Source organism: Mustela nivalis (genome assembly GCF_964662115.1).
Source record: "Mustela nivalis genome assembly, chromosome: 18".
NCBI lineage: Eukaryota > Metazoa > Chordata > Mammalia > Carnivora > Mustelidae > Mustela > Mustela nivalis.
In genome coordinates, this window is record NC_139037.1 from 10,268,565 (window position 1) to 10,340,653 (window position 72,089).

Consider the following 72,089-nt stretch of genomic DNA (forward strand, 5'->3'; position numbering starts at 1 on the left):
AAACACATTTGAGAAGGGTTTTGCACAAAAGAAAGACCAAAAACTGTCAATGTCATCGATAAAAGAAGAGCTATAGATTCTATGGATACTAAAAAGATAATAAAGTCAATATTACAAACATTTTAATGCTGATAAATTGGAAAACCCAAAATATTACATATTTAATATAAAAGCCAGATCTTACCCAACTGATACCAAAAAATGAAACAGGAAATGTGAACACACTCATGTATTAAATCATTTGAATTTATTCCAAAAAACCTTCAGATGCGCATATGCACACACAAGCATACCCCAAACAGAGATGGTTTCTGTGGTTAACTTCTCTCAAATGTTGAAACAGGAAAGAGCACCTGAGCCTATAAACTCTCCTTCAGGAATTGGAGGAGGAGAGAAGATCCGCCAGTTTGATTCATGAGGCCAGAAATCCTCTGATATCAAAGACATTACAAGAAAAGAAAATTACAGACTACTATCTCTTACAAACAGAGCCGCAAACTTCCTGATGAAAAATATTAGCAATTTGAGTCCAGGAATATAGCAAAAGGATAATGTAGGATGAAAAGTAGAGTTTATCTCTGGAATGCAATTTTGATCCAACATTAAAAAAAATCAATGTATTTACCATTTTAACAGACTAAAGGAGAATTTTTTCTCAAATCACCGTATCTGCCCCAGGAGAGAAGTTTTTTGTTTGTTTGTTTGTTTGTTTGTTTTTCAAAACAGTTAGTAACCTGGCATCTCAGTAGGTTGGGTGTCAGACTTTTGATTTCAGCTCAGGTCATGATCTCAGGGTCGTGGGACCCAACCCCACTTTCGACTCCACTCTGGGCATGGAATCTTCTTGGAATGCCCTCTCCCCCTCTCCCTCTGCCCCTCCCCTACTCATACACTGTCTTTCGCCCTCTCTTAAAAAAAAATTTTAGTAGCCTATTTATGGTTTAGGTTAAGAATCCTGTTGTGAAAAATGGCTGTATCTAATTAATCTTGTATTTTTAACTTTAAAGCAGTGCTATCTTTGTCAATGCCAAGACCTGGCACCAAGACAGTGTTGGGCTTAAATTGAAGGTAATTTAAGTCATAGATTATGATAAGATGGAGCAACTATTTTAATTAGAAGGTTTTTGGGGGGGAAAAAAAACCACCATAAGTTTATGCTAGTTCTCTTGAAAATACTCTTGTAGTCTTCCATGTTTTGGGAATCATGGGGGATCGGAGACAACTCGGTCAGAGGTTTTGTTGATCATTTCACAAGTTTGTCTCAAAAGACATTAATTTTTCTACCTATTAGAGCAACTCATTGAGGGTTCTCAATTTTAATTTCCAAAGTATAATTTGGAAATTGTGCGTGTGTGTGTGTGTGTGTCTGTCTGTCTGTCTGTCTTTCTGTCTGGTTGGAAAGGATTTGCCTGTTAATGGAAAAAAAAACAGGAAAATTAGTAATTTGGAGCCATACAAATATGATTGAATTTGCCAATCACCATATACTCACAGAAGCTGTGTTTGCTTTTTTGAAAGATTTGATGCACTGTTGTAGTATGTACTCTGCTTTTTGGTTTGAGAATTAGTAAATTCAAGGTGAGATGGCTCATTGATACCAGGTGCTAGGGAGCTCTCCTCTGCCCTAACTTCTGCGTCATTGCTATTTTGCCCATTCTCTTCATTCACCAGAGATCTATTCTGGATTGCATTTAATATGGACTTAGAACAAAACATAAGCATAATGTACCAAATTTAATTGTAGCATAAAATATATTTTTAAATGGTGCCATAAGATAGACTTCTTATAAATATAAACTTCTAGCAAACATTTTTACTTGGACTGGAACAGAGGAAAATTATTAAACCAATTTCCTGTTCATGAGCAACATAGAAATGGTGTATGAAGGGCACCTGCGTGGCTCAGTCATTGGGCGTCTGCCTTCTGCTCAGGTCATGGTCCCGGGGTCCTGGGATCGAGTCCTGCATCAGGCTCCCTGCTCCGTGGGAAGCCTGCTTCTCCCTCTCCTACTACCCCCGTTTGTGTTCCTTCTCTCACTGTCTCTCTCTCTCAAATAAATAAATGAAATCTAAAAAAAAAAAAAAAATAAGGAGAAAAGAAATGATGTATGAATTCAAGATACAAAGATTAATTAAACAAAAAGTATAGCTTCAGGGCATTTTACAGGTTACAGAAGCCAACATTGTGCTTTTATTATTTTTTTTATTGTTTCTTCCTACAGCAGATTATTGTATTTCTTGAAGTTAAATTGTAATTCTAAAACTTGGATCTGTCCAGTACAAAGAAGTTGCCTTTTGAGTATATTCTATCACTTTTTTCCTTTGAAGAAAATCCTGCAGAATTATTCATTTTTTTAAAAACATAAGTCTAATGATGTTATTTCTTTTTAAAAGAGTTTTCAATATCTCTTCATCTTCTAGCATATAAAATCCAAATTCCATAACACTGTACTCTATGCCTGTCATGAACTGCCCCTCCACTCCATTTTCATCTATTTTTTCTTTCCACCATTACTCAGCATACACATGTACCTCTCTTGCTAAATTCTCTACAGTTTCTCAAACGTCCTGCCTCTAATATTTTGCTTATGCTGTCATCTCTGCCTGGAATACTCTTACCTTCTTAACTAATTAATTTGCTAATACTTAAATATGTTGCTCAAATGTTTCTTTCCCTAAATACCCCGGGCCGGATAAATCACTTCTTCTGTGACTCTGCAATGGCTTCTGTCTGACACTCTTAGACATATGTTACATTGTAATATATTTACATAAGTGATTATTCCATTTGATCACAGATTGGCAAACTGAATTGGCCCTTGGCTTGTTTTTGTAAATAAAGTTTAATCGATGCACAGCAACATCCATTCATTTACATATTGTCTTTGGCTGCTTTCATGTTACAGTGGTAACACTGTAGTTTTGGCCAAGAATAAATGATCCACTAAGCCTAAAATATTTATTATCCAGGCTTTGACAGAAAATACTTGTCAACCCCATAACTAGACTAAAACCTTCAGGAGAGCAGGGACAGAGATTTATTCACATTTGAGTCCTTGACATTTTGCCTTGTGCTTTCCACCTTTCTTAATTATTTGCTCAACCAACTCCAGAGAAATATATTACAGTGGTTAAGAGTATATTCTCCGAGGTCCAGATCTGAGTTCTAATCTTTCCACATTCTATGTGTGAGACCTAACATAAGTTACACCATTCACCTCTGCCTCTGTTTTCTATAAAATAAGGATAATAATAATGCCTTTCTCATATGGCTCGTGTGAGGATTAAATCTCGTGATACACCACTAGCCCTTCATTTACTAACCGACATGTATAAAGTCCTCCGTACGAACTCTTGTACTATGATCGCACATCATTCATAATGTGCTGTATGTAGGGCTTTACAAATTAATGTAAGGACTTTGAGCCTCATTTTCTTCCCGTAAAGTGGAAGAGGTAGCTTACCAAGTTCCTTTAGATTTTTATAACTTTATGATTGCAAGAGTTATAGAGTTCTATAACTTTATATATTTCTATAACTTTTTGATTGAACTTTATGGTGCTCAGTGCTGCACTGGGCTTCTTCAGGGCTGGTAGGAAACTTAGAAATGGCATCGACTTGGGGCAAGAGGAGTAGTCGATTCAACCTCAGAGTTACCTTCGGACCCGAAGAGAGTCACCACTTAGAAAACAGGGTCATACTTTATGAGATGAAGGCTTTATGGTCCCAGCTCAACTGAAGCAGGACCAGAGGGCCATCTGTGACCCTGGAAGCCTTCCAACCAGACAAAAATAAGTTACCTCAGAAATTTCTGAGAAGCTTTTAGGTGAGTCGTGCTGATGAGATTGTAAATCTAGAGTCAGTTTTGATTAATTTTTACTCTACAGAGCAATTCTGTTTTCAAGATGTATTTTCTCAACAAACTGATAAGTTGTGCAGAGAGATTTTTATTTAAAAATGTAAGTGTAAAATTTAAAACATTAAAAAGCGACCTCACATTTGTATTTTACAGTGTTTTTGGACAATTTGCCTCTTCAGCTTTCAAGAGTCAAGGAAGATATATAACCTTAGATCCAGGACCTTTTGAGGAATGGACAAAATATGACAGAGGTACAAAGAACAAAAAACAAACAAACATGCTCCAAAACCTCTGAGAAATTGTGTTGTCAATCAAATACAGAGACCTGATATTTAACTCAAACCAATAGTAGACTCCTTTCTCTTGGTAACAGAGAGGTCCTTGTATGCTGAACATGACAGGGAGCCCTAAAAACATATTTCTAAAAGGTCATTTCGCATAAAGACAGTCACTGTCTGTGGGGAGGACCAACAAGGGTTATCCACTTAAATACAGACCCTTAAATAGGACGGAAGGGTTGATGTGGGAGGAACATAGGAAAATATTTTGGAGGAGATTTCTTTGTAAGATTGAGACTATCTGGGTGAAATACCTTTCTCTGGTCACTTTCAGTGTTGATCACTCATAGTCCAGTTCCCACAAAATAACCTGTTGGCTTTTTGCTATCTGTGTCTACCTTCACCACAGTCAAGTTTAATTTTTAAAATCAGAAACTGTACTTCATACATAAAACACATTGTTTCCCTTGAGGTTTGCTCATTGAATGATAAAGAAACAATGAAAGCCGTACCTCTGGAGATCTCTAATTTTACTTTTTTGTAACTGCATTCCTTTTGGTGTCACTTACCAACACCTGTTAGCAAGAGACCGTCACAGGCATTTCCGAGATTTATAAGAATATTCTGAGTACTTTAATTAAAGAGAAATGAATGAGGTGGATAACTTGAGGAACATGTAGAACTTTATAAATTAGAAATGAACAAACACTACTGCATCATTTGGTGCTCCACTGTTGGCAGATAATAATTACATGTTTTGTCTGTTATTTTTTTAAGGGCTGTGAATTTCAAACGATAACACTGCTCTCACCTCGATGTGAGAAATTGAGTCTGTATAATCAGCTCAAGTTATTCCTGCTTTCCCTGTATCCCATTATTTAAAGCATACTTTTTTTCAGTAGTTAATTATTATATATTATCTTCCCTATAATTATTTTTTCTTTTTCTGCCTCGCTTATTTTTAGATGTCACAATTGCACTTAGTTGAATACTAGATAAAAATACATCGAGTCATTGCGATCTTGCCTCATTACTCTGCCCTTGCAGAGCTCTGAGTCATTTTTTGGTAAACTCCTCGGAACTCCTTCCGATCTGTCTTTGTCCCTGTGTCACTTCAGCGAGCTAAATGAAAAGCCAGGAGCAACCTCGGCAAATAAAGGCAAGAACTTAACTGGCCTGGAACGGAGGACTAATTCACAGAAGCCCTTCTTGGTCGCATACATTTGTTAGGAAGCTCCTTTGCTGGTGTCTTTCTGTCTTCAGGCCTTGGAGGCTGGCTTTTTAAATTCCCTGGCCGTGCCACCATGGGTGATATGCCTTATTTGCAGTAGGCTTGGCCATAAGTGTTCCTAATAGAGTCAGAACCAGAAGGTTCTCTCCATTTCTGGGCTCTACCTGGTGCCCAGCTCTGATCAGTGATTTTATCCTGCAGCATAATTTTGTATATCTTGATCACCTGTCTGCACCCACTGCCTAGAACGGGACCTGCCGTATCCCTGCTGTAGAGATACAGAATAATGACAAAGAGTAAGAGAAGGTGATCTTTTCCAACAGGAATGTGACATAGAGATTATTGTTACGTTAGTCAGGGTCCAGTAAGGAGACTGAAGTCACATCAGTTATTTTAATAGAGGGAAAAAAATGATTTAAAGGATTATTAACTAGATATAACAAATTGTTTCCTAGGCAGCTGAGAAAGCCGACAGCGAAGACTGAGACTTTTAAGGTAGAAACTTTAGAGAGCAGCTGTCACCACTCACACTGAGTTTGAATTATTAAAACTAAAGCTTGGATGACAGCATTGTGGGGCTGACACACAGTCCTCGGAGGAGGGGTCTTCTCAGCTGGTGCTGAGGTCTCTGATCGCCTTGGAGGAGTCCCAGGAGACTGGGATTCTGGGCTTTGAGGCCAGCTGTTCCTCCTTGGTGCAGGTGTCCCTGAGGGGGAGGCTGTGATGAAGCAGGGCCTGTTAGCATCGGGAGAATGCCGCTTTCAGGCTTTATTCAGATGCTGCTGTAGGAATGAACGGTTGCTGCCAGGGTCAAGCAGCAAGGCCAGGGTCAAGCTGACATGACAAGGAGGAGACAGGCACACCAAAGGAAATGACAGGAGACAACCAGAAGGGATTGGGCTCCTCCTTCCTCCTCTGTCCTTGGGATCTCCCTGCTGCTGGCAAAGCCAACAGAGAAGAGCTGGCTGGGGGCAAAGGGGCTTTGCAGAGTCCCGGCCCACTAAAGGTTATTATTCTCATTTTACAGACAAGATACTAAGCCAGAAAGAAGTTAAAGAACCTGTTCGTGTCCATAGTATTCCAAGTTCACACAGTTCTGAGAGAAAAAGGGTAAGAACCCAAATTAGCGCCATTTTCCAGTAAGTCATAGAACACAGTCTGGCAGTTATGGAAAAGATACTGTAAATACTACATTTCTTAAGTTATAAATATTATATGTATTACAGATACATATATAGAAACTAGAGGAAGGTTTTCAGGCACCTTCGTAAAGCTCCAAAGAAAATATTTGTCCTCATTTGGAAACTTTTGAAAGAGTTTTTTTTTTTTTTTTTTTTTAACCTCTTGCCCACATCGAGTTGCAAAAATAATTTTCTCCGAAGAAATAACAAATCAGATTATTCTGTTTCTGAAAGAATTCCACACACTTCTTATTTTTTATTTTATTTTGTATTCTTTTCAGACAATATGCTCTCCTCGGATGGGTCTATATTTTCTTTTAGGACCCTGTTTTGAAACCATCATAATTACTTTGTTTAAGAAAAATTATTAAATTCAGAAACAGGACAGTAATTTTGTGGCTTCTGCTGTCACTAACAGAGCTATGAATCTGTCACCAGGTGCTTATAATTGTAAAATATCCCCTTTGTGTTAAAACAGAGTATACACGAAATTGCACAGAAGCAATTTTCTGTTACTAAATAAATTTTGTTTATATTGATTCGGCCATTTTTAGGACTCTCTGTAGTCTATGCTGTTGATTAATATCTTCTGGTAAAGAATATTTGCTAGTTTGGAAATCAGAGGGAGTTGAGAGAGAGTAGTGTTCAGTGGCAGTTTATTCTAGAACCCAAGAAGAGAGTCCTTTTAGGTCCATGGGTAACGCAAGTTAGGGCTTTCTTTCATTTTAATATTAATTTATTTTAATATTTTAATATTAGTTCTGATGATTCTCATTAACACAGCAACTAACAGCAGCCATGTGTGAAATCCAGCTCTATAAAAATCTCCATTATGAAAAAGATCGTTTATGGTAGATTTGGTGATGATCTAGAGTTATGTGCCTTAAGATTGTATCAATAATTCAAATGCTCTTAAAGAACAGATAACAATGATAAATGGGCTTTTAAAAGCAGTATTCAAGTTACACCCATTTCAAGAGATTTCCTTGTCTCGGGATGACAGAGTACAGTAGTCGATGTTTACAAAATATTAGCGAACATTATTTTTAAAATATGTGAATCAATCATTCCTGTAACAAGAGTTCATTAATTCAGTTCTCTGTTTCCAGCATTGGTAAACACTGGGGAGTGCAAAAGATGTCCAAGACAGTGACTGTCCTCAGAGGGATCGCAATTAATCATGGAGACAGTGTTTTTACCCAGAAAACAAGTTGAGAAGAATTTAGAGCACTAATTAATGACAGTTGACTCTTCATAGTAACCAGGGAAATAACCCAAGCGAGGGGATTAAGCTGGAAGTGAAAATCTATTTCTTACTGTTTTGGTTGGGAGGCTCTACAGTGAGTGAGGGTCCTTCCAGTCTTCACCCAAATCTCTCTCCTTCCAGAGTGACTTCCTGACTAACTGTCCAAGCATTCCTCTCCCTTCCATCTGCCTGCCTCCGTGAGATCATGTGAGATGTCCGTTTTGACCCCCACTACAGTCATTTTAATGCCCTAGCATAGACATTATCCTCCTGTATTGAAGTTTCTGCTATCTTTTCTGTCTTTGAGGGCATGGACAGAATCCGTCTTGCACCTATGGTGTCCCTGAGCCTCACACAGCCCCTGTTCAGGGATGGACTGGATGACTGGTCAGGAATAATCCTGCCTCCATGGGCCATTCTGTGTCCACTTTATGTACTATTCTGGTTGCTCGAGATGTTTGCAACCCATGTCCAAACTTTGGCAAGAGAACCAGCTGCTTAGGCAATTCGGTGAGAATCAAGTGTAACCTGCACCTTCAAGGTTGACCGTTCTCAAGAATGGAAACTGGACTGCTCACACATCATCATCACGTCTTCTTTCCGTCTCTTGCCAGAGGTCCTGGTCATTGTATGGAAGAAATGGTAGTCATGCATGGGTGGGTGTGGGTGAGGGCAGGGCAAGTCCAGTTCTGGTTGAGACCCATGGGCTGTGTCAAAGATGTTTGGCTTGGTAGCATCAAACACTATCTTGCTCACCTGGGAGGGAATTTTACAACTCCTGATCTTGGGCCAAGCTTGGTTGGTATAGGAAGTGAGACCCCAGTCAGATGCAGGAAGATAGTGAGCTCTTCCCATGCATTTCCTGGGGATCTGCAAGGCCCACTGGGTTTTTCTGAATGCCCAGAACTCTTTCCCCTGGACTGAATAACATCTGGTGCTGTCCCTGGATGTCCACTGGGGTCCACACACTGACGGCAGTGCTTGCACTGCTCTTCCTCCCTGCTCTGGCTAGAAGAGATATTCTGGAAGAGCCTTGAGTTATCTGAAAGCATGAATCCAACCTCTTCTCCCTGGATGTGGCTCCTAGTGACTTCCTTCCTGCTCCCCTGCAATTTTTTTTTTTTTCTGAAGATTTTATTTACTTGTGTGACAGTGAGAGACACAGTGAGAGAGGGAACACAAGCAGGGGGAGTGGGAGAGAGCAAAGCAGGCTTCCTGCCAAGCAGGGAGCCCAATGCTGGGCTTGGTCCCAGGACCCTGGGATCATGATCTGAGCCGAAGGCAGATGCTCAACAACTGAGCCACCTGGGTGCCCCTCCCCTGTAATTTTTAAATATTTAGATATTATATAGGATTTAGATACATAATAATTGATTAAAATCAATGTGAGAGAAGAAATGCCATTATCAACAATCCAAAAGATACCAGTTGTATCTTATGATATCTGAAGTGACCATTCACACTGAAGCACAGAGAATGGGAGACGAGCCAGTGTATCCTCTCAAACATGGGCCTTAGCCAAGGTCCTTCCGTTTGCCAGTTATTTCCTACTTTGTAGGTAAAATAATAATGTTATGGATTAATTATGGATTAAATTAAAAATCTAAGCATGGATGTGGCCTTACCTACCAGGCTTTTTGAGAGCTTTGCCATTTGGCAGCAGTTGAACATGAGGGATCAGAGATTTTTATTTGATTAAGGAAAAAGTAGGAAAATCCATTATTGCATGCATTACCCATTATCTATGAAGTGGATATGCCATAAATATCCTGAACCACTGGGGTGATATTTGAAAAATCGGATGTATTTTTAATCAGTTACAAGCCAATTCATAGCTAGTGATTTAGACTAAGAAATACTAGTATAGGAACACAGCATTCTGTATTATTATTTAAAATCTTGTCAATTTGCATTAGCAAAACATGCCTGCATATTTACAAATAAAGGGACAAAATCGAAGTGAATATAATCTGTAGATATTGGGTTTAGATTAACTGAGCAAAAAACAATCCAAAAGCTTTAAAGAAACCAAAATACCTTGTTCCTTCACTGAGAACTTATATCCTTAATCTTGGTTCGGATGGAATTTTTATACGGGTGCTAAACAGCACTGAAAATAGGATTTTTAATGGCAAGACTCAGAGGCTCTTAACTGCATAATATGGTGAACAGTGCTATAACTTAACACTTACAGGGCTTTTGTACGTTTTGGAATAGTTTGTTTAAAACTGTTCTAATATGTTTATAGCCCCTTTTCTATTAAACCTGATTTAAACAGTGCCTTATCAAGTTTTTACTCTATATACAGGGTGGAAATTCTTATTTTGTGTATTTCTTTAGCTGAAACCCATAAATCAGATACCCACCATGCAACCGCAGGCTTGTATTGGATTTATAATAAACTTTAGAAGGCCTGAGTCACTGCAGACTAATGGCGAAACACCATTCCTGGTGTTATTCAAGTACAAAATAAAGGGAAAAGGAAGTGGGGGAGAAGCAGAGAGAACCAGAGAGTAAATGGAGAGTTGCAGTCTTAAACCATAGCTCCTGCTTTGGAATCCCTTGTGGTGAACCTTTCTATAGCACATGGTGCTTTTTTTCCCTGATACCTTTGGATGTAGTCGTCCTGGACCAAATCGGAGGCCAGTTTCATTCTTGAAAGGTTAGAGTTCAGAGAACTTTCTGCCTGTTGCTTGTTTTACTGTTAAAGACCCTACATATTTAATGTCACAAACCACGATTAATAAGTCATCAGCTTTGAAGCTTAGTAGTTCTTAGAGAGATTATGTTGGCAGTTAATAAAGGGATTATATTAAAGCACATTTAATGACTGCCTGAAAGGCTTTCTCTGCAGATTCAGCCAACCCCATAGGCACCGTAAAAATAAATAATAGGGAAAATTACATAATCACACACTCAAGATGGTCAAAACAGGAAGCAGAGCTGATGTCTCTGAATTCACTTCTCTTTTATAAAGACGTAAATTAAATTATCAGAATAAACTATGGCCAGTATCTATTAGACTATGTTCCAGTCAATTAGATTGAATTCAAATACTGGGATGGATGTCCACGATGAGTGATGACTTCAGTGACTGTGTTTTCCTAAAAGAAATTGGGATATCAGTTCTGTAAAATACACTGGGAGAAACAAGACAAACTGTTTTAACTTGGGACAACCATGGCATCCTGGGGACTCCTTTCGGTACTTTTTCAGATTCTCCAAATACAGCTTAAGACGGCGTACCCCAATATGTGCGTACGGAGATTAGACCGGAGATCTGAGAACCTGAAATGGGAAGAACACGGCAGGGATGTCTCTGATGGGCGCCGTGCACACTTACGTTTGGGTTGATGCCATTTTAGCATCTTGGGGTCCTGTCCTTCCCCAACTGTCACGGCTTTATCCTTGTTCCCCCCCCACCCCACCCCACTCCCACCTCGTGTGTCGTGCCCTACTTTTTCAGCTCCTGGCTTCTCCTCATCTTTCAGATCTCTGCTTAAATGGGACGGCTTTGTTGAGTCTTGCTTTCAAGCAAAGTGCAGCTTACCTGGTAAAAGGACAAGGGCCTCCGAGATTTGTCAGCTCAGCAGTGTCATCCGGGACCCAGATCTGCCCATCTTTCTGCTCCCCTGTCCTCGGCACACGGCTAGGCACATTCCTGCCACCTCACCACTGGACGTTGTCCACTCTAGTTTCAAGCATCGCAGGTGTTCATGGTGACGTTCCCCAAAGACAAAGAGCATGTATGGCTCCATGACGTTTCTGGGTTAGGAGAGAAAAAAAACACTTCCAGGAAGGCGCCCCTGCAGGTGTCGGTGTTCTGTCTCGTTGGCTGCGGTTGTGTCTCAGGTCCAGCCCAGAATGACTCAATGTCAAGGGGGTAAAATTATTATGATTGGCTTACAGTCATTCACGTTTACCTCCCGGGGCTGAGCACTTCCCCAGAGTGCATGAAAATGGGAGCAACTGAACTAAAGCAGGCAAGGAAAGTGGGGGAGGCCACCAGCATCCCTCCCACGCTTGTCCTGGGCAAAGCTTAGGTGTGGAGTCACCTCCTCCCCAGCACCCCCTGACTTCCTCCTCTCCTGGCACCAGGAATCATCTGTACTTATTTTGTTAATTTGATTATTGCTTTTTTTTTTTTTTTAAACTTCCTGAAACTCTGTAAGAGTAGGGACTGTTGTATCCTTGGTACGAAGCACAATGGAGATGAGTAGTTAAGTATTTTTACTAATAATACAAAAAAGGAATTATATAATTCACAGTGTCATCAAACATTAATCTCTCTTTTGGGAAGAAATGAAACCTTCCCTAAAAAGAGCTTATTTTTTTTTCCAGCTTATAAAAGAAACATGATGTAATAATACCCCAATGAGGGTACATTGTTCCCAAAGTCTTGAATCACTGGATACGGCTGATCTGAAATTCACTGAACAACTGTGCCTGAGTCAGGCTCCTGGCGGGAGGCAAAGAGTTCGGCACGCTCTGAGTGAATTGAAGGGGTTTGGATGGAGAGCCCCGGTGTAGGAAGAAGCAAAAAGCAAGGGATGGGAACGGTGAGTCACAACTGAAATCTGTTCACCGTGCCAAGGCCCAAGGGCCATGAAGAAGCAGCTGGTCTGGGTCTGCATTAGCGCTCTAGCAGTGACAAGAGGACTCCTTGATGGGGGCGAACTCTGGGCAGAGAGCCACAGCCAAAGGACGATGGCCTGGCAGGAGCGAGCCAGGAGAATGTCCCAGCCTCCCTCTCTTCTTCCCTTCAAATGATCGGAACCAGGCTGGAAGCCAGAGGGGAAGGTCTAGTCCATGCACACACATACACACACACACACACACACACACACCCATACCATATATGCGGTGTATGTGATACGTGTGTGTATGTGTGTATACATACACACACCAGATTTGTGGTGCATATACATACATATACACGGAGGACCATATATACGACAGAGTACCATCTATACATAGTGTATATATACACACACTAGATACAGTATCCCATATATATAGTATAGTGTATATATAGTTCCTTGGGTTTCCTTTGGTTTCTACATAGAAAGATACATATATTTGTAAATTTGAATATATATCTGGAAAGAGTTCCCAGCTCAGTTTTCCTATTTTTCCACTCAAAATCCATTATTGTCCTTTGTTTGTTGTGCCTCCCTTAATTAAAAAACAAAAAAACAAAACCCTCACACTTACATCTCCAGTGAGAGGGAAACACAAAATCCCCATCAACTACTGTATTATTTCAAGGGAAATTAATGTAGTCATACTCTAACCTGGAAGCTGAATTGTGAAATTGAATCCCTACCGGTATTCATTACATAAGGTAGCAAGAGACTGTGGGAGAAAGAAATCATTCATTGACACAAAACACAGCGGCTCTGGACCCTGCTTCTGTCATGCTAATTACACGAATAAGCATAGTTTCCTTCTTTCCCTAACAATTTCCCGTTCTTCTTGTGTGCTGACAGCACCTACAGCTTAATTCATATGAAATTTAAGTCTTAAGTGGTCTTTGCTTTGTTGCTTGGCTGCGGGTTTCCATTGAGGTCTGAGGACCAAGATGCCACAGTCATGTCCTGTCCCTTCCAGGGCATACTTAGCGGCGGCTGAGCACGTCCCATCCCTTAGACCCTGTTACTTAAGCCACTGGCCTTGTTCACTCACAATTTCCCTTGAGAATTTCTCCTGTTAACCTCACTGGATATAGATGCCCATTGATTAAAGAACTAATCCGTCATGCAGACTGTTAATACCATTCCAGGTGTTCAAGTCAATTTATGGAACCCCAAATCCCAAAAGAGTGCGTGCATTTAAGTAAATTTAGTCGAGATTTCATCTGATACTCTTCATGCTTAGCTTCCGATGGTGACAGAGGCAGGTGGAGATTCTGAGTTCTCAGCTCGAAGTATGCTTCCCCTAATGCCGTTATCCCGAGTGTCAGAATCCCATCTCTTCCCTGCCTCGGCACCGGAGACCCGCAGGTGCCATATGGAACTCCGTAGGGGAGACCGGGTCGGCCGTTACTTTGAGTGAAGTCAAGGTTTCCCATCCATCTCTCTGCTCGCGTCCATCCCCTAGGCAGCCAGGAATAGTTCGTCCTCCCGACAGTCTTGGTTAACGTTATTGCTGCTTTGGTAACCTCACCCAGATCTCTCCCCACGCCTGACCTGCCTCCCACAGCACCCCCAGCTGGAGCCAGGAGAGCGTCAGGGAGGCCACAGCACACCCCAGACTTGCAAGGCTCCTCTTCCCCTTCCAGGAGCAGATGTCTGTGTTGATGCCATGCAGGAGCCATCCTATCCTGTTATCCTGTTTTGAAGGTATGCTTCGGGGGCCACCTCGAAGTCATCGTTATTCTAACAGGGGTTCCTGTAGGAAACAGTTGTCACAACCGAGAAAGTCGGTGGAAGAGAGTTTAATGATGAACTGTTGCATCACCAAGAGGCTGGTAACTGCTGAAAGCTGTTAGCTCAGTCGGGCTTGAAGGACGGTGGAGAGGAGGCTGTTCCAGGGACGAGAGAAGCTGTAGCAGAGGGAGAACACCCGCACGATGGGAGCGTTTGATGCAGGTAAGAGCGTCAGCCCCAGGCGGCCTGGTCCTCTGGCAGGGAGAGGGCAGGGATTGAAATATCTTGACTTGATCCTCCTCCCACGGTTGGTGTTCCTGTGTCTCTCACTGGCTGCGTCTGATTGGCAGCCAGAGCATAAGAAAGCCTGGGAATTGTAGCCTGTAGATTTTAGCCCAGGAGGACATAGAGCAGAGCAGAATGGAAAGACAGGAGAGATGAAATGTACCCAGAGCCGCTTGTCTCTTCTTTCTTGAGAGTAAAAGAGGACCAGGGATGAATGATACAATTCGTTTACATGGTTCTGAGAGGACTGTATTTGTAAGAACAAGTTAAGTGCCCTATCGGGATGACTTTGTAATTATTTATCTCTTTATTTTTCTAAAAGCCCTACGGGGAAATGAAATCTGCAAATTAAAAAGACTCTGTTTCTTAAAGTTTTTATAAAGTCTTCTTTTTGATTATTGTAGATCTGTTGAGATTCTGAAACACTGACTTTGGAAATCCTTGTTCAAAACGCACTGTGTCAAATGACACGTTCGGTAACGGTAATTCTCACGGGCAAAATCTGTAAAAAGGCATTTCAGTCCTTCATGGATTTAACGGGGTAGACAAAAGAAAAGGCAGAAAACGTAGAAATGAGACCTAGAGGGGTCGCGTGCCAAGACTAGCATTTGGGGGCCAGTGATCTGGTTTGTGAATCCCGGCGTTGCCAATTGCTAGCTACGTAAATTGGAGAAATTACTTAAATTTCAAGGCACAATCGACTCATCTACAAAATGGCAATAAAATAATAACCCACTTTATTAGAGAATATGAACTAAAGTAAACACATTAGGAAGCGTCTAGCTTAACACCTGCCATATGGTGGGACCTGAATTGTAGCAAATCTTTCCCTCTTGCTGCTTTTCATATTTTCTGAGCCGCCTCAAAAACCGTTGGGAGCTAGTAGGGAAGTCTGTTTCTGGAAACTAGATGAGGTATAATATAAGCAATACATATTTTCTCTCAATGCCCTGTCCTCCAGAGCGGAATGGAAGGAAAGGGAGAAAGAAGGAATGTGTCTCCGTCTTATTATATAAGAAGACATTCGGAGCAAGAGGACTTACTAGTTTATTAGTTCTCATTCCCGCTGCATCGTTGGCAACCAGAGACTCAGAATTAATAATAAGGAAATAACGCTTGGGTGGGAGAGCTTTGGAACACATTATAAAGGAGACATAGCCATTTTTCATGCAGACATGTGGTAATGTTCCCTTGCTAGCAGTTACATTTAAACTTGGTACCAAGTGAATGGGGAACATAAAATTTTGATGTTAGATTACAAAGGACTCTAGTGACACATTTTAATTGCCTTTTTTTTTTTTTTTCGAGACAACATTTCTAGATGTGGAGATGAGCCAGAGAGCCAGAGAGCGAGATTGCTATATATGCTGTCATTATTTGTTTAGTTCATAGGAGACTTGGCAAATTTTGGTAGATTGGTACATTTTGTTCCTTGTCTAAGCTTTTCTCCAAGTCTTTATGACCTTGGTTTTTTTTTAAATATTTTAATTATTCATATGAGAGAGAAAGAGAGTGAGAGAGAGCATGAACAGGGAGAGGAGGGGCAGAGGGAGAAGGAGAAGCAGGCTCTCTGCTGAGCAGGGAGCCCAATGTGGGGCTTGATCCCAAGACCCTTGGATCATGACCTGAGCTGAAGGCAGATGCTTAACTGCTGAGCCACCCAGGAACCCCAATGACCTTATGAATTATAAGCATCATGTAGGTATTTCTATGATACCAAATCTTGATTATATTAGAATTCCACCAGAGTAGAAATACTTTCCAACCTAAGTCTATTAGAATGCTAAATACAATTCATCCCATTTAAACTTCTTGCTCAGTATCTATTATCATACTTTCAAAATAGCATATTGAAATTTTTCATTATTTTGTTCACACTCATTATGTATTTGTTGAAAACTTTCTCCTCACTTAGGTGCTCTAAGTAATACAGAGAAAAATAGGGTATTGTCTCAAGAATGTTTAAATGTATGGGGCGCCTGGGTGGCTCAGTGGGTTAAGCCTCTGCCCTCAGCTCAGGTCAGGATCCCAGGGTCTTGGGATCAAGCCCCTCATTGGGCTCTCTGCTCAGCGGGGAGCCTGCTTTCCTCCTCTCTCTGACTGCCTCTCTGAGATCTCTGTCTGTCAAATAAATAAATAAAATCTTTAAAAAAAATGTTTAAATGTAGTAGCTTATTTAAATCTGTATGGACTACGCATCTCACATATGTCTTTCATTGAAAAACTAAAAGGGGATATTTAGATTAACCTAATTAATTGATAAAGGAAAAGCTGTTATAATCATATTGTATGATAAATATTTTCCATCCTTTCGTAATTCCTTCCTGAGGAGGAATGTACTGAGCTTTCAGTTGGTATATTTAGATTGCTACATATCGTTCAATAAATTCATGCCATGTCTCAGGTGTAAAGCAAGGACATTCATTGGAACATTTCCTGTGATTGGTATGGATTGAGACCTGTTTAACAGCCTCGATGAATATTTCATTTTAGAATATGAATAAGAATTTTATTATACAATATAGAATATAGATTTTCTGGTGTAGATCATTGCTCTTTTATTTTTTCTTTTTTTTTGAGAGAGAGAGAGAGAGAGAGAGAGATGAGCGAGTGAACACCCAGGCTCACTCGAGAGCAGTTGGGGAGGGACAATGGGAAGGAATGGGCTGAGGAAGAGGGAGGGAGAGAATCTTAAGCAGGCTCCATGCCCATCATGGAGCCTGATGCGTGGCTTGATGTCACCACCCTCAGATCATGACCTGAGCTGAAATCAAGTCAGATATTCAACAGACTGAGTCACCCAGGAGCCCCAGAGATCATTGCTTTTTTTGATCCACAAGTTTGTTCTTATCATATTATGGAAGCGTGAGTTACAAGTATAATTAAATACATTAATTGGGACATTGGTGCATATCTCAGGGGACATACATGAACACGCTTTTTATTTTTATTTTTTTCTCAGACAGGGGGCAGGTTTTATACAGCCTGTTCACAGGTAACATGGAGTAGATAGTAAATGTCTCTGATGCTCTCGAGTGATACTCCAGCAAAAGCTAAAATCAGCATTTTCAATTACATATATTAAAAACAGTGTCACATTCAGTATGAAATCCCACAATGAAAATAATCTTTTAGAACCCTCAAGCCATTTTTTCCATCTTTTTAATTTTGTGCTTCTTTTTAGAAGTCTGATGACATCTTAATTTTTAATCTATTTGAAGACTGAAGTTCTGGCCCTATGGATACTTTGGAAATTTTCTTTTTTGAAAATTTTTGAAAACATTAGAAAACCTGCCTTTTGTGCTTTATTGTGCCAAGTTTTGGTAAGTCATGTCAATATGGAAATTCATATTTCCACTGGGGAAATTGGTTGAATTAAAAAAAAAATTCTTGCACTAATTTTTTTCATTTTATCCTTCTGGAAACTCTTGTATTTGGATCTGGGCTTCTTGAATAGCTTTGTTAGTTTTCTTACCTTTTCTCTGCAATTTCCCTTCCCTTTGATGGTGTTTTTGTGTTTGTTTTCCTGTCTTCATGGAGAGTCCCTTAAGTTTGTCTTTCAAACTTTATTTTCAGTTTTTCATCACTGTAATCACAGTGCAATTTCCAAGGGCTCTTTGGAATGCTCTGAATGTTCTTTTTTTATAGTCTCCTGTTCTTGTTTCATCAGTAAAGTATCTTTTCAAGGTATTACGGGTATCACTAATAGCATTTTTTAAAATCTGCTTAGAGCACTGATTTCTTTTTGTTCCTTTGTTTGGTTTTGTGTCTGTTATCATGGAAGCTTAACCTCAATGCCTCTGGTCTTGCTTGTTCACTCATATTTACGAGAAAGTCACTGAAAAACTTTTAGATGCTCAAGAGTAGGGGTAGCTTAGACAGCCCTCTAGTGGCTCTCATTCTGTGGCAATCCACTAGAGCTATGTCATGAAGAACCTCCACCTGTCTGCACCTTGGCTTGGTGTATCCCCCATGAGGCTGGACATTCTAAGGCTGATGACCTAAATTTGTTCAATACATGGAATCTGACTTTTCCACAGAGACTTTCATCTAATCCCTGTGTAAACCTGAGCCCTAGTGCCTCTCCAGAGTGCAAAGGAGGTTGGAGACAGCCAGATTCATGGGGTTCTGGAGGAAATCTGGTGCCTCTAACCAATCTTCTGTTTCTAATGCTTCTTTACACTCCAGCTTCCAGATGTTACTGACATTTGTCTTGCGTTAGCTTTGTGAAATCTGAAGTACAAACTAGTCTTTTGGGCACTGTGGCTTCAAAACAACAGCGTATTATTTTTCGCAATTCTCTGAACAAGCTGTGTGTCCTTCTACCAATTTTGCACATACACCTGGAAGGTTGATAGGGAGGGGCTTAGCTAGACTAACAGAGCTGGAGTCTGTCCCTCTATCTCCAAGTTGTCGTCTTTCCTTCAAGACTAAACTAGTCTTCCTCATGAGGCAGACAGCCTCCTTCCAAGGGGGTCCCAACATCCCAGCATTTATGAAGCCTCTGTTTATTTTACATTTGCTGCATCCCATTGGCCAGGGAAGTCACATGACCATGCTGAGAGTGAGTGGGAGCCATTAGGGTAACAATGTACCACGGTGATTGCAGGATCAGTGTAACTGTTCCTGTTACTCCTCAGCCTCCCCAAAGCTCCACGGTTTCCAGTTTTAGTGGTTATGCTGTTTTCAGTGAGTTCAGTATGTGTACTGAGTTCACCATGTTGTCTCATGGTGATTTAATGTTTATTTTAATGCCAATGAATAGTATTAAACAGCTTTTTATATACTTGCATTAGTTTTTTATTGGTGATATAACACATTACAATAAATGTGGTGTCTGAAACAACACACATTTACTGTCTTACCACTTTGGAGGTCAGAAGTCCTAAAATCAAGGTGTCAGCAGGGCTGTGTTTCTTCTGGAGGCTCTAGGAGAGAAGCTGTGCCTTTGACTTTCCAACTTCTGGAAGTTGCCTGCATCCCATCCATCCTCAAAGCCAACTGCACAATATCTTTTAGGATCTCTCTCTCTCCTTCTGATCTCTGATTCCATCACCTCATTACTTTCTTTGATTCTGACTCTTTTTCCATCTTTTAAGGTTCCTTGTGATTACACAGCACCCAATCAGATAATACCTAGGATAATTTCCCTCTATTAGAGCCTTAATTTAATCATATCTTCAAAGTCCCTTTATTGTGCAAGGATAAAGTTTCTAGGGAATCACAGTTCTAGGGATTATAGCATACACATCTTTGGGAATGGGGCATTATTCAACCTACCACGCTGCTTTTGCCTTTTCATCCTCTTTTATAAATAATGTTTGCTGGAGTGCTTGAATGGCTCCATCAGTTAGGCCTCTGACTCTTGATTTTTGGCTTGGGTCATGATCTCAGGGTTATGAGATCAAGTCCCACATTGGGCTCTAGGCTGGATACAGAGCCTGCTTAGGATTATCTCTCTGCTTGCATACACCCACACTCTCTCTCCCCCCCCCCAAAAAATAGTGTTTTCTTTTGTGCATTTAAATTATAGTAATTTTGAAAATATTTAGTTTCACAGACCATATTTTTAATTACGTATTTTTGAGTCCGTTGTTGAAACTAGAAAATTTAATGCAAATTTAGAGTATATAATAACTCAGTAAAAGGGGAAAAAACCCAATGACAAAATAAATAATTATCCTAACTTTGAAAGTATTTGTTGGATCTTGCTTTCAACCAACTTGCCAACATTTTATCTACGGCTTCCTACCTAAAATAGCCTGAAAGTATAGTCAGTGGAATTGTATGTTCCCTCCATTCATCAGTGCATGAGTTTATTTCTCCCAGCAGAAATAGCATAAGTGGTTACAGAGTAGGGATGGAGTGACCTGGATCTGTCTTGGTCTTTTTTCCTGGAGAAGGGGATCAATGATTGATTACTGACTGAATTAAAGAATGACTAAAACTACTGGTGTTATTTTCTGCTTCACCGCTTTGGGGTGTGTGTGTGTGTGTGTGTGTGTGTGTGTTGTTTGCTTTAAATATTCAGCTCTCTTCTCCTCCCTGCTAAGCAAATATTCTGCCTTAATCTTTTAACTGTGTCTTACCAATTCATGCCATACTGATTCCTTACCTCTCAATTTCTGCTACATATTTTCCCATTGTATATGAACTTTTTCATGGGACTCAAATATCTATTTGTGAAACAAATTTTAATTTCCTTGAGAACAGAATTTATCCTCTTTCTGGAACTCGTATTTTAACCAGTACTATTGACATTTCTTAGCCCTCTGTTAGGAGCTCAACATTTATTGAATCTGTTTATCTAAATCTATCTACCTACCTCCTATCATCTATCCTTGTCTTTCTCTTTCTCTCTCTCTTTTTAGGGAATGATATATTTTTGCTGTAAGTAATAAAGTTTTGAATTAATTTTGTCTTTGGCAAGGGTCATCAAAATTAATGAAAGGACCATGGCTTTTTGATAATTTCATTGGAAATGCTTTATGATAATTTTAGTGGTGAGATGGTTCAAAGGAAAGTGGTTTGGTTTTGCACTGATATCCACACTCTTGACATACACGGTCTTCTATGGGAAGGCATCAACTAGTCTGAGCAGAATGTCCTAAGTGTTGCCAGTACATAATTTGCATTAATGTATGAAAATCCTCTAATGATCCCATTTGTATCAAGCTGCTTGGGATTTGCGGAAAACCACGAGGCAGACAGAGAAGGGAGCAATGACAGATGGGTAGAGAGTCTCAGTTATTGGAAAGGAGCATCTTTTCTCCTGAATGTCATTTTCCGTTTAATTTCATGTTGTCATTCAAAGACCCTAATGCATCAGTTGAAAGAAAAGCCTTGTAGGGAATGACATTTGGGAGAGAGCCAACATGGGACACAACCCGAGGCTGCAAGTGCCGGTCTGGTTTTGGCAGCCAGGAGAACAACTGTTTGGCATCAAATTACTTGGTGGGAAGCCTCTAGAATCAGCAAAGGATTAAAAATAGAAGGATGGAATGGGTTTCTATGGCTTCCGAGAGAGAGAATTCAATTCCCCTGGCTGCAGGAATAAATCTGCAATGCCAGAACCTTCCTTAGAGTTTATATGCCTCGGTGTTGAATGACAACCAGGGATGGCCACAGTAAAAGGAGTAGTTAATTCTGCTCTGAATCACTCTGCCAGTCATGCTCCGTGACCTTGCATATTATTTAATTAAACTGTATCCGAATTGGCTCATAGCATAATAATGCTGTTCCTCCCTCCTAGGACACATTTCAAGGCTATTTAACTGAAGATGTGGGACTGATCATCTTGAAAGGACTTCCACAGAGCACGAGCCTCAGTCTAGACTTGATTTGATGCAAAAGTTTTGGTTTGCTTCCTACACCTTTGGCATATATTTGTATATTTCAGAGTATTCTCTTTTGTGACCAGAAATACATTTCTCCATTACAAAGCCAAGAGCATTATTCTCTTTACCTTGTTCTTCTGAGAGTACAACTGGTAATTGCCAATGAATCATAGATCCATGCTTCTCAGAATTTAATTTGCAGAGGAATCACCTGGGATCTTGTAAAAAGACAGATTCTGATTCAAGAAGTCTGTTGTGAGAGGCTCTTTCATTATTTAAAAAAATTTTAAACACAAGCTGGTTTGGCATCAGCTGCCCAGTTTCCCAACCCACTTCTCGTGGTGGTAGTTGCTCCACTGTCTACTGCCCTAATTTAGCATGGCTACGGCTATGGGGGTGATTCCTCTTGCGCCACAATTTGGCTGTCTCTTGGTGTCCAAACGGATTAGATTATTTGGTTGAGAGGGAGAACATGGTAGACAGTTTAATCAAATTCTGAGTATGTTGTCCACCCCCAGAATGTGATTCATAACAGTCCTGGCATATGATCTGGCTTTAGTCACTTTATGACACCATCCTTTTCCTGTTCTCAGAATGAGAGCCTACTTCAATTTCTGTCCCCTAACCTTGCTATGCCAGAAAACAGGATTTGTGCATTTGTTCATTTCCAAATGGACCATTAGTAATAGGGCCCCATTTCCTACTGACTGAACTGCTTTGCCTGATTTAATGAGACTAAATTTGATAATATCCCCAAATAAATTATTTTTACCATCCACAATTAATGATCAGCACAAGGTGAGTAATGTTTCTTTCCTGTGATAGTGTCTATATTATGAAATTATAGGTCAGAATTTGTACTCTTTCCTGATTTCCTAAGGTTTGATGATCACATGCAGAATTTAAACAAATTCACCACCTGGATATAATTAACACCATTTTACATGGGATATCCTTCAATTTTGTAAAGATAGATTCATAATAGTATATTCTATTAGTCAGTACACTACAACAGTCAATATGTTCCAGTATAATATGAAAATTCTAATCTTCCATAAAGTAGGTTTCTGTAGTTGTCTTCCCTTTAAGATTGTATCAAAATCTGGTAAGATGTTGAACGAAATAGCTTTGTTTATTTGGATGGGTTCACTTTTCCCAACAAAAATATAGTTTGGGAGTTGAAACATCGATGTCTTGAGACATGAGATTAGGAGTATATCATTGATATATATATATATATATATATATATGGCTTTAAATATTTCCAGCACACAGTGACTTATGTAGGGAATTCAGTGTTAAAAATGTTGGAAGGGCTGCACAAGGCATCAGAGCCTGAAACTTGTTTTCAGACTTATCACTACAGTTCTGGTCCAGAGAGTCAGGAAGGTACTGGTGCTAACCTGATAAGGAAACCATGGGAAACCAGTGCTAATGATCACTGCAGTGAATGCATCAGGGAAAGACCCCTAGGGGTGCAAAACCTTGTATCTGCCACAGCAAGTCTTTGCTCACCACATCTAAAGGAAGAATAATATGGTGCCTGTCATCCTTGCATTTTCAAAGTCTCATGGGAGAGGATCTCACTGGCAGAACACAGACCAGATTCACAATCTTGGAATCAAAGGAATGTAAGAAACAGCCCTCAGGTGACACTGGAAGCAGCAAAACAATACAGTCAAATAAGCACTGGTTGCCAAGACAATACTCATTACATAGAAGATGTGGCATTTACTTACTGTGAAAGGCTTAAGGTTATCAGATATTTACCCAGTAAGTTAACATCTCTCTTTGACAAAGCAAGAAAGAAATCCCTTTAAATTGTCCAGGGACCCCTGGGAAATTTCAAAGCTAGAGGTTAAAGTGACTCCGTTTAGAATTTGAATTTGGGAAAAGACCAAAAAGTTGGAACGTTTGATTAAATAGGATCACAGATCATTATGAAATAATATTTAATGATCTATGTAACCAAAGTGACAGTGGAAGGTTTAAAAGGCACATACAGAAGGTTACATAGTTATAAACAAAAAATTAGCTCTTTTCATATTGAGAAGACTGGGTTTTCTTAAGTGATTAAACTTGATACAGTGGGAGGCACAGTTAATTATTTGGTAAGCCCCCAAATCTTTTACTTTCTGGTACGTTACTCAAAAGGTAAAACAACTACCACCATAAAACAAAACAAAACAGCTTTGACAATCTCTAATGAAAAACAGACCAAGAGTCCAAGAAAACTTAATAGAGAGTAACACAAAATCTAAATTGTACAAGTATACTTTTTTTAAAAAAAAAATATTTTATTTATTTGACACAGAGAAAGAGAGCGAGAGAGGGAACAAAAGCGGGGGTCGGGGGAGTGGGGGAGGGAGAAGTAGGCTTCCTGCTGAGCAGGGAGCCTGATGTGGGGCTCAGTGTCAGGACCCTGGGATCATGTCCTGAGTTGAAGGCAGACGTTTACCGACTGAGCCACCCAGGCACCCCTGTACCAGTATACTTTTGATATTAAAACTCATTCTTTTAAAAACTTAAATAAGTCCATTCCTATCTTAGCTAGCTTGATCACACATAAAATTCTTTTTCCAAGATTCCTTTTCCACAAATCTTCCATGACTTTTTAAATCCATTCAGATTTTGTCCTAAATTTGTTTTTCTCATTCTGGAGAAATCGATCATTTTACTTTCACTACCGACCTTTCATACACACTTGTTTTCTTTCTTATTTCAGTGTAGCTTTAATTACATATATTCATTAGAATTCCCAACCTTCAGAATCCTTACTTCCCAGTGAAAATCAAGGAGTAAGCAGTCGTATACTATCTAATATACTACTGTGTATACATACTATCAATTCTGTGGATTGGCAAATTTTTAATACATTTCATAATTTCTAAAAGTATATTCTTTCTCTTCATAAATTTTTCATTGTGGCATGAACATGTTTACTAGTAGATCCAAATATCTTTAGGATAAACCTATGTTCACTGATTCATGCTTCATTCAGTATTTTACCTTTTTTGGAAATGATCTGTTCATTAAGAGTGTATCCATCATTGGGATGCCTGGGTGGCTCAGTGGGTTAAAGCTTCTGCCTTCTGCTCGGGTCATGATCCCAGGGTCCTGGGATTGAGCCCCCCATTGGGCTCTCTGCTCTGCGGGGTGCCTGCTTCCTCCTCTCTCTCTCTCTGCCTCTCTGCCTACTTGTGATCTCTGTCTGTCAAATAAATAAATAAAATCTTTAAAAAAAAAAAAAAGAGTGTATCCATCATTTCACTTATTTCAAGTTGTCAAAAAATTTTGGAAAGTATTCTTAAGTAGACATGTTTAAAGCATAATTGCTGTTGAAAAGTTCATCTATAAACTGCTTTACTTCCATCTATTTTAATTCACTTGTTCTTAATAATTATGTTTACATCAGTCATGAAAATTTCATGAGACATGAAACAGCGAACCATCATCTTAGGTTATCATTCTTGCTGAGAAATTCTGTAACAGAAATAACATGAGTTTATTTGACTTTTCGTAAACTTAAGTAGCATTAAGTATTATGTTTAATGCTAATAACTCTAAAGACGTGCCCATTTTAATTAAACCAACAAACTTAAACTAGCTTTTATTTACCTAAGATCAGCCTAGATCATGTGAACTTGAGTCAGTTTGTGAACATTTGAGTTAGTTTCTCTGAGAGTATACTTGAGTTATACAAACACTTGGTTGTCTTTAAGCTAATTAAATAAAGCTTTACAAATTAATTTTGGCAATGCCATCTGGAGGTACGAAAAAAACCCCAAACATTTATAATCGACATACATAAACATACAGACAGACGCACACAGAGATCTTACAGCTTTCCTTTAAAAAAATTTAGCCACGGGACGGGCACAGTAACACAAAACTCGCTCTGTATTGTATTTAGGCAGGTGCAGTAAGTTAAGGTCACCTGCTCATATGGCTAAAGCTTTTTACTCATATTGTTGGAAAGGACTTTTAGTATTTTTCATTGGCCTAGTTTTTAAAATAGCGTTCATTCTTTCCTCCTGATAAGAATCGCCTTGGTTCCTAGAGAAGACCATGTAGAATGCTTAATATCACAAAAGACACAGAGGAAAGGATGCGAGCTTCACCATAAAGGGTTTTTATTCCCCAAATCCAGACCTTTTACAACATCTGCAAGCCTTTTGAGATGAATAAGGGATGTTCAGAGATCGGTAAAAAGGAAAGGTCGGCTTTGAATTATTTTAGAGCCACATTTCTGATCTTACAAAGGCTAGGTTTGTAAGACAAGTACAGTGTTTAATTTCTCAAAGAACTGGGTTGTAGCCTGAATGGTAGGGAGCCTGAGTGAGTTATCCAACTACGTTCTTCAACTTGCCCTTTTATAGCAGGCGGAACTTCAACTAAGATGAAATTTCGAAAGATTCCTGTGTTCTAGGTTTAGACTTGCATGTCTTTGGAAAGTTAGTCAATCTTCCACAAAGGCTTCAGAAAGCTTTTCTTTCCTTCTGGGAACATAGCTTCGTTTTAGCTTAGGAAAGAAGCCTCCCCACCCCGCCCAAAATAAAAGGATCCTATCAGGTCCTGAATATCAGCTTCCAACTCGGACAATTTCTGACCTGAGAGCAACTTTAGAAAAGAACCCATTCAGCTCTCTTGTCAGGTTTCAGCTGAGACAAACAGTAAATATTCCTGGCAGTACTGAACAATTCCTTGAATGCAAGAGACATCCCCACAGAGGCTGCAATGTCTAGAACCCTCGCAAGCTCCTGAACCACTCCCAAGGATAACCCAAGGAAAGACAGACTTATTTTCCCCTGAGAGCTGGTGACACTCAGCAGAACCCCATCTGCGAGGGGACTGCAATGCACCTTCCTGTCCAGGCCCCCAGCCTGAGAGCTGCCATGCTGGGTTCTCAGGACATAGAAGGAGACAAGAAAGCAGTCTCTGTCCTGGGAGAGCAAGATGGAACAAACAGAGGATACATCAAAATCAAACTCACCAGAGTCTGATTTTGCAAAGGAAGGGACAATGTAAAATTTTCCATTTTTTTTCTCAGCCAGGCAGCACAGGTACAGATGTGGGAAAGTGAACTTTGGTAAGAATTCTTAACCCTCTGCAGGCGTTAAAGGCAAACACGAAGTCAGACTAGGAAATTATCTGAGTGGATAAAACCAGCTTAATCATACAAGCAAAGCTTAATTTAGCAAGCCAGGGCAACTTGACCTGGGTCACTTCTTGCTTCCGCCTCTAACAGTCATAAGCAGAACTTAAATAGTTCTTCCAGAGTTATATGAGCTAACCACTTAACTAATTCCTATTCATTTAAGAAAATTCTAGTATTTTAACCGATTGCTGTGAAGACCAGTCACTGTTGACACACCATATAAGCTTCTTTATAACAGTATACCTGTGAGCCTCAGTCCATGTTCTGAGTGTTTTCCGTTAACAAACTGCCTTTTTTGGTGGGTGCACAATATGCTTTTGCTAATTACTATTTCAGTGATTCACTGGTTTTATGTTTTGGTTTTTTTTGTTGTTGTTTTTAATGAACTTTGACATTGGCTTCTGCCAGTTTTCCCAAGATCCCATCTCAGGTTCTGGAATAAGTGGGGGTGTTCCAGGGGTCTTATCCTGGTCACCAGAAATTGTAGAGTAGAAAAGATAATTTTTCCCTCTTTACGGTGAATGCTTGCCTGAGACCCCTTTCTCTCTGGGGCACCTTGTAAATGGATAAGTTTATCTCGGTTAAAAGTTTTCCACTGAGGCCAGCGTAATTCAGGATTATCTTTGATATGGTTAACCTGCTTGTTCACCCTTAAAACAAAATTTTATTCACCTGAGGCCTCTCCCACTGGCTCCACTCCAGCTTAAATCAGACCCAGTTTGCTTTTTAAGTCAGACCCGGTGCAATCCCTATCCAGTTCCGGTTCCGGAACCCTCTGGAACAGGAAGCTCACCAAGTCTGTGGGCTCTTAACCCCACGAAGTCCCGGGGGGCAGGACCCCAGGACCTGAGAGGGTCGCACCCATCACCTCCAGGACCGCGGAGCAGCGCGCCCCACGCGCCCAGCAGGTACCGTGCCTGGTTGCTCTTGCTCCGTGGGGGGGGGATGTCAGGGGTCGCCTTTGGTTCCTTCTCCGACACCAGAACTCTTGGGAGACAAACTGAGGCACATTAAGAATTTTGAGTTTATTCACGCAAAAATCGGTTCAAATGGGGCCGCGTCCGAGTCAGCAGACAGGCAGGGGCTCCGAGGCGGGGCTGTGAGCCACGGAAGGTGTCGGCCGGCGGACGGCAGTGGGATCGGGGACTTTTACTAGACCAAGGAGCTGGTCGGTTGTCGCAGCTATTTGGGATTTTAGGGAAGAGCAGGGGCCGGTGCAGCAGACGAGCCGCCGCCCCGGTGACGGACTCACCGGTTCCGAATTCCGTTTCTGAGAGAGCCGAAGTGTGGGCGAGTCTCAGTTGTGTGACCTGCGGCTCAGCGTCCCCCTGGCGTTCGGGGCTGTTGTCCTGTTTCTCATAAAGGGTCAGGGCGTCCTCCTTGCTAAAAAGAGAGGGTGCGGGGGACCTCCGGGCACTTGACGTGCCATTGTCTCTGCCTGTGGTCCGGACGCAGGTGGGTGCTCGTGTTCCTGCCGACCTGGGGGCGATCCTGCCGGTGGCTCCTTGCTCTCCTCCTGCCCCTGCAGGGAGATCTTGGTGACCGTCAGCACTTAAAATACTGCTTTCATTTAAAAAGCTCAAATAAAACGTCGTAGCTCGTTCCTGTTCAAAGAAGCCTCGGAGGTTGCAGCGTTCGTGGGCACATAAACACGTCTCCCTGAAAGGCGTGGTTCAGCTAGAAGCAAGAATTTCATGTATTTGCCTCCTCGGTCCTTGACAAAATTTAGGACTGGCTTATGAATGGATACCTTGGGAACCAGAGGCACATTGTAAAGATGTTAAAAAGTTGCAATTATTATCTTTTGGCCTCTGGCCAGAGAAACCAGTGTGTAGGAACTGGCAAAAGGCGCTGCTCCCTTCCTGTTGCTAAACTCCGATGGCTTTGTTCTTTGAAACACCGTTGTCAAAGTGTGTGAGTAATGGAAGAAAGGGGGTGGGCAAGGGAGAGGAAAAGACGGGCAGTTGTCAGGGAGGGGAGTGAAAAGAGAAGAGGGGAGGAAGGGAGAATGGAAAGTCTTGCGTTTGGGAAGGTGAAGGAAGGGAATTTGCGGGACACATGGTGAAGGGCTCCCTGTCTGACCCTGTTCTTCAGCCCCATCCAGTGGTTGGGCTCCATCTCCTCAGGAGGACTTGGATAGTACCAACCAAGGCAGGGTCCAAGATCTCCCTCCATCCTAAGGTCGGAACTAGGAACTGGAAAGGAAGTCTGTTACCAAGGACTGAACTGTATGAATTTGCGAAACTGTACAGGTCAATAACACTTTGGACTTCAGCACTTTTCAACACAATGAACTTTATATGGTTATCAGGTGCTTTTTACATGTAGGATCTCATTAAATTCTAAATAATGTAAATATGAAAGGTAGATACGCCAGAAACTGAGGTTCCTCTCCTAGGAGGAAGAACTCTGGGATGACCTGCAGGATCCAAGTCCATGTGTAATTCATCCTCCTGATTGGGGGGTACCTAGACATAGGACAGGCTATCCCTTCAGAATCAGAGCGTGCCTACACAGCTGATCTCAAGAAAGGGTGAATCTCCTCAGCAGGCCTGGACCTGATCTATTGTGGTGGTAAGGGAGTCTTAGAAGGGACTGGATGCTTCCTGGCCAAGGGGACTCAAAGCATGGGAAGGCTTGGACCCGTGGGATATTCTCCCTTGCTGGCCGTGAAGCTAGGGGGGCCACATGGCAAGGAATGAGGCTGCTTCTGTGGGGCCGGGATGGCTTCCAGCTGACCCCCAGCAAGGACGTTTTTCAGGTTCGTTTGCATGCTCACATTTTCCATCCGGTCAGGAGCACCTCTTACAAAGGGCCGGCAAGTAGATAGCTCAGGTTTTCCAGCCACATACAGTCCGACGGGGTCACATGTTCTCTTTTTCTAGTTTAAAACATAAAAAATGGTTGGACTAAGGAGTGAACCAAAACCGGTGTGAACTGGCTGGCCAGCTGCTGGTCTGGAGAGTCAACAAAACAATCAGGGGAGGCCTGACCTGCCTTGTTGGCCAATTTCCGTAGTGTAAATACACCCGCTGTGATAGGTTTCACGCTGCCCACGTGAAGTTTCTTCACTGTCAGGAAACCTCGGCAGTAGCGGGTCATTATATAACATGCACATGCCTGAACCGTGGGAGTAAGTAACCAGCTGTAAGAACATAGACAATAGTAAGATACAGTTACTTGGAAGTGTTGAGTTTTGAGTGACCGTTGCCCTGTTTTTCATATAAATGGTTAGGAGTTTCTGTAATTGAATTTTTAATAAAGGCTGTTGCACCGTGTGCTCGTGGGATTGCTGGGAAGTTGAGAGCTGGCTCTGGGGCTGGTAGCTGCCCCCTCCAGGACAACGCAGCTCATGCCCTTCAGACAGGGGGGTACGTGCTCTGTGCCTTAGGATTCCCTCCCGTCCGCTGACTCGGGCCACCTCCACCCTTCAGACAAGGGGGACGGGGAGAACAATAAGAAAGGAGGGGCCCGAGTCCCTGGCCCTTAGAGCTGCCACCCCAGGTGTCCCCTCTTAGGATCCTAGTGTGAGGCAGAGGGGAAATCAGCTGCTACCTTGCTCAAGCTCCCTCTATTGGGGGTTTTGGTACAACTCTTGGCTCAGTGTTCTGATGCAGTCTGGGAATTCCCTTGATGGAGTGAGGAAACACGTCCTGAGAGAGGTGCCTTCCTAGCAACACGGGGCTGGAAGTCCCATACTTAGCATTTTCAGCCACACTTTGTCCCTTCAGGTGCACTGTGATCTCGGGGACATCCTGTTGCAAGTCCAGTGGCTCTGTCCTTCATCAGTACGGGCACCAGCTCGGCTCAGACACGCAAAGAGGCACCAGACCGAGCTTGCCTGGCTTGGGCTCGTGTCCAGCTGCGGTTTCCTGGGATGTACACATGTCCTTTGGGAAAGGTCAGCCATGAAGCCTGAGAAGAAGGCCTCCCTTGGCATCGGGGAGGGGACAGAGGTGGCAGCAGAACCTTCTTATGTCTGAAACTGTGTTGAACAGAGACGAGCTCACTGCTGGGCTACCTGCCACAGGGCTCAGAGAAATACAGAGGGAAAGTCGCGTATCCCTCACGTACCCGCTGTGGTGTCCTCCTGCTGATGTGCTCAGGACCACTTTGATGATGAGGACGATCAAGTGGGAGCACATGTGCACCGGGACCCGATTCACTCCTAACTCGGACTGACCTGTAGATGCACCTCGTCATCCTTTTCCAATTGAGATTCTCTAAGTTCTCGTAACACACGCACGGACTAATTAAGTTATTGATATTCAAGTGAGGCAGTTCAACAGCTAAGCACTGAGGCAGCTCATCTAGCTTGGCTTTTCGGTGAACGATGCTCTTTAGTTGTCCTGTGTTTAGGAATATGTTTCTACGTCAAAGACGGTAGTGATTTTTCTTCCCAAAATAACGACTTTCAGGCGTTAGCAGGTCTCAGTTCTCCATATGTTGTCTCAGTCCCGGCCGGCCTGACTTCAGTCCTTACTCTGGGGGGAGATGGACTGAACTTTCACGGTTGCTTCTCTGTACCATCACCAGCTGGGGACAAGTGGCTTGGGGGTTGCCGTTATTAAATATTTTGATCTCAGTCTGCCCGCTCTGTCGGGAGGACAGTGGCTGGTTATTTCAGTAGCAGGAACTCCGGGGACTGCCACTTTCTGGTTCCCGTCCTGCAGAGTTGCTTATATTCTTCGGGTCTGTGGACCTGCACTCATCAGGATCGTCCCGTGTGAAGCATGGGTCACATGTTTCTTAGTCTCCTTGTGTCTTCGGCTTTGGCCCCCTTGTTGCCAAGAGTCCCTGTTCTTGCTGCCCCCTCCGCCCTGTGGCCACTGCGCCGTCCCCTGCTGGCAGCATGGTCTGTCCTACCATCCCTCCAGGGTGTGCATTAGCCTCTGGAAGGACTCCAGTGTCCCCCCCGGATGTGGGACCCAGAAGCTGCAGCAGGTGGCTGGGATGTGATAGACCCACCGAGGCTCTGTTTCCTCCCGCCACCCCTGGGTGAGGATAATGGGGCGCCGTGTGGTGCGACAGAGTGAGCGGGATGGCGTCACCCGTCCGTGTCCAACGTGCTCCAATGACAAGAGCCACCAGTGTGAGCTCCTAGGAGGGGAATCTTGACCAGTGACCAATGGCAGATGACAAGGGGCTGGAGACCCGCACCGTCTCTGTCCCGGTGCTCTGGTCTGATGTAGGGAGCGGCTGCACGCGGGCCAGCGACATCCTGTGTGGCCGAGTGACCAGCGGTTTCTTTCGGTGACGCAGCAGGCTCCTGAAGAATGCACGGCTTCGTCCTTGCTTCCAGACAGCCCCGCCTCTCTTCCCTTTCCCTCACAGGCTTCTCTGTGTCACCGCATCTCCTCTGAAAATATTAGCGTGTGCCTTTTTTTTTTTTTTTTTTTTTTTTTTGCCTTGATTTGTAAAGCAAAGACAACCGCATGATCAGGAAATAATTCCTGAGTTTTCCATGTGAATGTGGCATAAACTGAAAATAAGCATTTAATCCTTACATAATGATATTTCCATTCATAGCGATTGGCTTTTCTGATAGGTTGAAATCTGCATAGAGGAGTAGAAATGAAAATACAAGCAGGAATTAAAAGATAATCGAATAAAATGAATCACATGTATTACATAACCCGTCACAGGACTCAGGTTGCCCCATAGGGGCATTTACAACGTTGGATTATGAGGGCAGAGTGTCTGCTGAGAGACAGGACTCCTGATTGTACAGACCCAAGTTCCCAGAAAGAATCCGCCCCTGAAGCCGGGAGCAGCCGAGTTTATGCTTCTGCTTACGGGACAGTCACAGAGAGATCTCAGGTGCCAGCAAGCAGGACCCTGGCTTCTCGCTCCCCCGTGGAGCCAAGGGCAGGCCCCCTAGAGGGGAGAGGCAGGGCTGCTGCTCCCCATCTACAGGAGGGAGCCAACCACCAGCATCTGCCTTTGGTGGAGACCCCTGGGCAGAGGGGAGAGAAGCAAAGCTTCAAGTGCAAAGGCCCCCAGAGGACCGGCAGCCGTGGCTGGAGACTGTGGGCCGGGAAGCCGGGGCTGGTGGCCGGGGAGCTGCTGCTCCTGGTGCAGGGGGGAGGCTGCGGCCTGTGGGTCGGAAGTTGGAAGTGAGAGCGAAAATGAGGAAAACGGTCAGTTATAAGTCCTGTCCCGGGTGTTTGGGGACTGTTGAAAGAGCTGCTCTTTGGCTTCCCGGCTTGGTTGTGGGGGAGTCGCGGGCAGGGAGGGTGGGCTTCCTGGAGCTGGTCCCTGCTGCTGGGTCCCCCTCCCGCCCCCGGGGGCTCAGGCTGCGCTCCGTGTGCACGTTCTGTGTCTCCGCCCCAGTCACCGCAGACCGCGGGGGAGGGAACGGTGTGTCGGGGTGCTGTGCGCGTGCACGGCTTCTAAGTGTGAAATCTGGGGCTGTCACCTGGTCTTAACCCTTGTTTCTCTGGACAGCGATGTCCTAGATACTTGCGAACGTGGGTTTTAGGAAAGGGCCCTCTTGATAGGATATAAAATAAAAGGGAAGCGCTGGGCACGGTGGGAGGGGCCGGGTAAAACGACGAGCAGGTCGCCAGAACCATCCATCTGATGGGGCCTCACGGCTCCGTGGGTGACGAGAGGAAGGACACACTCAAGCTGAGGAAGGACACGTGGGACACGCAGAGTTGTGTGGTCCGACAGGCGCTTGCTCTGCCTTCGAGATACCGAAGAACTTCAGACACGGCACTGTTCTCTGTCTCGGCCTCGGAAAGTTTCTGTTGCCGGTGGCGGTCTGTAGGGTCACGAAGGTTAGGGGCTGGTGCACCAGTGTCACCCCTCCCGGGTTTGGTGTGACAGAAAGGCAGCGAACGGTATTCGAGTTTGCAGTCCAACAGGTGACCCGCTAAATGTGTACAGACATGACTGTTGCCCTCCATGAGTTTGCAATTCAGTTACTTTGAAAAAGGAAGAGCGTTTGAATTCCAATATTAAGAAGATAAATCGAGGTCAGGAGAGACATTTAGAAAGAGACTCTACACTGCAAATAAACCCAGCCATAACCTTAGCTCTCTTGTTTGCCACTGCAGATGGAACTAGAGAGTTGATCTAAGCACCATAAGTGATTCTGCTCTCAGATTCCAAATTCATCACAGAGCGATGTACTGGACATACATCAAGAGACACTAGAATCCAGGGCCAGATGGCCTCATGAGGAATGTGGTTTTCATTAGTAAATAGAAATTCTTTTCTCTACGTGATGGTGCACTAGCTTCCTCGGTGCTGTAACAGAACACCCCGGACGGGGTGGCTCGAAGCATCAGAAAGGTGTTCACTCACCATTCTGGAGGCTACGGGTCTGAAATCAAGGAAGGGTGGGGTTAGGTCTTCTGGGGCCTCTGAGGGAGAAACTGCCTCGTGCTTCCCTCCCTGCTTCTTGTGGTTGTAGCAAATCCTTGATGGGTCTTGGTTTGTGGACATCTCCCTCCTGTCTGTCTCGTCCACCTTCATCTTGCCTTCTTCCATGTGCTTCTGTGAGTCCTTCTGAGCCTCTTGAGGACTTTCTCAGTGGATTTAGAATCCACCCTAATCCAGTATGATCTTATTTCATTTTTTTTAAATAAGGTGTACACCCAGCATGGAGCTTCAACCCATGACCCTGAGATCAAGAGTAGCGTGCTCTCCTGACCGAGCCAGCCATACACTCCAGTTGTTAACTCATTCTGCAATGACCATGTGTCTAAATAAACTTATGTTAAGATGTCCTGGGTAAACTTGAGGGTTTTTTGGGTGGGGGGACTCTGTTGAACCCACAACAGATGGATTCTCTGCATTAATTATGTTAGGAAAAGATCTAGACAAGGCACAGCAAGGTTTTTAGTTAGAATTCTGTCTCATTGCCTAATTGGAAATAAACCCTAATAAACCAATCTTCCAAAAAAATTATGCTCAGATTTCTTCATTATTTATAAGAATTTTCTCATGATACTGATTTTTCTATCATAAAAGCATGGTTATGAGCATTGAATGACATAGTAGTTGTAAAAGTTCATTGACAAGTGTAAACTACTATCTAAATTCACCATGACATTTGGTTGACTGTTACTGTTGACTTTTTCCTTCTCTGTTCTGTATTGGCCCCTTCCAAAAACCATTGGACATTCTTCATATATGGGAAGGATTTCAGGAAAACAATTTTTCCCTTATATGCAAAACCTCTAAAGATTTAGTGGCTTTTTTCTAGTTTGCTCTTCGCTAATTTTCATATATCATGGATCCCATCAGCGGAAAAAATACCTACAAAACCCAGGTCAGTCCGTTGTATCCATCACTGTGACTCTTCAGTGTATCTGTAGGCGTGGATTCTTCCATTCTGCCCAGACTTCATCTCTTGGCTCCATACATGCACTATCCCAGCGTTTACTCAGCATCTTTGATATTTCAATGATCTCTCAGATTGACCCGTTCTCTGGAACGAAAACCGTGCTTTGGGGCCCCAGCCTTTCCCTCACCCCACCATAAATCCCAGTTCATCTGTGTGTCCGCTGCCCAAGGGTGGTTCTTTGTGTTCGCGTCTACTCAAGCATGTGGCTTGGAAGCCTGGGAGTCCCCCTGAGACCTCCCTCTCTCAGGACCTCCCACATCTTCCTCGTCTCCCACCTCTGCCTCTCTTAACATCACCTCGTCCCCTCCCCCTCATTTACGTCAGCATCCAGTCAAGCTTTAATAAAGATGCACCACGCGGTAGTAGTTCTGCGTCTGTCCCCCACACCCTGTCTCCTGGATGATTTGGAAAATCTATTCATCACTTCATTTCATCTCTGTTTCTGTAGACCAGATAAGGGATCTTTAAAAAACAAGCCGCAGTTTTATTGTCATGACTGAAATATTAACCACCCTTCCGTAGTGTCGAGCATTGAATAAGTATTTAAAGTTCCCCAGTTGTCTCTTTTTTTTTTCCCCTTCATACTTTTTTTTTTTTTTTTTTTTTTTTGAGTCAGGATTTACTGTGGTCACTGGTGCCATCAGCTACCTGATGGGACTCCTGGGGCTCAGGAGGTAGACAGCTTTGCCAAAGCCACAGTCTGTGCCTGCGTCCACCTCCTGCCCTCCACTTCCTCTCTGCTCTGTCTTCCTCAGACAGACTGAGATTCTTTGCGTTTATTATTCACTTAGTGTTTATTTCTGCTAAAAGCCTTTTGTAGAAACTGCCTTCTGCCAGGACACCTGTTGCTTCTCGCTGGATCTCCTCCTTGCTGTGTGGTCCCCATCCTATCGCACAGACTAAGCACCCCTGTCTTGACTCCTCTGACCAGGTCTAGGCCCCTGGCATACACAGACCTGCACCTCGCAATCCCTCATTGCTCCACGTAGTCACAACTTACACAGGTAATTTGCACACTGTTGGCTTGTTTCTGTTCCCTCTCACCAGCTCACTTTCTTCCCCTTCCAAATTGGTTTGTAATGTTAGAGCACAAGGTTTGTTAAGACTGAGGCATGTCTTCAAATCTGCTGGGCTGCTGTAGGCATGGTTGGGGATCATTGAACAGAGAATAAATTATTTTTATTAGAAATATTGTCCAGAAATAGCAAGCTTCCCAACTCTTGAAAGCCTTTGACTTTAAATCAATATTCGAAAGCTGATTTAGGGACAGTGAAATATTATCCTTCCCCCCTCTGAGAGATCCTGAAATGTGTATATTCTAGATTTCCAAGTCCTATCAAGCATTCTAAGTTATAATAGTATCCCATTTTAAGATTTTCCAGAGTTTTTTATTTCCCAAATTTCAGAAATGAGGAATTAAGTCAAATGATTCATTTTTATTTTTTTAAAGATTTTTTATTTATTTGGCAAAGATCACAATTGGGCAGAGAGGCAGAGAGAGAGAGGGGGAAGCAGGCTCCCTGCTGAGCAGAGAGCCCGATGCGGGGTTCGATCCCACAACCCTGAGATCATGACCTGAGCCGAAGGCAGAGGCTTAAGCCACTGAGCCACCCAGGCGCCCCAAATGATGCATTTTTAAACTTGAGAATCAAGTTAAAAGTCTGTGGGACATTTTAGCATGCACTAAAAATATTAAAGAACAGCAAAAACAGAGACAAATTTTTTTTCACGGGGAGCAGGGAATTCGTAATCTCTCTGGTAATAGCAACTCCACAAAACACCAGCAAGACATCAGAATGGTCATGATAGAAACAAAATTGGGGAAAAATTTTATCTAAAGTAAACATAAGAAATATTATTTCCAAGGATAATAGTTTATTCTTTTTTTTAAACATGTAGAGTTTATATACAAATATCAAAAGGAAATTGAAGGGAAGCTATGATATATCTTGAATCATGGGTCAGTCAACATCTTCTCTGTTACTACATTTGGGAAGACAGATTTCTCAAAATCATTTGGTAACATAACCTAAAATTCAGTATATAGTAGGTACCTAATCCATGGTGTCATAGAGCTTTTCAATTCAGTCTTTTAGAGTTTAAAAACTACAGGTCTGATCAAATTAACACGTAGTAATAAGAAATTTGCATCTTAGGAAACTTCTAGATCTAAGACCTAGTGTGGTCTCCGGTGGCCAGACATCATGCATATTATGATGGTACCTATTTGGCCACTGAATAGCCCGTTAAAATGAAATGATATCTTCTCTTACTTTTTGGAATGCGTCTCTTCATGTCTTTGGCAATACCTTCAGATGGAAACTCTTTGAGTACTTTATTTAGCCAGAAGCAAAAGTTAGCAACTCACAGGGGATAGCAGCAGCTAAAAGACTGGTACGTGGAACCGAGCCATCATGGACATGTGAATATATGTGAAAGAGAAGAAGAGATGAGTTGAGGGATTCTGGAGAAGACCAGACTTTGCCATCAAACCTCCAATCTCTAGCACAGTGCCGGTTGCAGAGTAAGCACATAGAAGGTTGGGTAAATGGGTGACCAAGTGAGGAGCAAAGTTCAAGAACTTGTCCTTGATGGAGGCTGATGATAAGCACTGATGGGATATTCCTAATCCCCAGCCCTTCAAATGCTACAGCGATGATGCTTGAACCCGAACCTTTCTGAAATTCTTTTACTTTAAAAAAAAAAAATTGTTCTAGTCCTCTCTACACCCGATATGGGGCTTGAACTAACGACACCAAGATCAAGAGTCACACGCTCTTCCAACTGAGCCAGCCCAGGTACCCCACCTTTTTGAGAATCTTAACATTTTAGAATCTGCAGTCCATTGTTGTTTTTCCCATTATGGCATTATTTTGTAAGAACCTAAAAGTCTTCTGTTGACTGAAAAGAAAAAACTAGACTGTTTTATTAACTCTGATGTGGAATTATATAGCCATGAGTCATTTCTACTTGTAAATGAAATTAGGAGCAAGAGTCTAATATGCATTGATCAACACTGCTAACATAAGGACCCAGCCTTCAGAGGTTATACTTAGGAAGTCTTGGATAGTCTTGGATAGTATTTCTTAAGTATCTTCTCATTCATTCAGATAGCGGTTTGAAATATTTTGTGCAGAGCTCTCAAATGGCTTTGTAATATATCATTGTCTAATACCGATTCTATATATTTCTATATTTTCTATTGTATCTGGAAATAAAATTGATTTTGCTTTACTGACCCATTTTCCAATGACTGCTAAACTCCCCTATTAATTATAATAGCTTCTCTCTGTATTCATTTAGATGTTCCATGGGCTTCAAGTCCTCTGAATAATGGCAGTTTTATTCATTTTCTAAGCTCGCCTTATTGGATTACCTAGGACTTTCAGTAAAATGTCAGAATTGGTGATCACAGTCATTCTTGTGTTACTCCTGATCTCCAGGGAAAGGTTTAATAATTTACAATGTAATGCAAGATTTTCTAGAAGATTCTTGTAGATACCCTCTCTCAGATTAATGGAGTTCCCTTTTATTCCATGTTTGTTAAGAAAATTTTCAGTAATGAAGGCTGAGTTATATAGATTTCTGTATCTACATTAATGGAAATCTTTCTCTGTTTTCTCTTACTTTGTTAATGTGGTGAGTTGAGTTTTTCCTCCTTTTGGGGGGAAAATGTTATTTAAAGTATAACTGTATAATGCATACAGAAAGGTACAGAAATAAATAAATATATAGAGTTCAGTGATTTTAGCCAAACAAAACCAGTGATCAACGTTCACATGAAGAAATGAGTTATTATCAAGACACTCAGAACACTCTAGGATTTCTGGTTTGGAGACTGGGTAACCACTGTCTAGACTGTTTAAACATAATAATACTTTGCCGCAGGTAGCTATCCAGCAAGCTTTAACTGAGTAAAAGGTATTGCTGAAGATGTCCTTCATAGTACCTGGCTTGTGGAGTGAGCAGGTAGTGATCTATTAGTGGATGGACACCATTGTGGACGGGGAGAATGAGAGAGAAGAATATGGACATAGACATTGGAACGGTCTTGAAGACAGATTTCCTCTTCATTTTCTCTCAGGGTTGTTTGTGGTGAATTATCAGTATTAATTATTCCATTTATTTTCCTTGTCCCAGAACATGGTTTTAAAACTGGAACTGTGGGCACTTTGGTGGCTGTCAGTTCAGTGTTGGCCTTCTGCTCAGGTCACGGTCCCAGGGCCCTGGGATTGAGCCCCGCATCTGGCTCCCTAGTTGTTGGGAGTCTGCTTCTCTCCTTCTGCCCCTCGCCATGCTCATGCTCTCTTGCTTTTGCTCTCCCTTAAATAAATAAAATCTTAAATAAAATTAAAAGTGGAAATGTTTGGGGGCAACCTTAGAGGGATAAGTGGGAAGACCAGTATCCAGAAATCCAGCTCCTTCACCCACCGATACCCCTCCCCAGAGTTAGGACATTTTGATGCATTTTAACTGACTTTGATAGAAGATTTTTAGCAACACAGTATTTTCAAATAAAGAAAGAAAGAGAAACCATGGACACATCATTGAATGAAGAAAAATATTGCTGAATTTTCTGTCTTAAGCATTTGTTAACCATTTTGTAATGATTCTTTTGAGCTGTCACATAAGGACACCAAAGGTATGTTTTTCTTTGTGCAAGGCCCATTCTAATCCATTGGGGGTTTTTGCTTTTTTTTTTCTTTTTGTTAAGCTTTGCTTTTAATCACCTCACTCCCTTGCTTATATTTTTGTTAAAGGATACCTGTTTTAATAGTCTCCTAGTGACACCTGTAATATTTTTACCATTCCTTATATTGGTCATTTTTAGCTAACAAAGAAGAACTTGAAGCAGATTTTTACATCCATGCGATTTTAGCAAAGCAATTACATCTTGATATATATGTGACCTGACATAAATGAGCCAATTTAAAATTTCTCCTTCTCCAGAAAGGAAGTAGACTCTCCTGAATTCTCGATGATGCTGTTAATATTGGTAACTCCTAAAAGCCTGATGTATTTAACCATTTAATTAGGAAAGGCAAAAGTCTCAGGGAAGCATCCATGTTGGGTAATGAACACTGGATAAAAAGTATTTAGTCTTTTAGGAATGTTAAAGTGAGGGACATTCTCCGGAGTGATCTAGACACTTCTGAGAATTTTATTCTCCTTCAGAACAGTTAGTTGGTATAGATGTGGAATAAGATGCCATGTAGAATATGGTATGTCGGTGGACTTGTAGCCTATCAGCATCCCGTTTATGTAGGTGATTTGTGAAGCAAGAGACGTCTCTCTGATTATCCCCGTTCCCCGGCAGACCAGTTAATAATGCCTTTGTCCACGTCTTTGAATACACTCCTCATCTACCGACTTGCAAATATTGAGCCCATACTTAGGAATTTTGTGTAACATACGTGAATCACGCATCTCACTTATGTGCATGTACACATTCCTTGTTCTGATCTAGCCATGAGGCAGGAGATACTTTGCAACCTAGTGCTGAGGTTGGTAGTTGACGTGGACCCGCTGGAGTCGAAGCTGCTCTCTCCATTACCAGAGTAGAGGAGTGGAGGGACACAGTATCAGGACATGCCCTTCGGATTATTTATTTTTTTAAAAAGATTTTATTTATTCATTTGGGAGAGAAGGATACAGAGTGAGAATGAGCAGAGGGAGAAGCAGGATCCCCACTTGTCCCAGGACCCTGACACGGGGCTCTGTCCCAGGACCCCAACGCAGGGCTCTCTCTCCCAAGAGGACCCCAGGATCATGATCTGAGCCCAAGGCAGGTGGTTAGCCATCTGAGCCACCGTGCTGAAAAGAATTGGCACTATTGTTTTAGATGCGTAGATGGAGCTCCTCTGCTTTTCTCCAAGTCTGGTTTTTGCTTGCCGGTAGACCATACTCTCTCGGGATGATCTCCACTGTCTTTAGTTTCAGAGGCGGGTGGCAGGACAATGCTTCACCATGTTTTTACCGAATCAGCACTCCTTCAGTGCATCAGATGCTTCAGGTGTGATTAGAGTCTGTGCAGACCTTGAGGTCCTAGAACAGGCTCCGTTCAGGTTCAGGGACTGGGGTTTTCCACCTTCCCATGCTTGGTGACCTGAGGGTGCAGAACGGGAGAACTAAGACTGACGGCACAATACAGCAGTGCAGGAGGACAGCTAGCGGATAATAGGAGACCCACCTCAACACGCATAAATTCGGATAACATCTCAAGGAGCCAGTTCTGAGTGTGGTGGACGTGGGTTCCTGAAGGCGTTGTCCCGCCATTCCTACTAACTGGCTGTCAGAAGAACGCAGCAGTAAAACTGTCTACGTACTTAAGTAAAAGGGAAAAAAATCAACTATCGGCAGGGGCTACGGTCCTCAAATGGCACTTTTCTTTCCCAGGCTATAGTCTATTAAAGTCCCATTAGGTGATACCAATATCATTACTAATGATAAATCTAATTTATCATAATTTCCAGCCTGTGTTGTGTCTGCTTCGGTCTAAACGTTCTCCTCTCCCATCCCCCATCCCAGAAATCCAAATCCAAGTGTTGAAACCAAACCCCTGAGGGGAGACTCTCAGGAGGTGAGGCCTCTAGGGGGCGGGGTTAGGTCTGGAGGGTGGAACTGAATGAATGACTCTCCCTTAGGCGTTTCCTGAACTCTCCTACCCAGTGTGGAGAAGCAGCAGCCTGCAGCACTTCTGGCGGAGGCCTAAGCCCTGCCTTCTCACCCTCATGAAGATGCTGCTGTTCTCTCTGGGAGACGACGGCAGAGGCTATTGGGCTATTCAGGAGGTGGTGCCTGAGGATCGTCGTGTCCCTAGGCAGCCCCTAGATTTCAAAGTGAAAGCATTTTTCCCAATTGTCAGGTTCTGTTTTCTCTTGGGACAGTATGATATTTGCACAGTCTTTCTAGGACAAAAACTGATAAAATAGAAACACGGGACATTTGTTAAATATGATTGTTCCGTTGCGGACATGTTGTCTGATGTGCCCTCATGGAATGTAGGTCTTTGTTCTTTGTGTCCGGAGGGGTTTGCTGCCTGGGCACGAGCTGGTGGCAGAGCATCAGGCTTTGTTGGCAGTGACCGCTAGGGGAGTGTGTGGTCAGCAGAGCGAGCCCGTCCATGGAGCTGGGATTCTGCAGGGGTGCGGGGGCCTGGCCGGGCGAGCCTGACCCCAAGGGTAGCCACAGTGACGGGTGCCTTGAACCTACGTCCCAGAAAGCGTTCTGCCCTGCCTTGTCTTCTGCACTTCTCACCATATGACATTCAGCAAACCCATCTTAGGGATCATTTTCATTTCCCCTTCTAATTTTGTGACTGAGTTGGGTTTATTTAATACATTATAGGACACACAATTCCCCACGGACCTTCAAGTATTCAGAAAAGGAGTTTCCCTTTGAGTTTGTGGAATCATAGTTTTTTTTCTTCAAGGGAACTATATCCATCTCGGCTCTGCCAGCAACTTTAAAAGACTCCCCCTCTGATGTTAACACTCTGTTTCTGTGTAATTTGCTGTCTCTCCGAACCCGTTGAGTACTTGGCTTCATGATTTTCTTGCTCCCTACTCTGAAACATGCTGTTTTTCATTTTACCGATCTGTAGACATTCCACTCGCTGCTTCGGCTTCCTTTCTAAAAATACCTTGTTACCACCTTAACTCAACCATCCTATCCTGAGCTAAGACCCTCCATTCTGTGATGACGAGTGACGATGCTGTCTCAGAGATGTCTCTGACCTTCCAGCTTACTGCTAAGGCCACCTGCACTCCATCCAGACTCCCTCCTACTCCGGCGTGTCCTGTCCAGGGAACCCACCATCAATTACTGGCCTCCTATCTTCACTTCTGGCCTGATGTGGTGTAGTTTCTGGAGTCCCTTGTTCTAATGATGCTCTCATATTCTCTCCACTTCTTCTCCCCTTTTCTTGCTCCGTGATAGTTACTGGGCAGTGTCCCCCCTACTCCGCGTGTGTGACTGGGCAGCTCATTGTGGCTGAAGATAAGAGCTGCTCGTCCTGACTGGCCTCACTTTAACTAATGACCACTGACCTCCGACTCTGGTGATCCATTTCCCTTTTATTTGATTTTTCAAATTACCCTTGTCTATAGTTTCACAGAAAACAGAAGTAGAACTTTAACTTCAGTCCTCTGTGGGCAGACTAATTTACCAGACCGATTTAACCAGGGGCCAATTTAACAGTATTTTTTATCAAAAAATTATAAAGATTCTACAAATAATTTACAGGCAATATGAGTTCGTAGAACTTTATTGCTATGGCCCGTACTTTCAACTTCCATTATTGATTATTTCAACAGAGCTTCAAAATGAAAACAAATAGACATTAATTAAAAATGACTGAATGATTTAAAAATATATGACTTGCCGCTCCAACTATCTAAAATTAACATCTAGGCTATTACACTGGGGGAGCAATTATGAATGTTTGCGTGTGAAGTAGCACATAGAGAAGCACGGATTTATTTTTAAATCAACTTAATTGTTCGCCATAAAACAAAGTGAGGGGAGAAGACATTTATCTTTCCACACACAGAACACTATGCCATATCTTGATGGAGCAGACAATTTTGGTGTCTTCTCAAAGAGACACCACCCATTCCTGTAAAATGCTTTCACCGCCACACGAAAAGAAGGAAAGGGATCACAGGTTCCAGGGGAAAGCATCTTCACATCGGCCTGGGCCAACTGTGTCCCTGGGGACGGATGGAAATGGAGGCACTGAAGTTATTCAGGGGAAGCATCAGAAAGCAGACGCGAAGGAAAGAACTAGAACTGTTTCCAGACCTGCCCTTGTCTTCAGATCCCGGGTTTCTTCCTCTGTGTTTCACGGGACATTCTTGTGCAAAACCCGGCAGAACAGAAACCAAAATTTGGTTTGTCCTATGAACTGAAAGTTTTCAAAGAATTTTATGAAAGAACTTTAGATCTAATGTATTTTTTTATATCTATATATAAACCTAGAAAGTGAGAACAGAAACTTGGAACCAAAGAAATAACCAAACACAGATGAGGGAAAATTACAAGGTCAAAAAAAGAGGAGAGGGCAATGAAAGGAATCCCGAGAGAGGATACAAAACTGAACCATGCATAATCAAATCCCTTCAAGTTAGTAATAGGAGGAATACTTTTGCTAATATGCTAGTCACGTCTAATGCCCAACACTCTCCTGGGACTTTATACAGATTAATGGATTGAATCCTGACTATGGCCCCAGACAGATTTGCATTTACTGTTCCTGTTACTGATACTTTTTTCTTTTGTATTTTAAACTTCTATTGTGTCCATTTCCTTTTTTCTTTTCTTTTTCTTTTTTTTTTTAAGTGGGGGCTTGAACTCCGGGCCCTGTGACAAAGACCTGAGCTGAGATCAAAGCTGACACCTAACCAAATGAGCCACTCAGCTGCCCCTATTTTCTGCCTTTTTTTTTTTTTTTTAAGATTTTATTTTATTTTTTTGACAGAGTGAGATCACAAGTAGAGAGGCAGGAAGAGAGAGAGGAGGAAGCAGGCTCCCTGCTGAGCAGAGAGCCCGATGCGGGACTCCATCCTAGGACCCGGAGATCATGACCTGAGTCGAAGGCAGAGGCTTAACCCACTGAGCTACCCAGGTGCCCCCTATTTTCTGCTTTTACAAACACTTGAGTATAGCTGATACACGATGTTACATTAGTTTTAATGTACAAAGAAGTGATACAGTTTCTCTACCCACTAGGCTGTGCTCCCTAAAACAAGGTAACACTACTGTTGGGGAGGGCACGGTATGTTGATGATTGATCATGGAGAGTAGAACATACATGCTGGAAAACATTTTTAGTGACAGACATTGAGAAACTTGAGGATAACTGGCCCACTATTTTTTTTTTTTTTAAATCAGCTCTTCTAAGGGAAGCAAGATTGTATACAATCAAGTTTCCATAATTTGAAAATGTTTCGATTTAATAAAGCATACCAGCAAGTCAGAATATTATGCCAGCTTGAGAAAACTGTGGGGCTTTGGAACAGGAGAACTTTGTGAAAATGTATGCAGGAGAATAACCCAAAACATGACAACTTTGAAAAGAAAAAGGATACACATCACATGTATTTAATGATTCCTGTGGAGTAAATGGGAATGCAAATAATCACAAAGACAGGGAAGGAAGATAGCATTTTTTCCCATAGATAGTGAAAGATGGTGAATATTGCACCATTTTCATAATTGCCAAAATTTCTGCAATCCAACAGCAGGTGTGGTGCAGCTACACTGAGAACAGAACCCAGGTTTAAAAGCATCGATTAATAATGATACCTGCGAGGTATTTCTTTCTCCAACACGCCTCTGTAGATCTCTTCCACGGTAACCGGCTTTTGATACCGTCCATCTATTTCACTGGATACCTCCGCTCATCTTCTCGAATTCCTGTCTTTGTGATTAGAGTGTTTCAAACACCCCTAGCTTCCTGTGATAACTTGGGCTTAGTGTTAGCTAGACGGCTTCAGGGAACAGTGCTTCTCCTTGAACCCTTCGTATTCCTGGAGGGAAAAGGCTTTCCTTAGCCTTTTGCCCTACTTGCTGCCACATCAGTAAACTCACTGCTCAGGGTAAGAGATACGCAGCTTGAGGCTGTATCGTCTCTAGATCTTTTTTTTACACTTGAACTGTCACTCTGTGGTTCCCCCTCACACTCCAGTGAGTTGATAACCAGAGTTTTGGGTAAATCTCGTCGCAGTGAGAGATGTCCTTGACCCCCCCACCTTCAATGTTGTCCATTTGTTTGACTTTGCAAGCCTCCCCACGCCAAGGGCTCCCTACCCAGCCTTTCGAATGCTGGCTCCGAACGAGCCCCCTTTCCAGGCTCCCTCTCACCTTCTTGGTTTCTGTTGGGCTTCTGCAGCCCTGCTCGGCCCCTCAGCTACCCCGCACCATGCCATTTGTCTGTCCATCCCTTACCTGTGAAGTTTTCATGTCCTAGGCAGTGTTTATGTGCCTTGGGTATGAAGTTGAAGGCTATTTCTTGTTACCAAAAAACTCTGATTTGAACAGAGATAGGTCCATGAGCAAATAATTTTGAAGCAGTGTATTAATAATGGTCAAATGAAAGACCTTGATTAAATGCTGTCTCTTAAGCCTCTTTTCGACCTTTGCAATTGGCTGACTGTGTGTGGGTGTTGGGGGTGCTGTGGGTGGTGGGGGGAAGGCTCCTTCAATGGCAGAACCCAGTAGCAGCCACCACGCCATCTTGCGCTGTGTGCAAAGCTCCTGGGGCTGAGATGTGTTCGCTGCTTGGAACAGGGCGTCTGCTGGGGTAATGGCTGTGTCAGGCATACATCATGATGCCTGATCAACTCCAGCAAGAATGGATCATCCTCCAGTTGGAGGAGAGAGGGCGGAGGTCAGCTAACACATCCGGGTGTGTTGAAGAAAGCCCACAGGTGGGTTCACAGAGAGCCCCCGTGACTCATTTCCTCTGGCTCTATGAGCTCCTCATAAGCTATAGTGCCCTGCTGACTCCTTTAGCCTTTTTTTTTTTTTTTTAAAGAGGCTTATTTGCATCCATTTGGAGGGAGAAAATTCATCCAAGTCAAATAAATTCTCCCAAAGGCACTTTTCAGAGCAAGTCCATTAGGTGCCCTTGGCCTAAGGGTGAGTGAAACTCATTATGACCCTTCTGAGATTCACGTTCCCAACTAAATAACTATGGTTCTTACCACTACATCAGGAAGCTGTGAAATCCCAAAAGGTCCAGATTGTTTCCTTCAGATCAATGAACTCAGTAGATGGTGTATGTGTGCACAGGGACGCGTCCTAAGCCCAACTCACTCTGAGAGCGTGGTTTGGCCTTCTCTCCCTAGGCTATCACTCACATACGGAACTATGTCTACTCTCCTTCCTATGAACTGCTTGGTGCTTGGTGTATTCCCAGTGCTTTGGAGAAAGGTTGGAAAGTACATCACTACCCAGAGCTGTGGCTCTTCGTGTTAACTTCGTGTCCAGCTTGCACACAGTTGGTTCTCAAAAATTAGTCCTTAAATAAGAAACTTAAATACTGAACTCTGTGACCATGTTAGGCGAGCAGATAGACCAATGAAGATAGCTAAAAATGTGCATAAAGGTTGTAAGAGCATGGGACAGTACAGTATTCTCCAGGTGTGGTCCCCAACTGGCAGCATCAGAATTACCTGGAAACTCAGAAATGCTCATTCCAGTTCCCTCTCCATCCAAGGAACCAGCAGTGCTAGCCGGTGAGGCCCAGCAAACTGTGATGTGTGTGCAAATTTAAGGCCCATTAATTGAGTGATGACTCTCTTGTTTCTAAAAAAGGATTACAAAGTTACCTATTCATTCACTTTTCTGAGCGTTTGGAGAATGTGTGATTGACAAAATTGTATTGGAAATAAAAAACAACTCTGGTCCCCAAATCCTATATCCATAACCTAATTTTGCTAATGTTTGAAGGATTCTTTCATATTTAAAAACAATCCACAATCAGTTTCAAAAGTCACATTGGGTCTGTTGGGAAATTTCCATATGGACTGGTTTCGGGTAATAGGAAATTATTGTTAATCTTTTTTTTTTTTTTTTTTTAAAGATTTTATTAGAGGGAGAGCACAGAGGGAGAGGGAAAAAGACTCCCCGCTGAGCAGAGAGGCCAGTGTGGGACCTGATTCCAGGACCCTGATATCAATGACCTGAGCCAAAGGCAGACACTTAAACAACTGAGCCACCCAGGCAGCTGAAATTGTTGGGAATCTTATTCGTGAAGAGGTATTGTCAATGCAGCGGTGTACTGAACCTATAGGACAGGCTTATCAAGATAAATAAATGCAAGTGAGCTAAAGTAGAAAATCTGAACTTGACATACACATGTTTTTAATGGCTCTAGTTAAGACCGGACATGGACCAATGAAAAAATGACTATTGTGTACAAATCACAGTGATTTGTTTTTAAAGATTCTAGAGAAAGGTAAAGAATGTCAAAATTTACAAAGTGTCTAAGCGAATGTATTGCCAGTTTTCTAGATGTAAGTACACTTCTAATGGCAACATTCACAAAGGTCTGTGTGTTCTGTTATATTGAAGCTCCCGTCAGAATCCGTGGCCAAGCCACATTTCATCTCCATGACGACAGTGGAAGATACTGTTTGTGCTCCCCAGTTTGGCGCATGGAGAAAAGGGAGATGAAAAGAAATTAAGTAACTTGTTCAAAGTCTTTTTAATTAATAACAGTGCAGTTAGGATTCATGATAAATTCTGAAGTCAAATTAGGATTTTGTAGGAAACGCATTCTTTCCATACAAGCATGCATCTGAAGGAAAGGGCTTATGAATCCTTGCAGTTCAAGTCTGAATGCAGCCTGTGTGGAGAGCCGTTTTAGACAAACAGAAGCGTGCATACACATGAAGCTTGCTGGATTGGGGCTGGGATGGAGGTAGAGATGGGGAGAAAGATGCAGAATAAAGCCCTTAAGAAGATGAAGTCTGAGAGATCCCTAGAGAGCAGGTAGATGTCAGTAACCTAGAATCTGGGGGAAAGAATTAGCAGCAAAATGCAAGCAAAATGCTGTAATTTTTCCCAAGGGATACTAGGTCACTTAGTAAAACAGTTACTAAGAAGGAAATAGAAACTCCTCACCAAGGTCTCAAAGACCCTACACCATCTGATCCCTTCCTCACCTTCTTGACTGCTTTCCCAACCTCTCTTCCTCTGTCTGTTAGCCCTAGTTCCTTCCTTGAGGCTGACCATGCTCCTGCCCCAGGTCCTTTGCACTTACTCTTTCAACTTCTTCCCTAATGACCTCTGTGTTGATTTTTGTCCTTAACTAGAACATTTTTTATGTTCCATATAATACTGTTTTTTTTTTTAAGATTTTATTTATTTACTTGAAAGAGATCACAAGTAGGCAGAGAGGCAGGCAGAGAAAGAGAAAAGGAAGCAGGCTCCCTGCTGAGCAAAGAACCCAATGCGGGACTCAATCCCAGGACCCTGAGATCATGACCTGAACCGAAGAACCTGCTGAGCCACCCAGATGCCCTGTTTTTATTTTAATTTTAGATCATTACTTTCTAGAACATAGGAATGTAATATATATTCCTATATTGATCTTTCAGAAACTTTGCTAAACTTAGAGTTTTAATAGTTTTTTTGAGTGTAGATTTCCTAGAGTTCTCTATATAGGCATGTGCATTTGAAATAATGTATATTATACTATTTTTGGTGCAGTGTTCTATAAAAGTCAGGTCAAGTTGGTTAATAATGATGTTCAACTCTTTAATGTCCTTCTTGATTTTCTGTGTACTTTTTCTATCAATTATTGAGAAAGAAGTGTTTAAATATTTGACTATAATTGTAGGTTTGTCTATTTCCTTTGCAGTTCTATTAGTTTTAACTCCATGTATTTTGAAACTCTGTTATTAGTTGGATAAAGGTTTAGAATTACATACTTGGCGCATTTTTCATTATGACTGCTTTATCATTATGAAATGACCCTCTTCTGTCCCTGGTATATATTTTTTTCTCTAAAATCTACTTTGATACCTTTTCCATACTTCTAATTATAAAAGTGTCTGTGTATTTAATGTGAATTGCTTGTAGGCACCCTTAAAGTTGGGTCTTGCTTTTTTGTCCAATCTGACAGTCTCTGTCTTTAATAGCATGCTTATTAGACTACTTAAATTTAATGTGGTTGTCTTTATGTTTGGGTTTAAATTCACCATCTTGCTCATTGTTTTATATTAGTCTCATCTGGTATTTGCTTTTTTCCACTTTTTGTAACTTGGATTATGTCTTTATGTGATGCTGTCTTCATTGTCGTTTTATTAGCTACAATTCTTTTATTATCTTAGCGGTTACTTAGAATAAATAATGTAAATTTTTAAGTTACTTCAACCTACCCAATTGACAGACTTTTTTTTTGCATCTAATAAAGGCCTATTTTAGCCCTCCCATATCAGAGATAAAGCTGAAAGCAATGAGGTGACATGTGTATGGTGAGAAAACTTGGTTGTGGCTGACCTAAGAATTCTAGTCCACTGACCCCAGACTTTGTGTTTTTCCTGTAATATAAGACTTGGGTGAGTGTCCCAAGGTACCTTCTTTGGAGAATACCAAATCACATTTGGAAGCATCAATGGGTAAAAAGTGGGGATTACTTTTTTTGATGAGGAAAATAAAGGTTTTTAACATCCCACAGAAGAGCTCTAAAATTTCCTTGCAGACCACTTGGGTCAGCATCACGTAAACATCAGGTAAACCGTTGGCGATAAATCTGTGCGCCAGCTTTCCAGTCGAGACCCTGGAGCGGAATTTGGATCCCTCTGGCTTTTCACATTAGTCACTCTGGGAGAGCAATTCCCATCCCATGAGTCACATCCAGACTGGGATTTGTAGGGTTGTCTGGAGTTGTATTTACTCCTCTTATTCTGTGTGGCAGAATTAAAGAATACCAGAGACTCTCAGGATGGTACGACCTTTGTCCGAGTCTGGTTCTATAAAATTGAATGTGAGACCCATGTTTTCTTCTGGCACTTAAAAGGATTGTACAAGTAATACACTCCATTTGGGCAGATCAGATTTCATGTCCCCCATATCATCAGAGAAAAAGAGGAAATTTTTTTTTAAGATTTATTTACTTTCTTGAGAGAGAAGGAGAATGTGGGGTGGGGGAGGGGCAGCAGGAGAGGGAAGGAGAGTCCCAAGCTGACTCCTCGATAAACACAGAGCCCGACGACAAGGACCTGATCTCATGACCCTGAGATCACCATCTGGGCTCAAACCAAGAGTCGGTAGTTTAACTGAGTGAGCCGTGCAGGTGTCCCAGGAGAAAATACTCTATTAATGATATAAATCAATGTGTCAGTGTTGCTTTTTAATACGAGTAAGCTATAAATAGGAACCAGTATTTATTAAAATTCAAAATAAAATTTTGAATTTCCACAGTTCTCTTAGATACATGTTCCGGACTATAATTGCATTTGTGTCCAACTTTACTGCAGGTATTACATATTTATACAAGATTAAAATGAAATGCCCTTTTGGATATTTAAACACCATCCTTTTTTTTTTTTCTTCTTCTTTTTTCTTTTTTTATTTTTCTTTTGTCCTTCTTATTCATGAGCTCTAAATAGCAGTTGCTTAAATCTCTGAGCCTGTGAGACAGGTCATAAATGTAATCCGTTGTTGTAACTAGTGCGGTTTTTGCTGTACTCTGGCTGAAGAAAATAAGAAGTAGAATTTTTAAGCTAAAACAGTTTGTCAGACCGGGCATTTACATATGTATATATGTACGTATGTAATTTTCCAGAACAATGCCTGAATGCCCAAATTTCCCTTCCTGTATTTAAAAGAACATTTTGGGGGACCTGGTTACTTAGACCCTTGAGTGCCTGACTCTCGATCTCTGCTCGGGTCTTGATCTCAAAGTCATGAGTTTGAGCCCCACCTTGGGCTCTACATTAGGCATGGAGCCTACTAAATGAATGAACAAATGAATGAATATTTCCTTGCTACAGACTGAAAATGTAATTTTTAAACTACTGCTCTATAACCAGAAGAATTTTCAGACTTTGTTGCAAAGTCATGTGACAATATCTAAGCAGCTTCCCGTGGAAGTATACATTGTATTGGGGGAAAGCAAAAGTGACCGTGGTTTAGTGGTTCCCACTCTGCACGGTAACTGGCTGTGTGTGCGGGGGCGCAAGGCCATCACAAACAGGCCACGGAAGACGGGGGTAAGAAATGTTTTGTGCTGCACACATAAGGAAAGAGATGGGAAGGCAAAAGGACGAGAGGACAGAAAAACAAGACCATTTAACCAGGTCCAATCACTCTTACTGTAGAGCTCTGCGACTTGGTGTGTGGTTGTTTTTACAGCCTTTTCCATATGGTTTAATAAAAATTAGAACATCTCCATTTTCTGCAGAGCTGTTGGGATAGATGGTTAGCTGGCAGTTTCACATTCTGATTTCATTAAAAGAGATGCATTCTTAGCGCTCTTGGCATTTCAGTTTCCAGAAATGACTTTATTTCAGACAGTGGCTCTCTTCTATCCTAGACTCGACGATGGCGTGTGATTGCCCTGCGTGTCCACCCAAGGTGAATGTGATGCGTCCCATCCTGGGGATGGATGGCTGTGGCTTCGTTTCCTAAAATGGGCTTCAAATGGGCAGATCATTTGGGTGAACGATAACACAAAAACTCCTTAAAACTGAATTAAAATGTTGGTTCAGGAAAAGCTAGAATGCAGAGTGAAATTTTATAAAGGATTAGTAGCAGAAGATGATGTTTGATTGATGATGTTAATTCATTTATTCAAGACTGTTTCTGAATGCCCTCCATGTTCTAGGCACCACCTTATGCTTGGTTATAAGTGGACAAATTAAAAACCAATCAAAACCACTGCCCCAGGAACTCAAAATTTACTTTGGGAGGGAGTTAATAACCAAGTGAACAAGTAAAAATTAAAATTTTGTGTTCTAATACAGTGATATTTGAGTGCTATGATAGAGAATAACTTAGTTGGACTTCTATTCAAAAAGAATAGTTAAGGAAAATCCCTCAAGGGATTCCTATTTAAACCAAGACTCAGTGATGACCAGTCTCTCATGTGAAAAATGAGCAGTTATCTTTCTAGGGAAAGGAAGTCACGGGAGAACGCTGGCGATGGTCAGAGTTTCACAAACTGAAGAAATGGAAAGGGAGCCAGGGTGCTGAGTTGGAGGCAGAACTGAAGTCAGGGAAGATGTAGTTGAGATTATTTAGGGCTTTGTAAATCCCAGTAAGGTGTTGGAAACAGATGCCCCAAATGGGTCAGTCTGTAATGCCTTTCCTTCTTTACTAATTGGTATTACTACTATTTAGTATAATTTACTGAATAAAATACTACTGCTATTCTATATGCATTAATGGACACCTGCTTTAACGATGAGCACAAACCATCCCAGACCATCCAGTGGAAAAGAACCAACGTAGTGACAGGACGGACGTGCTGAAGGGAATGGCAGTGATTTTGAAATGACACAGATTAAATAGTGGAAGCAGATTTGGATCTCATCTTTAACGTGATTCTGTTGAGTTTTAATGGATTGGAAAATAAATCCTGGATCCGTTGATGTGTTAGCACGTGATGTGACCCGATAAGCTTCTGTGAGAAGAAGGTATGTCCAGCAGGATTTGGGAATCAGCGATGTCGTGGAGATGGATGGTTTTCCAGTCTGGATCTCTGTTCTTCAAAAGAAGATGGGAATGAGGAGAAACTTAAAATCTTGTGAAATGCATAACCCGTGTATGTGTCCGTGTCCCCAGTGTACAGAGCATCTGCTTCACTAGAGAGTTCGGGGTAAGGGCGTGTAGGCAGTATGGTTAGTGTTGTGGATGGAGCTGTCCTTGAAAGTATATTTCTGTAATTACATGTTTGTCCTAACTTCAGCCTCAAAATGTATTTTCCCCTTGTCCTTTATGTCTTCCTGTCCCCTAGTCCCTTGCCTGTGTTGAGGCCTCCTGGCAACGTGCTATGTGGTATACCCCCCGTCACTCTTCTCTGTAATGGCTAGAACACCCGCCATGTTGGACATACAGGAAGGAAGACCCTGTCCTTCCTCACGAAATGCTGAAACTAGATGAGTGGGAGGAAATGCTTCGATGGGTAATTACAGTGCAGGGAAAATTCGAGTTGGTGCAAGAGACATTTAAAATCTCTGAGGGTGGAATTCAGAAGACAGAGTGTGTTGGGTTGGGAGGGGAGGTTGAAGACTTTTATGGAGGCAGCAGAATTTGAACGGATACTTGAAGAGTGGGCATCCCTTTGCAGGCTGGGAAGGAGGTCCCGGTGCGGACTGTGGTGAGCCGGGGAGACGCATGCGAGCTCTGACCTTGGGGTGAATGGAATGATGGCTGCGAACAGGTTGTTTGGACACAAGCTGGTATTAACCAGCTCAAATGTGCCCTCGGTTCGTCCTTTTGGCACCAGAGGGCTACTGGTTATCATCAGAAATGAACCCTACCTACTAAGATACTGACTTTGTTCTGATAGGGCTCATTTGAGTCTCACTGGGGGAGCCAGGTTCCCAGTGACACACTCTTGAGCAGTTCACTCCCACCTTGCACCAAGGCTGGTGGCTGGGACAATCCACTACAGACGAGAGGGTGGTGTGTCCCTTCTGAGATGAAGTTACGCTCCCTGGTTGTGCCTTTGCTCTCTCTCGGATTGCTGAATCCAGGAAAACCAGCCGCCGTGTCACCATAGCTCTAGGGAGGGACAGACACAGTGAGGAACTGAGGCCTCCAGCCAAGTCCCATGAGTGGCCTTAGCAGGAGATTCTGAAAGCCCAGGGCAGCCTTCAGATGACCAAAGTCCTGGCTGCCATCTTGATGCCAACCCCATGGGACACCGAGTCAGAACACCCCAGCGACGCTGCTCCCGGATTCCTGAGCTTCAGAAACTGCTGGTCTTTGTTTTCTGTTTTCAGCCGGTGAGTTTTGAGGTTATTTTGGGAAGCATCAATAAATAGCTAATGTAATTTCCAACATCTAGAATAAGGTCCAATAGATAGAAATGATCACCAGTAAATGTTTAAAATACTCAAATGCACTAATGTTCATTTATAATTTTATATACTAGGGACTATTTTAAAAAAATTATTAATCTAAATGTATTAGTTTCTATATAGAAATAAAATGATGTTTGAAGAATTTTTAAATATACTATTTGCAGTCACTGGAGGAAGAAGTATTTACTTGTTTACTCCCCAGGTTAGTCCCTGACATTCAAATGTCGCTGTTGGCTTCAGGTTAAGATTGAATTTTCAGCAGCTGGCTCCATCCCATATAAAAAGCTAGGATTCTATTTTTGGTTATCACAAAAGATTTTTATTGGACTCTCCACAAGCAAATCAGAAAAATATGGTCCACGGAAATATTAATTCTTAAATGCAAAATTCCATGACAGAAATGTAAACATAACCTATAGGCTCAATTTTTTCTTCTAAATTCTCTTCATCTTTCATTAAATTTAAAAGTTCCTTGCTATGAGGATATCGGATTTAAGAACTTAAAAAACATTTGTAAGGGTCACGCTGAAAATGGGGATATCAGGTGTTCTTCTATGTAAGTTTTCCTCAGTCCTTTAATTTTTTAAAAGATATTACTTTCATAGAGAATGTTCCAAAACAAAATAGAGGGGAAGGTATAGAGATTTCCCATGGACTCCCTACCCCACACATGCATGGTTTCTCCCATTGTGGACATCCCCCTAGAAGGGTACATGTGTTGTAACTGATAAACCCATATTGACACGTCATAATTACTTGAAGGAGGAGGATAACATTAGCGTTCACTTCTGGTGTTGGCCATTGTATGGATTTGGATAGAGGTAGAATGACCTATGTCCCTCATCATGGTACCATCCAGAGTGTTTTCACTGAAAATTCTCTGTGCTCCATATACTCAGCCCACCCCACCTGACCCCCTGGCAATGACGGATCCTTTTTTTGTCTCCATAGTTTTGCCTTTTCCAGAATGTCTTGTGGTTGGAGACCTCATGTAGCTTTTCAAATGGGCTCCTTTCACTTAGAAACACACATATAAAACTCCTCTGTCTCTTCATGGCTTGATGGCTCCTGTCCTTTCAGCGCTGAGTAACATACCAGACACCTGCTGAAGGACGTCCTGGTTACTTACAAGATTGGGCAGTTCTGGATCAAGCTGCTCTCACATCCTTGGGCAGGTTTCGTGTGGACACACGTTTTCAACCCCTCTGGGGAAAATTCCAAGGAGGGTGATCACTGCATCGGATTGGAAGAGAAGGTTTAGTTTCATAAACGGCTGCCAGACTGTCTTCCCAAGTGGCTGCCCCTCTGTCCCCCCACCCCCACCCCACGGCCCCGCCTCTGCAAGGGCTGGCCCCACACCCTTGTCAGCATTTGCTGTTGTCAGGGGTCAGGCTTGTGGCCGTTGCAACCTGTGTGGAGCTGTATCTCGTTTCAATTTGCATTTCCCTGATAACCTACGATAGGGAGCATTTTTCCAAATGTTTATTTTCCATCTGCGTATCTTTGGTGAGGGGTCTCTTAAGGTCTTGGGCTCCGTGTTTAATGGCGATGAGGTTGGAGAGTTCTTTGGGTGTTTCGGCGAACAGTCTTTCGTCCGCGGTGTGTCTGGTCCGTATTTCTTCTAGGCTGTGGCTGGTCGTCTCCTTCTCTGGACATCCTCTGTCCTAGAGCAGAAGTTTTTAGTTTTAACAGCGTTGAGCTTCTCCATCGTTTCTTTAACCCTTGGATTTTGGGTACAGGGATACTGGCTGGGAATGTGTTTTTATAGGTTCTCCACCTCACTTACCCACCCGAAGTGAGCGCCAGCGGGCCCCAGTCCCCGGTATTTGTGCCTTTGTGCGGTGCCCTCCCCTCCAGTGTTGGCAGGACCCGTGCTGTGCTTCGGACTCATAGCTGCAGGGGACCCAGAGAATGTCCTTGCTGTGGTGACATGAGCTTGTAGAAGACTGGGGCAGAGCAGCCTAGAGCCTGAGCCTCCCCTCCTGATGCTGAGGAAGGAGGCGGCCACGGGTGAGGAGGCCCCGAGGTGAGGTCATGCCAAAGGCTTCTGGCCCTGGTCCCTGAGGTAGACCCCCGCCTGCACCCCACTGGGGGCAGAGCTCTCAGGCAGCTGCTGGTGTCTCATCCTGACCACAGCCCGAATGATCGTGGAGCAGGTTCTTGCCAGGGAGGCCTCCAGGTGAGCATACCGGCCCACAGATTCCAGTTCGCTGCTCTGGGAGGCGCTGAGCAGAGGACCCGCTCTGCCAGGGCTGGGCTCTGGGACCCATGCAAACCGCGAGAAAGGAAGTATGTGCTGTTGCAAGCGGCTGGGTTTATGCTAATTCGATACAGAGAAAACTCAGACGCTTCGTGATGTAAGTTTGTTGCTCATGGAGAGCCTGGGTGGCTCTGTCCGTCTGCCTTCAGCTCAGGTAGTGATCCCAGGGTCCCGGGATCTAGTCCTGTGTTGGGTTCCTTGCTCAGTGGGGAGCCCCCCTCTCTCTGCCTGCTGCAGCCCTGCTCCTGCTTCTCTCTCTTTCTCTGACAGTAAATAAAATCGGAAAAGTCTGTTACATGTTCCTAATCTTATTAAACCCATCGTTATCTTAGAAAATAACAAAGATAGACATTAACTATTTCAAAATAAATTACTTAAACAATTACAGCGGCAAGTCCAAGCAAATCTTTTTTCTTTTTAAGAGCACGTTCCCCTCCTTGGATGTTTTTAATAACACTCTGTGGGAAACGGGTTGATGGATTTTTTTTTTTTTTTTCCCTTCTCTCACACTAAACGACAATCTCTTCTGTAACCTCTGCACCTGGTCAATTGTTTATGTAGGGAACGAGAGGGAAACCGGAAGGCAGGACCATTTGCTGCTGGTCACTCGTGCATTTTATTGCCAACTGATGTGATCAGAGCGTGGCGCTGAGTCACCCCCACGGTGGGTAGGTGGGATCCGTTCCAATGTGGCCCGGCCCCGGCTTCCCTGCGGCAGGAAAGACCCAGAGCGATCCCTGGATCATGTTTCCTCCTGCTGAAGCTCCAGTCTCCACGGAGGGCTGCGTGCGGGATGCTGCGCTGAACCCCGTCAATTCAGTGTGATTCCCAGTTTCGAGAACCCTCGCTTCTTTTTCAGTCCCCTCCGTGTCCTGCATGGACTTGCCACGTCATTTCTGAACAAGAAACACCCCGGATGCTAGAACCCACATACTCTGCTTTTGTGAAATGTCCAGCAGAAATGTCCCTTGAATGGAGAGACTTCTCGTGTGGACGAGGTTTCTCTAGTGATATTTTCCCTGCTTTCCTCATACTCTCTGTCTCTGTTTCCCTGCCCCATGACTCAGCAGTGTCCTTTGGGCTGTAATAGGTCTCCTTTTGTGTTCCCAGCCCAGGTCCGGCCTGTCCTTCTGCTTCCCACCAATTAGTCAGTGGCTCTGACAGGTGCTAACTTTGTTCATGCCTTGTTTCCATCAGTTCCCCTAATAGCCTTCTATTTTAGATAATACTCTTATCTCCCATCTACACGGGAGAGAATGGAGGCTTACCAGATTAAATGCTTGAAGCACTTGACATTGGAAAGGCAGCTTGGAAAAAAATTTTTTTTTTAAATATAAGAGGAGAAAGCAAATGAAAGGTAAATTATTTTTTAAAAAGAAAATATATAGGGAGAAAATAATATGACACAGATTTTTGAGAAGAAAATACAGGTTGAGCCACAGGGTTTGAGGCTCCGATCTAGGCTCTAACAAGACTGCAGGTGTCTTCATCCGGGCTGATGACGGAGGAATCCCGCTGCTTCCCAAATGCCCTATTGTCACCGCGGTGTGGCCGGAGGGCCCAGAGCGGTGGGACCTCACAGCAGGGAGCCACCATTTTACCCTGAGCTGGGCTCCATGCACAGCTTTGTAGATCGGAGCAGTGATCGTGCTCCCTATTTTGAACAGGCCGAGAGTGGGAAACAGTTCCTGTAGATAGGAAAACTATGGGACCAGTAGTGGGAAAGTGCAAAATTGTAGTTGCGGCAAATTTCAAGATAAATGCAGAAAGGAAGTCCGACCAGGGAGGGGGAATCACTGTGTGTTTTCCTACGTGAAGGTCAACACCCTGACCCTAATCTACCCCCCCACAGCCGACACCCGCCCCATTTCCACACCAGGGGTGCTCATCTGCTTAAATTGTTGAGATGACAAAAATAGCTGAGCGAAAAACACAGTTCCCAACGGAATTTGATAAATTCTCCAAAGTGGCGCTCATCCTTGTGAGCACTATGTGTGTGGGACTCGAGGGCAGCATCCGTGCAGAGATGATATTTACATTTACCGGGGTTCCCCAGCCCCCCTCAGAACTGACCACTAAATGTAGCAAGATCCTGGGATTTGGGGACTAGTCCTGGGGGTGGGGTGGGGGAGGGGAACTACTGGGAAACGGTGGGATTGGTGGTTCCTTCTTGATGGGGGAAGGGGATGTGGGGAGTCCATTCGGGAGCCCAGACCCGCAAGGTCAGGGCTGTAGGAGTTTATCCTGTGGTCAGGAGCAGCCGTTGAACATTCCTCGAGCAGTGGACTGGTCGTGAGCAGAACCACTCCGAAAACCTGACCGGAGCGGAGATGGAGGTTGGAAGGATGACGTTGGGTCTCGTGGAATGGCTGAGCGGGAGGCGGAGGCCCCTGACTCAGGCCGTAGGAGGAGGAAGAACAAGAGGCAAGTGTTGCGTCTAAGGCACCTGGGATGCCCGCTCACTTCTTATTCCTTCTTCGGGCAGCTCCGAAGAATGCAAACCAAGGGATTCGTTCTGTTATTTTCATTGTTCTCAAAAAGGAACATCCGGTTACTCTCTCTGGGTGGAAGCCGTGCGGAGGTGCGGTGTTCAGGGGTGACGCCGTGGATGCCGGTGGCTCTCCCGGACCTGCTGGGCGCTCCTGCTGGGGCAGCTGCAGTGCGCAGGGAGGGGTGCTCGCGCTCGGGTCAGGCCGCCGGGCTCCAGCCCACGCCTCCCCTCCTGGGGACCCTCCCCAGTCTCCCTGATTCAAGAGCATGGGTGGTTGGAGGTAGGAGCGTAGCACAGCCACTGTGGGGATTGAGGCCCTGACCCACAGTGCCCTGCCCTTGACCTGAACACACACGGTTACCAAGGCCTGCACTTGCACACTCGTGATCCGAACTCCATGAACAAACCAGGGAGCACGTGGCCTCTCTTAACATGGTCTGTCTCTGGGTACTGTCTTCTTAAATATTGGCTCCCCAATTATTTTTACAATGGGGTCTATTAAGCTTATTTTCTTAAGAACAAAATTGGTATGCATCGTCCATTTTCAGTGAAAAAACAATAAAAGATTCACTTTCTAACTTTCTTTTGAATAAGAGGAAAATTTCCATGCAATGGAACTATAAATTTAAGTGAAAGAACACACTTTGGAATTTACAATAGATAGCAGACTATGTTCTTAGTCTTCCTGAAGGTGTGAAATTGTAGTTAATTGCTTTGTTCTCGATTTTAAAGAGCAAGGAGTTCATAAATAATAAGCTTGAGTGGCAGTTTGCAGCGGCTCTAAAACCTCTCAATGTGTTTTTCATTGCCAAAGACGTAATTCTTCTGAGTGTTGATTATTCCCATGAATTTTAAAATATTTTAAAGTACTCTACAGAGACTAAACAGATGAAAATTATCTCTGAATTCCCTTTGAATAGAGCTGGATATGTCAATGAGAAGCATACAACCTTTGGTTTCCTGTGACACATGCACCCCTTATCTAGTTATAATATTTCTTAAATACGTAATGTAGGATCCTACAGTGACATGTAAATAATGAATTACTGCTCCTTTTTTTTTTTTTTTGAATTACTGCTTCTTAACTACATAGTTGAATTTTCAAAAATTTTGGGTTACACACTATGTATGTGTGTGTGTGTATATCTATATATACATGTATGCATGTATGTGGTTTGTGTGTGTGGAATTTATTTTCTTCCTATCTCCCAGCTTGCCCAATGAAAACATCGATCATTAAGAGACTGTATTGTCTATTCAATATCTTAAATCCTGCTGGGCTATAAATTTTCACCAGTCAACTGAAAACACTAACATGTGCGTTTATAGTGCTCTACTATCCTTAAAGAGTCAATAAACATGCTTCCTATTAGGCCCATTCCCCCCCAAACCCAAACCCAGCGCAAACCAGCTCATGAACACCACACCCGTCTGAGGTAAAAATAACCCTTTGCCACCTGCACCACCATAAGATGACTTAGAGTTTTTGAGGTACTAAGGCTACCTGGCCGGGTTGCAGCATCATTTTTTCTTTTTCTTTTCTTTTTTTTTTTTTAGCATCATTTTTTCTTAAAGCCCATTTTGTCTCGGAAGAACGTCCACGTTAACGGTGTTAACAGAATCCTCTTTTTGGTGGCTGTGTGGTGAGCAGGAAACAGTGGCAACAAATAAATACATAAGAAGCCAGGACATGATAGAGCAGTCCCTGAGTCAGCCCCCTTCCCTGGGAGCCCGGGGTGGGGGTTTGGGGGGTGAGGATTGGTTACAATTACCACGAGTCTCATTTTCTTCCTCTGGGTGCTCTACATCCCGCCATCTCCCACACAAGTATTTGGGAGTCAGACTGGAAGAACCTGAGATCCATCAGTAAGTTGCTAAATTTGTTTCTGAACTTGAATACAGCTTCATCTCCTGTGTTGTCTTTGGGAAATGACCCAGGGAAAAGTCTGTTTAGGTGACATGAAGCATTGCCGTGTCTGTGCCGTGAGAACCAGGACTTTGCCGTGGGAAGTGCCCGGTGTTCAGGTGGTGAACAAGGCACTGGAGTTCGAACTTGGCCGTGAAGAAATGGACCTCCCGCGGGCTGGAGCGTTCTTATGAGGTTTCCTGGATGAGTGAAATGCTTGAAAAATGGTTGGTGAACATAAAACTTTATGCAAAGATCCTTTTTCTTAATTTCAGATGCTCTGGGGCGCGCCCTTGTCCATTCACCCCAAGTGGGATCCATTGTCATTTGAGATGTAAATGTCATGTCCTTACCGCAAGGAATGATGAGGCCATTGGTGGGGATGGGAAGAACAGCGCTTCCCTGGGAGAGCAGGCGTGTCTGAGAGCACAAGCTCCTGTCCCCGCTCTCGGGGGAGACTCTCTTTAGGAGCCAGACCTAGAAGCTGCTGGTTTCTCTTCCTCGTGAAGCTGCCTGTTGGGTTTAGACTGAAGAACCGCTCAGAGGACCATGTGGAGTACAGCGAGACTCCAGAGACGGTTGGCCTCTGTGGTCCGTGAAACCTCTATGACAGCTCTCTGTGCCCAAGTAGCTCCTACATCATGGTGGGCGGTCCAGCGTCACTAGCTGCTGTGACTGCGTGACGGTTTTGTGGACCAGAACCATGCCGTCACCTTTCTCTTCCTCCGCTGCTATCACGTGACCATTCTGCCTCCAGCATAAGTTGGCTCTGGGTGCTTCCACGGGGCGGGCGGCTGGACGGGGAGCTGTCCTCTGCTCGATATTTGTCAGAATCTCAGCGAGAACACTTTTCCTGACCCCATTCTCTATTTGTATCGCTCCCATCATCTGAAGCAAAAATACCACGTCCTTAAAGGAAGACCATGTCTCTTCAAGCTTCGTAATCTTTCCCAATAGCTACGTCTGTCCCATTTTCCTAAGTTACAGTGTGTCCATTTCCTTGTGTGCACGAATGTTTAGGATCTCAAAGGAGGGAAGAATTGTGGAATCAACAGGACACCAGTCTGATGTCCCTGAGCCTAGAGAAGCTTTCACCTGCAAGTTCACACCAGTGGGATTGGTCCAGCTTCCCGTTCCTCTCCGTGCCCTCCGGACGCGGGCTGCGTTAGCAGCAGCATAGAGATCGTAACGGGTTCTTCCCCAGAGCACAGCTGGGACACACCGGGGTGCTCTGCGTCAAGGGATGGACTCCTGCCCGCGCTTGACCAAGGTGGGGGCCGCCCTCTGATCTGCTCCAAGTCTGTCAGTCTTCCTAGTGCACCACTAAGGACACAGGAAAGTTACACTCTTTAAAATTAGGTGGAATTTAATATGCATTTCCTATAGATGTATTTATTTATAAATGTTTTATAAAATCAGAGGAGGAGGAATTCTGTGTTGTTAGCTGGGGTTCTCCTGTGGTGATCTACACTGATTCTCATTCAAAACAGATTCTCTCTCTGTCTCTGTATCGCTAGCTTGCAGGAGCTAAAAGCCTATACGACACTTGGATCAGATGATTTCTAAGCTGCCTGGACCAGATACTGGCCAGGGGCACACCTGGCCCCCATGCTGCTTCTCCAAACTACTTCCACGGGGGCTGTCCTGGGCTTCCTTTGTCAATCAGGACGAAGTTGGCCATGGGTTGACACTATCCTCATTGTGATGCCCAATGCTGTGAGGAGGTTACGTTCCCACATCATGACGGTTCAAGGGGGTGGTTGGCTCGAAGCTTGGTTGGCCAGCCTCTCCCTGACCTCTTCAAAGACCTCGATGATTTCTGTCTTCTGCTTTTCAGCCCCGACCCCCTATCTGTTGCCTGATGGCTGCAGAGATTCCAGGCATCATGTAGCAAAGGTGGTGATGAGCCCAGAGGAAAGGAAGAGCCTCCCCTGAGTCGTTTCTAGTGAGATTTAAATGACTTTGGCTCCCACCGTGGCAGCTGCCCTGACCCTGGGGATCCCCAGAGACAGTGTTTTCTCCTGCCTTGTCTGGGCATCTGCAGTCCCTGCTCCCAGCAGAGCCTTGCCAGCATTTCCTACAGTTGTTACTGTCCACGTGGAGGCCTCTGCCTGCCTGCCTGTCTGTCTGGACATTAAAATTTTCTCCACGGAAGGAAATAGATTTTTGTTAGTAATTTGGCAACAAAGTTGTATAGCTGTGGGATCCTTATTTTTACCATCGGAAATGTTACTTTTCTTCTTTTTTAACTTCAAAGACAAGTTGCAAATTGCATGGGTGTAATAACCAGCAGTCTTTGTGTTATAAACAAAATTGATGGATGGCTGCTCAAATTAGGAGTACCCTCTGATTCTGAGACGGGCTTCCTTAATGTGGTCTGCATATTTTACAGTTTACAGAGACCAGCTTCCTCTTTCCCCATCTTCTTTTCTCCTGAACATTCCAGACCTTGCAATGTGGATCTTAAATTGTTACCTGCTCTACATTCTGCCTCCTCTGTGTACATTGTTGGCACCGAATGGATCCTGTTTTCCCTATTTCTTACCTCATTAACATCTGTAGTTGTTCAGATCTCATCCAAAAGGTCACCACCTCTGGAAGCTTTCCCTGATTCCCCCAGGTCATCCCCCTGGCCTTTACCTAAACCCGGGATGGATCACTCTGTGGCACTCTTCTTGCTTAATAATGCCTCTTCTCCACAGCCCTCAAGATGCGTGCAGGCAGGGATCTAGTATATGTCTGGCATGTGGTAGGCATACAAGGAGGAAAGGATGCCAAGTGGCCCGTTCTGTGTCCGGCTTCATCTAGGATTCCTCTTGCCCCACAGCATGCCTGCTCTTTGTCCCATTTCCGTGCTTTCTTCTGTTCTGCCTTACCAAGACACAAGTAACTCTTAAAGACTAAAACCTATACCATCTACATGGATATGCTAGGAAATAAGAGGCTTGAGAGATTGTCTACTAAGGGAGGAAACTGACCATTCCACTCAGAACCTGTCCCCCTTGTGGCTGCTTCTTGCTAAGGCCACACATGCTATGCTCCTTTTTTTTTTCCTGAAGAAGAAATTAAGAACCAGAAGTAAATAAATTTTAATAACTTAATACTAATTAATTAATATATTAAATTAATATATTAATTTCTCCAGTTCAATTAATTCCATATTTAGAATCACTTTTGCATAGGGCACCTGGGGGCCTTCATGTCATGATCTCGGGGTTCTGGGATCAAGTCCCAGGTTTGGACTGCCTGCTCAGCAGGTCTCCTTCTCATCTTCTCTTGGCCCCACCCCCCACACTTTTGCAATCTCTCTCTGTCTCATGTAAATAAAATACTTTAAAAAAACAGAATCACTTGGGACGCCTGGGTGGCTCAGTTGGTTGAGCAGCTGCCTTCGGCTCAGGTCATGATCCCAGCATCCTGGGATCGAGTCCCACATCGGACTCCTTGCTCGGCTGGGAGCCTGCTTCTCCCTCTGCCTCTGCCTGCCATTCTGTCTGCCTGTGCTCACTCTCTCTCCCTCTCTCTCCCCCTCTCTCTCTGATAAATAAATAAAAACTTTAAAAAAACAAACAAACAAAAAAAAAACAGAATCACTTTGGTATTAAGCTTTATCTAGGGAACTTGGAGTATGGAGATCGGGGGGGAGAAAAAACAAGTAATTTCAGACTTAGACCTTGGCCTTTAGAAGTGAAGGAGCTACTGGGATGACAAATACACAAAACAAAATTTCAATACAATCAAATAATCGCTACAGTGGATCACTGCCGAAAGCACAGGGGGAACATATGGTGGGAGCGTCTGTTAGAAGTCCAGGAGGAGGAGAGTATGAGTTCTCTGCATATTAAATTATGAAACCATCAATTGTTTAAACTGGGAAAGTACTTGAGGTCGTCTGGTTTCTGCTTCCTGCATCAAATTCACACTTTTTAAATTAATTTTTTCTTAAAGTGTCTAGAGAGAGACTTTGGCTTTCCAAAGATTGCCAAACAGTGTCAGAATCAGAATCCCCGCCAAGGTTACATCCGAAAAATCAAAGTATTGCGGTGGTTAGCGGGGAAGCATTCATGATCTTTAATTTGTCTTGGGAATCATGTCTGCAAACTGTCAAACTTTAAAAATCTTCTATTTGTATTCATGGGGAAAAAAAGTCTGGGTGTTTGTGCAGTCAAGGACAATTTACTCTTCCTTTCTCTGAGTCAGTTAATAGACCAGAGAAGAGTGGCCTTAAGCACTGTGCAAAAAGAAAATATTAGGATTTTAGCTTAGTGTGTCTGAGAAATCTAGAAATGTTAGAGAATGGGTTCAGAGACTTTACTTATACTTTTCAGGGCAATTGAGAGCTACACAATTAAGGGGCCAGTTAGAAATACCTTTCTTGATTGCACGCATATGTATTTGTATATATATACACATCTCTAATTATATTTATATGTGTGTGTGTGTATATATATACAGACATACATACATACCTGTGTGTGTGTGTGTGTGTGTATATATATATATATGGTGGGTTTTTTTCCAGTTAAATGGCAATTTTAAATCCAAATCCTTTCATGGTTACTGAAAGTATAATGTCTAAAGCAAACCTAAGATGAATGCATACAGAAAATTGCTAGCAGGAGAAAAAGTAGGAATTGGATTAGCAGGTGAAGCAGGCATTGTATAGTCTTATCTGGATGGTGAGCAGAGAGCCTAGAAAAGAAACTTGGCCTCCATCTCTTTCTTTGGTTGAGTATGTAGTAGAGCCACAGACCTTTTGTGTGTAAGTTTCACCATTTCTGAAACAATGTTTTGGGATAGAAGACTTGTCGCTTGATTGGCTTTGGCACATCTGAGAGCTCTCTCTGATGCACTCTCTAAGAGGGGCTGTCAGCAGTAGGGGTCCTTTCAATGGCAGTTTTTATTGCCTGCTTATTTCCTGCTCCATTGTTTTTTAAGCTAAGTGACTGGCTTGAACTAATTCTGGCAAGTCTGTCTCCCTCTGCTCAAGGTTCCTTGTCCCTGCACAAATTGTTTCATTCTCTTATTATCCTGGAGCCTTGGTACTCAGGGTTGTCCTGGGTAGAATAAGCCAATTATCGTCCCAAGTCGTGCTTAGGTATTCTTTGTCCGTTAGATTTTTCCCCTTGATCATGGGCTGTGTCTGTGGCTTGGAGAATACGGTCATAGTTCAGGGCTTTTGTTAATGCCTCCTCTTCAGCCTGGGTCTTTGAACTAGGAAGTTCCCTCTAGGATTGGTTTGGGGGGGGGGGGTTGGTTGTTTGTTTTTAGGATTGCTTTGAGAGGACCTAGGCTTGGGCATGTACAGACTCTTCCAGGTACAACTATGATTGAATTCTGAAACCTGATTCCTGTCCACTTCCCTTGGGTCAGAGTTGCTTATAGTTCAGTCAGTATTTGGTCAGAAGTTGTGTTTAAGCCCCTTGTCCCAGGAAGGGGCCTTCTGTTGAATGAGTATGCTTCTTCCTCTGCTCTATCTGCTCTTAGAACAATATCTAAATAAATAAAATGATTTTTTAAGATTATTATCATCAGATAAATTTCTGTTTTACTAGGGAGAGAGTTTTTCCAGCTCCTCAGGATACCATTTTATTGGTAAGAATTTTTGAGACTGAGTAAAGTCACAAATGGGAAAATCTTAGCAATATTGTGCACATAGTGCTAAGAAAAATATTGTTTTCTCTCTGTCTACTAGAGAATTGGTTACAGTGGGTTTTTTAGGTATGGTCATTATGTGTACAGTGAATGAAATACATTGCAGAATTCATATGTATATTGAGTATTTATAAAAATGTGTATTTCACATGGCTACGCATATCCTTTCCTCAGATGTATATTACATGTATTATCTGCATTGATACCTGCAGATAAGCACAGCATTAGTTTTTAGTTTTAAAATGCACATTATCATTGCTGGACTTCTCTTATGCCATCCTAAAGAGCCAAATCAGTAAGGCCATAAACATACTTTTAATTCCAGGTACTAGTGTAGAGAAACATTTGGGAAGGTGACAAGGCCTATTTAATTACTACTCTTCTGATTATATTAATGTCTTTGATTAATAATTGGTAAGATGGGATCTGACTGAGTTAACTTGGATTTACCCAACATTTTGCAGTCCCTTAGTACAGGAGTTCTGCCCTGATTCTTGACTGAGCTTACAAATTATGAAGATGATTTCTGAGAATGATCTCACTGAGCTTTCTTCCCTTGACTCCTTGTTTTCTACTTCCTGAACAGCTCTGTCAGTCTTGAACTCCTAGTGAGACAGCCTTATTGAATGCTGCCTTTGCGTTTTCCATGGATAGAGGGAAAGTTACTTTGAATAAACCTACAACAGCAATGATTGCTTAAAGTCTATCACAAATACATGCCAGATGTATCTGTGGGGCTTGTGCATGACTAGTGTATCCCCTAAGTATCAATTTGGCATAGGTTCCTGGTAAAAAGAAGGAAATCCCTACACAGACCTCCTCCAACAAAGTCTGAGAAAGTGTTAACCAGGAGAAAGTCCACCTCCTTGAACGCATCACTCATCACATGATTTCCTATCTCACTGGAGCAGAAAATTCGGCCAAAATAAAGAGGTGACACAGAAGAGTAGGAAAATGCTCGCTGATGGGGTTTGTATCAAGGAGTCAGAATAGCAGTATACATCCTCACGTGTCCGCATCCTTCTGTCAGAAGGCGATTCTCCAAAGAGAATTCTCCAAAGATTCTCCAAAGAGAAATATTGATGAAACAACCGACAACAATGCACAGAATTCTCCAGAATTGATGCCGATCACATTTAAACACCAGCACGTACAAACATCATGTCATTCCCACGACATTGTTTGTGTTGTACTTTTCTATGAGCCTTGTCATGTTCTCAAATAAGGTGGCTTCTTCCAGGAAGATCAAAGATCTCTTGCATAGCAACGAGAGCTAATGTTACTAAAGTGACATGAGAGAGTTTTGATGTGCAAGGTGAAAACAGATGTGTTTTCTCCTTTACTCCAAAAAAAAAAAAAAAAGGAAATAGAAAGAAAGAAAAGAAAACGAAATGCCTCCAGCTTGTCAACATTCAAAATTGACTGGAAGGCTTGTTACTCTTTTTGACATGTATCTATAGCCTATAGCTATCTGTGGTTTACATATATGTCACATATATCCCATATATGATGAGGCAGTTACTTTACTCAGAGAAAGTTATTTTAAGATATTTTTGAAGGATGAAATTTTTACTTCTTCCCAACTATTACATGGTAAAAATGACAGAAAAACTAGGAAAGCAGAACAGCGAAACTAAAAACTAATGGAAGATATTAATAAAAAAAAAATACAAATGACCAGCAACAGTTTAAAAAAAAAAAAAAAATCTAACGAGAGCCCTTTAAAAAAGTTTTACATATTGAGCAAGTTCTAGTCTTGAATTTATGAATGAGTGACTCAGTAAAACAAACATAGCTTGAGTTCAATAGTCATCTTTGCAAATACTTGTATATGTGTATAGGGTTTATGTGAATGTGTATCTGTGGTGTGTGTTGTGAGACTTTTGAAAGGGATGTGTGTCTAAGAGTGCATTGAACCTTTGGGTGTGTGTGTGTGTGTGTTTATAGTAGGTGTAAGGGTTCACTGACCATCCTGTTACAAGTCAAATGGGCTTCACTGGGAAGATGGTGCCACAGCTGCAATCCCCCTTACAGTGAAGGGGGATTTTCTACTCTCCTAAGATTTTCAAGATAACTACAGGGCTTTGAGTTTGGAACAAAGTGAATAAAGCCGGTTCTTGGAAATGATTGGAGAAACTTATCTCTGCCTCGCTTTTTCCGTGTCTTTCCGCTGCTATAGGGAAGAAGGTATGTCTTAGGAAGAAGAAGATGACTCTTTATTACAAAACAGCAGGACCAGACTGCTCTGGGCACCTAGGAAAATACTCTGAATTCTGTAGTTTGGGTGATTTTTGTTTTTCCCTCCCACTGCTAGTTAAAATCACAGAAAGTAAAAGCAAATGAAGATATCATTTGCTCTGGTTTAAAATTAAGTACGGAGCATTAGAGTTTTTCTTTTCTTTCTTTTTTTTTTAATCAATGGTAGAATTAACTGTCTAATCGGGAAGTACGAACGCAGTACCACGTAATCCATTCATGTTGGTTTTCCTGCCTGCTCTAGTCCACATTGCATCCATGTTAAATTTTTTATTTCAGACTGGGTTTTCTTCCCTGGTGCCCTAGCATTGCTCTTCCAGATAATACTTCAGTTTGCCTCATGCCTACTAGATGCAGCAGCATTTTTAAATTTATAAAGCACAGGCATTATGATTTCTTTTTTTTTCAATATTTATGAATATTGAGTATTATGCATGCTTGTTGGATCAGGCACTTATGTTCAAGGAGATCAGAAGTGATATACTGTTATGTGTCTTCAAGGAGGGCTTCGACTGTTGACCTTGAAAAATACTAAAGGGGTTTATTAAAGAATGGCAAAGGAATTGCAGTTCTGGACCATGAACGCTATGCCCAAACCACAGGCAGGTTTGGAGAACAGAGGAGAGCAGGGTTTATTTGTTGAAAAAAAAAAAAAAAAAACAGAAAGTGGGGAGGGGCTGCTTTGTACATAAGTCCATTGGAGGAAAGTGAGAGTTAAGAATGCTGACAGTTCCTCATTGGCTGAGCTGTGGCAATTTCTCATTGACTGGGCTGTTGCCAGGCAAGGAGAAAATCTTCCTTCTCTGCCATGGTAGTGCAGTATGCTTCGTCTTGTGGGGGCCTGCCCCTGACTGCATTGCGGGGTTATGAGAGCTTTCCCCTTCTGGTCTCCCACCCCTACATTAAATGAGGTTTTTCTTTGTTCAACTACACAAGGTCTTGAAGAGAAAGTAATCTGGTTTGATTAACCTACTGAAATAATGAGGCACTGATCTGCTTCAGATTCTTTCTTATCAATATAAAGAAATCGGGAAGTTAGGAAATGAAACTTTTTTTTTTTTTTTTAAAGATTTTATTTGACCGAGAGCTCTGGGGCACAAGCAGGGGTGTGGCAGGCAGAGGGAGAGGGAGAAGCAAGCTCCCTGCTAAGCAGAGAGTAGGGCTTGATCCAGGACTCCAGGATCATGACCTGAGCTGAAGACAAATGGGACTACCCAGGTACCCTAGAAATTTAACTATTTTACCTGGACACAGCCAGCTTCAGTGTGTATTTTTATTAGCATTTCTTATAAAAATATATCCTCAATGTAATAGTATGAAACTGGATTATTCAATTTCCTAGATACAGCCCACACGACGCAGTTGTGCGTTCAAACTGTCGCTAGTCCAAAATGAAACGGGCTGGACATGTGAAATACATGACAGGTTTCACAAATTTTGCATGGAAAAATATGTACAGCATCTCAATGCTTCTACATTGATGTACATTGAGATGATAATACTTTTGATATATTAGGTTAAATATATATTAAAAATTTTACCTACTAATAAAAGCCTATCTGCCGCTCGTATCTCTGGCTCCCTTTGGATTTCTCTTGGACAGAAATGGTTTTGAAGCATAAAGGAAAATAAATAATATAAATAAAATAGTAATAACCCAAAAGCTTCCATTGCGTTATCATTTCCCAACTCCAGCTCCTCTCCGGAGAGTTAAGATCCTCCTTTGGCATTTAAGAACACACATGCCCGTATACAGTGAGGGAGCATTTTCTAACCCAAAATGAAATCAAAATATGCATCAAGTTTTGCAACTTGCCTTTCCGATTTCAGAGTATATAATGGAAATCTTTTCACAAATATACTCTATTTATTTTGCTTTCGTTTTCCATTTACATGTCTAATGAAACCAGTAGACTCACCAAAGGCTGCCATTTAATACCTTTAGAAGGTCATCCCTTAGAATGGATGTAGGTGAGGAATCCTGCTCCATATTTTGACTTTTTGACCCCAAGGGCCTGTGAGACACCTGGCCTGGTCCCATGTTTGTCTCCCTCTCTTGTGGCCCCAAAGAAGCCAACTTCTCTATCTTGGTTTTTCAGAGCAGCCTTGTCTGTGACGGTGGCTCTGAGCCTAGACTGTTCGTGGAATTGAGTTCTCCGTGAATCCTTCTGTTCTGGCTCTGAGGGGAGCTCACAGGGCTTTCATACTTAAAGGCTCTCGATTCAACAACCCTGGAGTAGAAAAGCTTTTAAAAAGGCTTAGAACAGTGGTGGGGAAGTGGTTGCAGATGTCAAAAATACAGTCAATCCTTGAATCAGTCAATCCTTGAAATGCTTCATGGTTAAGGAGCTATATATCTTAATTTTTAATAACATCTTTAAAGAGAGGCTTTGGGTTATAGAACCTCAGGTGAAAATGGGGGTGAGATGAAGGAATTTTACTGAAAAGAGCTGGGTTGTGTGAAAGTCTACTAACTAAACATGGAGATGCCTTCTCTCTTCTCATGCTTGGTTCCAAGTACTTTGGAGCCAGATTTGGAACCCCAAAGCAGAGAGATTGAAGGGTTCTTTTTTGAGAAATTAAATATATTTTTTTTAATGATGGACACAGGGGTGGGGGGTTTCCCAGAGTCAGACTGCATGGTTTCCACCCTAAGAATGAACAAGCTTACCACATCATGC